The sequence below is a fragment of the Malus sylvestris genome, chromosome 6 (genome assembly GCF_916048215.2).
Source record: "Malus sylvestris chromosome 6, drMalSylv7.2, whole genome shotgun sequence".
Taxonomy (NCBI): Eukaryota; Viridiplantae; Streptophyta; class Magnoliopsida; order Rosales; family Rosaceae; genus Malus; species Malus sylvestris.
This window is the reverse complement of record NC_062265.1, coordinates 22,096,874-22,168,962: the sequence shown is the minus strand read 5'-3', so window position 1 is coordinate 22,168,962 and position 72,089 is coordinate 22,096,874. Positions and strand designations below refer to the sequence as shown.

Here is a 72,089-nt window from a genome sequence, read left to right as displayed (position 1 = left end):
GGGTGATATGCCTTATATGTACATGCTCATCTCCTATAGCACGAGGCATTTTGGGAACTCACTGACTTCGGATTTCATTGGAACTCTGAAGTTAAGCGAGTTCGGGCGAGAGCAATCCTAGGATGGGTGATCCTCTGGGAAGTTCTCGTCTGATTTCCCAGAAACAAAACTGTGAGGGCGTGGCCGGGGCCCAAAGCAGACAATATCGTGCTACGGCAGAGCCGAGACTGGGATATGACACTCATGGCCTATGGATTCTTTTTTAGCCACTGTGGAATCTAAGTAGAATCATGAGTGTACAAGGATGAAGGCTTATAGGGCATTGGATAACGCTTTTAAGATTATTAAAGGGAAACATGCATAACAATATACAAAACTGTGGGATTTTGTTGAGGAAGTAAAGGGGACTAATCATGGAAGTATTGTGAAGTTGAAGTTGGATGGGCAAAAGTTTCAGAGGATATATGTTTGCTTAAGGGCATGCAAAAAAGGCTTTAAAGCAGGATGTAGATTTTTGATAGGTTTAGATGGGTGCCACTTAAAGGTTTTACAAGGAGGGCAGTTGCTATGTGCTATTGGCATTGATCTAAATAATGAGACATGGGTTATTGCTTATGTAGTGGTGGAAATGGAAAATAAGGCAGCTTGGATTTGGTTCTTAGAACTCTTAGTTAATGATGTGGGTATTGCAAACCAAGATGGGTGGACATTTATCAGTGACAAGCAAAAGGGTCTAATTCCAGCATTTCAAAAGGTTCTCCCCAGATGCCACCATGGATTTTGTGTGAGCCATTTGTACACAAACTATAGAAATTTGTTCAAAAAGAAAGGTTTAAAGGATGCTCTATGGGCAATTACCAAAACAACTAGTAAAAAAGCTTGCAACTCAATGGAGCAAGTCCCAGTTTGAAAGCTATCCAAAGTGTGACATGTTGCTAAATAATTTTTGTGAATCATTCAATGCAATCATACTAGTGCCAAGGCAAAAGCCTATTATAACTATGCTGCAAATGATTTACACTATGTTGATGAAGATAATTCAAATGAGGAGAGGTATAATGATGAAGCAAGTAGGAGATATCTGCCCTAAGATTAAAGAAGAAGTTGGAGGCCAAACTGTTAAGTGGCAGGTGCATTACACAATGGTCATGAGGGATCAAATTTCAAGTGAATGCTGGAGGTAGGGAACAATATGTGGTGGACTTGGTTAAGAAGACATGCTCTTGTAGGAAGTATGACTTGAAGGGAATACCTTGCAACCATGCAATAACTACCATCCATTTCAAGATAGAAAAACCTGAAGATTATGTGAATGCTTACTATTCAAAGGCACGGTACTTGGAAGTTTATTCTCACTTAATAATGCCAATGAATGGTATGTCATTGTGGGAGGATACTGAAAACCCAACAATCTTTCCTCCATTATATACAAGGCAACTTGGAAAACCAAGGAATAAGAGAAACAAAGAAGCTGGTGAATTGGAGAAAGATGGTGAACAAACTCCTACCAACCCACCAAATAATCCTGAAGGTCCTCTTAAGCCACTTAAGTTAGGAAAGAAAGGGCAAGGTGCTTTGAAGTGTACTATATGCAAGCAAGAAAGACATAATTCAAAGACCCATCATTGACATCTTCCTCCAAGGGACAAACAGGTAACATTTTGTACTTTCTTTAATCCTTTAATCCTTTAATCTTTAATCATCTATTCCTTTAATCTTGTAATGATTTTATACTTTGTTCTAGGCATCCACATCAACACAAGGGAGAGCATCCCCATTAGCCGAAGCTGCACCTAGAAAGAGGACAAAGAAATCTAAGGTAAAAACCTAATCCTCTCCTTTGTAGTTTACAACATCAAGTTTAGTTTAGAACCTTGCTTTGCATCTGACCTTTTGTAATGAATATTGAAATTATGCATCACAAACAGGGGATGGTTCATCCACAAATCCTAAAGCTCATTCACCGAGAGCCACCAAGCTGAGAAAGACAAAGCAAACCAAGACCTAAAGATGCCAGAAATTGTAACAAATTACTGTTTTTTTTGCATCATGTTTTATGTGCAATAGGAATTGAAATTATGGTACATGGGTTCTGGAATTAGACATTACAAACATTGAATTTCTTTTGGTTTTTTGAACTGCTTTGTAACCCTGGAAATGCACTGTTTTGCTAGATGGATTTCAGTAAGTTTTATCGAATCAATGCACTATGCATTTTGGGATATTTAAGGATGTCTAATGCATATCTTTGTAAATGTTAGATGGATTAAGGATGTTATATGAATTACAGTTCACCTTTTGGTCTTTGCAAATGTTTTGTTTGAAGTGGACTTTGGGTTCATCTTTTGGTTATATCATGTGTTTATGTGGGATTTGTGTTCATCTCTAGCTTACATCATGTGTTGATGTGGGATTTGTGTTTATGTAGAATTTGGTTTTTTTAGGTTGTATTATCTTCCAAATTGGACCCTTTAAAAAAATGAATTTTTTAAATATTTTTTTAGCTGACGTGGAATAGTTTTGGTGGGATTGTGTTCAAAATATCAATTTTTTTTTTCAAAAATTATTTTAAAAATGACGTGGAAATTTTTTGGCTGGAAATCTACATGGCAGTACAATGTGGAAATCCATATATGGAGAGGGTAAGACCTAGCATAAGCCACGTTAACATATAACGGAGGAATTGACAGACAACGTAACAGAGGTATAACATTGCGACAAATTCGTAAGATAAGGTATGACAATGAAACTTTTTAAAGATGAGGTATGAAGTTATGGTTGATCCAATAGTTGAGGTAGTCATTTGTAATTTACCTCTATTATACCTCTGTCATACCTAAATCACCAGGCATTTTCTTTCTTATCTCTCTCAACCTAAATCACCAAGAGTGCACGGGCGCCACGCGCTTCCCTCTCACTCTCTCTTCTTGCGCAAGGGCCTGAGCCCAATGCCCAAAGCTTGGAATGCCCAACCTGCCTTAGCCTTCCTTCTCCGAGCCATCCCAGCATGTTAAGCCGACTCAACTGCGCCAACATCAGCAGCGCACCAAGCTAACCCAGCCACTACTACACCAGCAGTAGCCCACACACCCTCCCATGCCACAACAGCCCTGTGGCTGCCCTTGTCAACATCCTCGGCCCTTGCCGAGCCAAAATTCAAACTCGAAGTTCTAGAAAAAAAAAAAGATAAATTAATTTTTTCTTACCTTGGTGTGGCGTGAAGACGAAGAAGACAAACGGAAGACAATTCTTTCATGGGCAAGCAAAGCAAAGAAGAATGATAGACAAGGGGGAATAAATATCCTCTGGCTTTCTCTTTTTCTTGTAGGCATAAAAATTTCTCTCGTAATTTATTTAACTCCCTACTTAAGGAAGACTTAAATAATACTAAAAATCATTAGCCTATTGCATCACTTTTCTCATTGGGAAGAGAGGGATGTGGAAAGAGCTCGGGGTTTCTAGGTTGAGCTCAGATTTCGAAAAGAAGGAAGTCTAAAGAAAGGTGAGAAGAGTGAGTTGGGTTTTGAGGTGACTCATACCTTTGATTTCAAATAAAGGGATGCGAGAGAGAGAGGTGAGAGGAGTGAGCTAGGTTTTGTACTATATTTTCAGTTTTCCTTGGAAAAGTTCCCTTTTTTTCAGCGACTAAAGCATCGACAGACGTAGTAATGTAGGGTGTTTAGTTCCAAGTTTCTACATCAATGATTTATATAATAAATGAGTTGTTTGTAAGATGAATTAATACTTCGGTAAATTACATTTTACCCCCTCAGGTTTGGGGTCGATTGCAACTTCATACAACATCTTTAAAACATTTCAATTTCATACAATTACTTATCATTTTATTTCAATTTCATACATCCATTAGAAAATCCGTTAAGTGAAGACGTGGCAAATATGGGATCCACATTTGTGTTGACATGGCTGCCAAATTTATGCCACGTGGCAATTTTTTTTAATTTTATGCATTTAAAAATAATTAATTAAAGAAAAGTTATTTAAAAAAAAAACCCTAAAACCCATATTCCCCGAACCACCTTCTCCTTCTCTTCCACTCTCTTCACTTCCCTTCTCTCTCCCTAGAGACCCACACCCAATCGACACCTTTTCTCTCTAATCAACCCCTCATCCCCTCTTCCACCATCCCCACACCTCTTCTCTCCGATCAACCCAATCTTCCATAATCTTCGACACTAACGACCATATCGCAACAATTCAACTCTGGTGTTGTTTGAAATTGGGAATTTCTCAGATTCGTTAAAATCAAAAGCCTCTGCGGTTGAAATCTGGCATGGTTGAAAGAAAGGAACCTAAGTCGACGCGTGGGAGAGCAAAAGGATTGAAGGGCTGGGGTCCACCCTTTTTATTTTGTTATTTGTTTGAATTTTTATTTTCTTTTTAAATTGATTTTTTCTTAAATGATTTTCCATGTGGCAAAATTTTGATATCCACGTCAGCATAAAAGATGACCTCATATTTGCCATGTCATTATTTAACGGTTAACTTAACAGATTTTTTAACAGATGTATAAAATTGAAATGAAATAAATACTAAATGTATGAGGTTGAAATGTTTTAAAGATGATGTAAGAAATTGTAATTGCACCCAAACCTGAGGGGGAAAATGTAATTTAGAAGTTAAATTAGGGTTTGTGTTTCATGTTGGGGCCTATAGATTGTGGAATAAACTTTACTTTTTGACATGCTACAAAACTGGGATGGAACAATTTCTGGTTCAAGAGTTCAATTGCATAAATTTGTGAAATTTTTTCCGTAGTGTGCATGTGGTGTGCATATGATGTGCATGGCCACAACTTAATATGAAAAGCGGGAATATTCACTAGTTATAATGCACGTATGTTGGACCCCGGAATTTAGCTAGTATGACCACAACCTAGTTGGCCTCAGTGAAAAACAAAATTATGAGAAAGCTTAGAAGACGTTAAGGGTCATGTGTGTCCCTCAAATAATGACAACAAGTATCATGTTTTTCACGTGCACAGTTAAGCGGTGGTTGATATACGTAACAAAACTTTTCAAACTGCCACTCTAACCTTATATACGTAACAATTATGTTTTAATTGTATCCACTATAACAATAGATTGTCGTTAAAGTTTCTTATTAATGCGAAAAGCAGCTCGTTGCTCAATCTCCAGTTTTGTGCATATTATGTTGATATACTATACATATGATGTGCATATGGGGTGCCTGTAGTGTATATGATGTCATAGGTGATCATGTCATTTTTCTAATTTTGAAGAGAGATCTAATATATAAGCATGTCGTGTGCAAGTCACTCGAAATAAAGAATTTTTAATGGGATTTCTAGAATCTAAGGGATTTCCGGAATCTAGGCCCCCACATATTCCCCCAACGCTATTAATTGCACGATGCACGTCCACAACAAAACCAACGTCATTGCACGTATTGATACAGATAACAAATTTGGGATTTTCTTTGAACTTAGAGGGAGAAGGTGAGAAGGTGTTCATTGGTGGAGGAAAGGGAGAGAGAGAGAGAGAGATAGAGAGAACAGTAGAAAAATGCTGTCTCTAGTTTTTCATTATGGATTTTCTTCGACATCTGAAAAAAAATTTGGATTGCATATTGGTTTTGAGTCAGATGAGTTTTGAATGAGATTTCAAATTTGGGAAGAAGATGATGATTTGAGGAAGAAATCCCCAATCTGCAACTGCAAGCACAGAAATATGTTCATTTCCCAAAAAGGCCAATCGGCAAACACAAACAATCTTCAAATAAATCAAATCTTCCAACTGGGTTTTCGAATTTGGAGAAGAAGATGATGATTTGAGGAAGAAATCACCAATCTGCAATTGCAACCACAAAAATGTGTTCATTTCCCAAAAGGGCCAATCAACAAACACAAACAATCTCCAACTAAATCAAATCTTCAAACTAGATTTTCCATTATCTTTCACTAATCTATGAACATCCAATAAATATCAATTTTAGAGAGAGGGAGGGAGAGAGAGAGAAATAAAAAAATGGGAGGAAATAACCCATTTATATATGAGGCCAATTTGGTCATTTCAAGGTATAGAAAAAAATCTTATTTCTGACTGATTGTGGTTCATGGCATGTGCATATTCAAAAAATCTTATTATTGTCTTAAGATTAAGAAAATGTCCTATTTTTTAGTATTTCCCAAAAAGTTATGTTCAACAAAAAAAAAAATTGTACTAAATGGTAGACTTGTCAGTTTCTGACACGACACAGTGACACGACACGAAAATAACGGCTTTCGGGTCAACACGATAACTTATTGGGTCATTATCGGGTGACCCGTTAAGAACGGGTTCTTCATGGGTATACACGCGGGTAACCCGTTCGACCCGTTAAGAAAAAAATTATTTTGATAATTTTAAAGTTTAATTACTAAAAGATTTATTATAAAATACAATAGCCATATTAATATATACAATATATTCTATATTAAATATATAGTTTTGTATTATTATTCTATATAAGTTTAAAAAAATAAAGTTTTAGTCATTATTTATTTTTATTATGAGAGTTCCTTATTATCATTACTAGGATAAATTTTACTTAACATGTTGTTGTCCAAATTTAAAATAAACTAATATAGTATTTGTATAGGCAAGAACTAAGAAGACATACATACAAGTATGAAAAATGTGAAAGAATATATAAACACTCGTGATTCATTATTATTCCTCAACGAGTAGATAATGGTTACACTTACATTATCGTTTAGATTTTTAAAATCCTCCAAACCTTCATGAATAATGTTTTTTATTTGAGAGAAAAATTAATAAAATTAATAATAATTATTGTAGAAGTGTAAAAAATGTAAAAAAAATATACAATCACTTATAGTGACAAACTTTACAACTTTCATGAAGGGGTCAGCTTTGAAATCCAACACTATAATTCATAAACCTTAAATTTATATTTAACCGTCGATTGTCATTTATGCTTTATTCTTCTTACTGAATTTCATTTTTAAAATTTTCTTTTTTGAAAACATGATCATCTGGTGGATATAAGAAGATGAACGGTTCAGATCTTTGATATCACATTTTGATATTTACGATTAACTGAAATATGAGTCAATGTCATATAGTTTGTAGAAACTTTATAAACATCAAGCAATATTTTCACTAACCGTAAAACTCTAAATATAATATCAACGATCCAAACCGTTCATCTTCCTGCATCCTCTAATAGATCAAGTTTTCAAAAAAGAAAATCTGAAAAAAAACAAAATTTGATGAGAACAATGAAGTGTAAATGTAAACAACAGTCAACGATTAAATTTTGATCTATGATTTATATGATTATAGTGGTGAATTTCGAAGTTAAGCTCGTCATGAAAGTTGTAAAGCTTATCATTACGAGCGTTTATATATTTTTTTCTATATTTTTTTACACTTCTACATTAATTAAAAAACTATTAAAGACTTTAGGTAAGTGAAAATATACTTAAAAGAAAAATGCGTTTTTATGTTTTGGATGTGACAATATGGTATGTGCATACTTATTTAGTATTATGTTTTTCATTTGATTATTTATTTGTTTAAAATATATTTTCCTTAACGGGTAACAGGTCGGGTCATATTACCTGTTAATATTAAGGAAAACTAATGAAAAGGGCTTGAAAACTTTGAGTTTTATGATTGACTTTTTAGTGTAAAAATGTGGTTTTTCGTTAAATTGAACAGTACCGTGGGCTTTTCGTTAAAACTCCCTTAATATTATCGGGTTGATTTTGGGTCATTTTACCCGTTTATTTTAATGGGTGTTACATGACACGACCCGTTAAGATATCGGGTATGAAACAAACACGGAAAACACGGCACGAATGACAGGTCTACTAAATGGGTAAACAATAAAATAATAAAAATTATAGTGTGGATTGTAAAATTGTGAAGAAAAAATTTTTAATCTTTAAACTGTCAAAGAAGTTAACAAACTAATATCTAAGGTGGGACAAGGATCCTCTCCAGATCCTCTTTGTGGGGATCCGGGGATCAATCAATCTTATCCGTTCATAGTACATCGTGCGACTAGTTTTCGTTAGGTACTATTTATATTCAATTTTAAATTTTAAAATTTAAAATGATTTATAACCGCACGATATATAATTAACGGACACGATTGATTGATCCTCTAGATCCGCACAAAGAGGATCTGAAGAGGATCATATTCCTCTAAAGTGCGACATAAACTCTCTTGGACATCCTTTACCACGCCCCACAGCTAGAAGAGACTTTTCAATGTATTCATAGCACGAGCACATACTCATGTGTTATTATTCAAGTGAAAGAAACTTCAACAACAAAATTTTTATCCACTTGTGTTGACGTACTTCTCCTTATTTGAAACGCATTGAAAATATCTCCACAGCTAGCCCACATGATGTGAGTATGCTGCGACCCACATAATAATGGTATCAATGTTGCTGTTGCTGGTTTTGATTTCTATGGAATCTGCTCTCAATCTTACAAGGTAGATAGGTTAGCAAAATTACACAATTCCATTGCCAAAAATGGCATAATTTTCTATCCCTTTTTTTAAGAAAGAAGGATATTAATGTTATTAACATTATAAATATTCTTAATCACCAGAGTTATAATTTTTAATTTGATTCATATAACAAGTGACGACCCTCGCGGAAAGAAAAATACTCTAAGCCCCCTTCTTACTGCCAACTCCTACTTTTTGGTGGGGGTGGGTGGCAACTCCACTACTTGCCAATCCAAACTATGGTTGGGTTCGGTTCAAAACGGTTCATTTTTTTTTCCAAAACCAAAACCAAACAAAAAATTTCAATTCGGATCATTTTTTTATTTGGTTTTTTTCGATTCAGTTTTTTTTTTGTTTGGATTCAGTCCGGTTTGGTTTTTTTTCAGATTTTTTTATTTTTTTAAATTTGAAAATTGATAAACAAATAAATATAGAAATTGGTAAAGAAATGAATCTGGAAAGAAACAAATCTGCAATACCAAGAGCAACACAAGCACATAATCAATCAAAATACTATCTCAATCCACAACTCACAGCAATAATTACATTCATTCATCTGAAATTCAAATAATTAACAAACCCACAACACAAAAATCGAACAAATATGCAATATGAAGCTGCAATACAAATATGCAATTGAACAAATAATTACTGTCATGGAAATAGATGGCCGTGGAAGTTTGTTCTAGGAAAGGCAAGAAGTTGGTTCTCACAAATATGAAACTTGGAATAGAAAGGAGGATGCTCCCCCAAAGTCAAATCAGACAGTTCATCTCAAGGAAAAGATCGAGAAGCTCCAAAATAGGGCTACGGGTGGGTTGTCGAGATGGCGAGACGACGAGAGTGGACTGTCGAGATGAAGGGAGGGCTGGCTGCAAGTTATGGAGAAGAATAGAGAAATTGAAGGCATGGACATGGAGGAAGTTCGGAGGCAGAGGACCAGAGAGAGAAGAGGGGAATGAAAAATAAAAAAGGTGCGGCTGCTACTACTAGTGGCTAGGGTTTTGTTGATTTCTAATTCCACAAAAGACTATAGATTACAATCTTTATAAATAGTTTAGTCGTACAATCATAACAAAACAAAACAGGTTGCCAAGTTGGTTTTAGTGAACTTTTCAAGCTAGAGCGCATGGGTTCGAACCCTCATGCCTCCAGGATTTCAGAGAATTTTGATAATTTTGATAATTAAAATATTATAAAAATAATTAAATATATATATCGATTCAGTTTGGTCCGGTTCGGTTTCTGGACCTCAAAAACCGAAATCGAACCAACCAAATTTGGTTCGGTTCTGTTTGATAGTTTCAATTCCTTTTTTTTTTCGATCTCAGTTCGGTTTTTGGTCCTATTTTTTTTTTATTTTCGGTTTTTCAAACCCACCCCTAATCCAAACTACTCATTCCTCTTCTTCTTTGCCTTTTGTATATCCTTTTCTTTTGGCCTTTAATTTCTAGTTTCTTTGAGTTTGTACCGTAACCTTTATGAGCTTGTCTCAAATAGACTAAGCTTTTATGCCCCTTTTTTCCTCCGATATTTCTCCACGTCATCAGTCCTCCACTCGCTGACCTCTGCTACTCGGCTCATCACATGTCTCTCCTCAGCAACGTACTTTGGCCTCGGGTAGTTACTAAAGTGCTTTTAGCACTATTTGTAGGATTATGGAAGCACTTTTTGCGCGGGCAGCTCGCTCACCTCTATTTCAGTTTAGTTAGTTTGTTTGTGGGTTCTTCCTCTTAGTGGTGGTGGCGGATCGGGAATGGCGGCGCAACTGTGTGGTAGAGTCTGCAGTTTTCTAGATCTAGTGTTTATGTTGTTGTGTTTGCTCTTTTGAGCTCTTCTGTTGTATTTCTTATTTCATGTATCAAGGTAAATTACACAAAACTACCTAAACTATTGGGCCAACTACAGTTTTATACCCCATCTTTAAAAAATTTCAATGTCATACTTTATCTTACAAATTTGTTGCAATGTCATACCTTCGTCATTTTGTCTGTCAATTCTTCCATTAAATGCTGATGTAGCTTGAGGCGTGGCCCATTCCCTAGCCCAACTGGATTAAAAAATTAATTAAGTATTAAAAAAAAAAAAAAAAAATATATATATATATATATATAAAGGTAGGATCCATCCCCTACAAGCCCATCACCTTCACCCTTATTCCTAGTTCACCCTAAACATTGACCTCACTCATCTCTGGTCAACCTAACCTCTCATCCGCCACCTCTTCAACTCCCCTTCCTCCGTTCATCTCCTCCCCTTCCTTGCCAAACTATCCACAATTGTCATTTGAACATGAAAAATATAATTTTACATAAACTTCCAACTCTCTCTATATCGCCCTCCTTCTTCCCACCTCCATTACTGTTGCTAGATTACTTACAGGTTAGAGAAATGGAGGTGAGAGTTTGAACCCATCAACTCCCTCCCTCTTTTCTTTTCTCCCTCTCCAATCTCGTTGTGTTGGACCCCTCTTTCAACCTAGTTTGTGGCAAAATTACATTAGATCTCTGCCTCTCATGGGCTCGAACCCGACCTGATCCTCCTTGTCTTCCTCAGTTTTTGGCTCGAGATCCAAATGAAACCACTAGGAAATTTATGGGTCGTGAGGGGAGGTGTTGGACCATTAGCAGTGGTGGGTGGTGGAGGTGTTGGACCAGCTTGTGAGAGAATTTTTGGGGTCTTTAATTTGGGGCTTTTCCTGGTATGTCATGAGCTTTATGGGTTAGATCTTCCCGTCAAAGAATAACTCATCGGCATAGCTCATCTTCTTGTTCAAGAACAACTCAGTGATATTGAGACACGACGATTTTAAGATTCTGAGTGTACTGGGCAAGTTTGAGTGTCTTGCCTTGATCCTGACATACATCTAGAATCGACACATGACGTCACCAAATACCCGTATCTCTATCATACCCCACCTCCGGGATATGGGCAAAGCACAACTCGAGATCCAACTGCAGAATAATTTTTCGAATACTTTATGGCTACATCTAACCTCCCTGCTAAACTACCTACATACCCTAAATAGGGATCAAGCCATTCGTAGTTCGTCATTCACTACAATTCAACATATATCACAGTCTGTTCAAGCCGAAGAGCATAACATTCCTCAATCAATCATTTGGACTTGACAAGCATGAATTATTCGCTTCATGCTACATAACGAACCTATATGACAATCAAGGTTTCTATTTCATCCATCGTATAAATCATTATGTTTCAACATAAAATCGCAATTCATAGCATGTAACATTTCAAAGAACAGTCAACGAAGCACAAGGTTATTCTCTAGCCATATTGGTCAACGAGTCTAATCATAATAATAACAATCATATTCGATATCATTCCACAATCACTCCAATTAATCAATTCCATGAATCAAAGATGCACAATATTAACATCTAACTACGTTAATCAATCAAAGAAATAACATATCATTTCACGAATTTAATTAAAGAACTCTACATAAATCCCCAATTCAATTATAAGTAATAGCATGGTGAATTTCATTTATATTCACAAGGTCTACTGTGGTTACTCCCATTCACTTGAATCTAGGGTCGTACTAACCTTATGAAAATGAGCAAGAGCAAGAATTCCGGATCACTCAACGGAATCCACTCAATGGAATCCACTAAAATATGGCACCTACCAAAATGTTCCAAGTACAACCAATCCTCATCACCCCTAGTATGTGTATGGTCCCCCAACGCAGATATACCAAGCAGAACCATATACATATTCTAATAACATAGACAGTGATCACCCAAAGCAGATATACCAAGCATGATCACTCCTAGAATGCATATGGCCCCCCAACGCGGATATACCAAGCAGAACCATATGCATAGTCTAATAACATATGCAGTGATCACCCAAAGCGGATATACCAAGCATGATCACTCCTAGAATGCGTATGGTTCCCCAACGCGGATATACCAAGCAGAACCATATGCATAGTCTAATAACATAGGCAGTGATCACCCAACGCGGATATACCAAGCATGATCACCTCTAATAGTCCCCCAACGCGGACATACCAAGCAAGACTGTATCTTATAGCTCTAGGTAGTGATCACCCAACGCAGATATACCAAGCATGATCACTCCTAGAATGCGTACGGTCCCTCAACGTGAATATACCAAACAAAATCACAACATAATCTCATCGTGCAGGTAGTGATCACCCAATGCGGATACACCAAGCATGATCACCCCTGAAATACGTACCAAGCAAGACCATCCATGTACCACTACTACATGGTGTAGTAAATTCAACACACAACCTACCTATACCTCAACCCCTATGAGTTACAACGTAGTCACCTACACCGTCAACTTCTCATGGCCACCAACTAATATGTCACACAAGCACATAAGTTCTACAAAATACTTCTAAGAGGATTCTAAGATCACATACATTGTCATAACATTTATCATACTTATCATTCACATTACTAAAAAGATAATTAAACACATATATATCACAATTATTATCAGTACACAAGCCAAATCATGTTTAATAACCATAGGTCTATGGCTAAATATATAAAAATCACATTTCAATAGAAATCACATTTATAAAACCAAGTCATATTCACAAATGATATTAATATAAGAAATTAAGGTAATAACCATATCACATATATGCAAGTCACTCTCTAACCAATGTAGGCCCACTAGACTTCACTTAGTCTCCCGTAGTACTAATTTTAGTATTTAGAACATTTTGAGACATGTTGACCAAAAGTCAACTCTCGATCAACGGTAGGGTCCACAACTCTACGTAATTCAATCCAGAAGATCCACACTTTAGATTTTGGATCCGTAACTTTCTAAGGTCCTCATTATGCTCATAGAACAATTGACTAAATTCTCATCACGATCCAACGGTCGGATCTCCGCCAATTGCTAGAATTAGGTGGCGGTTAACAATTAGTTTTACAAATTTAGAAATCCAATTCAATAAGATATGTATGTCGGATTCCTGATCCGTCAGTTCCTAATATCCTCAAATATTACATTCTATAAAGCATTAAATTTTGGTGACGATTCAACGGTCGGATCGTTGATTCATATAATGACCAAGTGGCGGTCTCTATCAAAACTATAGTCATACGATGAGATTTCGTCAATCGGACATGACATATGGAATCAGGGTATCCAAATTAGTCTAGGAAGGGCATGTGGGGTTTCGGCCCATGGGGTGGCCGACTGCCCCAACTCGCCGGAAAATTCAACTATTTCCAAAAATTACCACATTTTACAAGCATGTAGATCTCAATGAGGGGAGTAATTTTCATACCAGGGCCGAAGTCCAATTCAGCAGGGAAATGCTTGAAATCAGCCTTTATCTGCCGGAACCCTAGAATTAGGTGCTCCTTGATTCATCCTCAAATCGACTCCGACGCTCCAACCAATGATTGGGCATTGTTCCTGAGCTCAAGGGAGGTATTTTGGTGGTGGGGACCGATGGTAAAGGTTGCAGAAAACGATGAATCGCAGCCGGGTGTCCTCGAAGTCGACGACTTTTGTTCTTCCAAATTCGAGCCTAAACAACTCCATTTTTTTATGAGAAATGAAGGTGGGATGATGGTGAGACGCTTCCAGGTGGTGGCTCAGCCTAATTCATCAGAATTTGGTCAGAAGAACCAACGGTTCCATTGTTTCCGACGAGGTCAGGTCGTAAAAACTAGTAAGGGATCCACGATCTCGTGCTTTTCTCCCCTCTCGCTTCCCTCCTTTCTTCTTTCTCCATTGGTCACCTTCCTTCCTCTCCCCTCTCCCAATTTGGCCCACCTCCCTCATTTCTCTCCCAAAACTATCCTCTTCTTCTTCTTGCCTTTTCCCCTGCTGCCAACGGGCGGCTTTTTTTCCTTTTTTATTTTTTTTATTTTTATCTTTTGTTTTATTTATTTATTTTTTCAAACAACTAAAATGTCTGTAATTTCTTCGTTTCAACTCCGATTCGCGAACAATTTTTTCCTACGCTTTCGTAGGATCAAACTCTATCTAATTATACTTAGCGTGACCCCGTAAAGTCCACGGATTTTGATGATTACTAACCAAAATTCAAACTTCGTAATTAGTTCAATTAAAATCTAAATTTAATATAAATTCACAAAAAATAATATAAAATCTCCTTAACATAAATACGTAGTTTGCAATAGTGAAATCCAAAAATGGGATTTCACATGGAGAATATTTTTGGTTATTGATCTGGGACTTGGCGGCGAGGAGAGTGTAAGGTAGATGAGGATAGCAATAGAGGAAGAGGGAGGAAAATGAGTGGTGGAGGAGATTTACACAATGAGATTAGCTTTTGAATTTTCAATTAAAAAGTGATTAATTTGGTAAGATTTGTGTAAAATGGTTGTCATTGTGGTATATAGGGCTTTGGATGAAGTCCAAGTAAGGGAGGAGAAGGCAAGGTTGATGTCCTCGGGTGGGCTGGGGAAGAAAGGTGAAGGTGATGGGTTTGTAGGGGGTGGGTCCCACTTTTTAAACAAAAATATTTAAATGATTTGTTTTTTAATTTTTAATTAATTTTTAATCTAGTTGGGCTAGGGAGTGGGTCTCGGCTCAAGTTATGTTAGTATTTAACAAAAGAATTAACAGACAAACTGACAGAGATATGATATTGCAACAAATTCGTAAGATAAGATATGACATCGAAATGCTTTAAAGATGAAATATGAAACTATAGTTGACCCCGTAATTGGGATAATTTTGTGCAATTTTTTTTTTATTAATTAAAGTTATTAGGTTTGACCAAAAGAACGACACGTGTTGACCTGAAGTGGTTGTAGTAATTTAAGTCACCAACAATTCGTTTAATATCCAGTGGTCTTCCAAGATTGTCTATCTACCTCCGCTACCGCAAATTAAGCAGAAGAAAATCCATCTACAAGTCAATATTGTACTATTTCAAAATAAATGGTGATTACCTGCATGCATGTAAAATGTTGGATGTGATGAGACACTTGTTTACATAAACAATGTAGACAAGTGTTTTTACAGCAGTGCTAAATATTTTATGGGCTTCATTCTATGCACGCATGCATGTTATCAAATTTTAACGTTGATTCTATTCATACATGCATGGCAAGAATGGTTAAGCAATTAAACAAACATAAAGCATCTGTAAGATGTTTGTAGTTTACGTAATTAAGCGCATCTAATTGTACACATGAACTTTGATTGCATTCGAATTCTTCCTCTCTCAATGTCGCTTGAAGATCAGGAACCTAGAACACTACGTAATCATGTATGGGATATCAAATATCTGATAATTCCCTCCAACATGTGCACAACACAGGCGACCCATATCAGACTCTGTCACAGCTACGTTCAGCATCCAACAGATACCATGAATCATGGCTAAGTGCCAAATTATCAAGGTCTGGAAAGTTCATCACAACCGTCCAACGTCACCCTCACTTGATTCCATATCCAAGTGGGTCTCAAACTTCAAGGGTCAATATATGAGTGCTGAACAAGTGTAGTTACTAGAGAGGTCCTAAGTTGGTAAGGTAAAGCCATTGAAACTTATCCTCTTCGGCCATTTGGGGGCATCGGGCTGCATGACTCATGAAACAAACGTTGATTTCGAAGTCCGCAACATATATCATACCCAAACAAATATGGCAAATCCACAGTTTAGATATTTTGAATTGAATTTCAATTTTCAATGTTTAGGCTTGTACTTACTCGCATTTCTTGACATCTTAATTATTATAGTAATTTAACAATTTAAATAATTATGACGTGTAGTTTGCACTATTAAGGTTAATTTTTTCTTTAAAAGAAATATAATTTCCAAACTCCGTTACTAATTTTACCGTTAGGTTTGTGTGTACATTCGTGCGTCGTGTCCTCAATTTTTGTGATCTGCGTCTTCGTTTGCTCTTCCTTCACCACTGCCTTGTTGGAACAAATTCAATAAAGTAAGGTGTGGACTTTACTAATTCCCCAGTTGTCTCTTAGAAAAACGAAGGAAGAGAAATAAGCATGGAGGAATAGAAAGTGAGATGGACCAGCAGAACATCACAATCCATGAATAAAACAAAACAAAAACACAACCAAGTGACCAGCTGATATATGAGAAAGGGTTACTTGATTTAATTAATTTAAAGATTCTTTCAGCCACAAAGCAAAGAGAAGAGAAGGCACACACAAACTGACAGTAAAAGTTAACTATCAGTTTCGAAATTCCTTTTTTTAATATAAAAATTAGTTGTAGTTTACATGTCATGTCTTAAATTGTAGATTATTATAAGGAAGTCTTAACAAAACATATCTGATACTGTTTACTTTTAACGTTAAATATATTTTTACTTTAAAATGTCATTTCTAATACTATTCATTTACAACACATTTTTATCCTTGTGGTTAAAACTCAAAGTTTTCAAACCATTTTTATTAGTTTTCTTTTATTATAATGTTTATGTAGCGAAAGACGAGTAAATGTGTAAAGCTTTAGAGATCCCGAATCCCTTTGCAATAACATAAAAAATTCGATCCCGTTTTGTATGATTTTTTTATATTTTTAAACGAGTTTATTTATTATACAAGGGTGCAAGAAAAGGAGTTTGGGCACATAATTTTGTGTGCAAGAATAACACTCATCACTGCTTGAGCTATAAGTCCTCACAATCAAGCTACAAGTTACATCATTTAATGATACGAGTTGCATTTAGGAGAGAGCTTTAGTTATAGCGAAGATGCAAATTCATGTTTCAAGCTAATTATGTATTGTCACGTGTTTTACCGTTTTTACATAACATGTATATATACACTGACTTATTTATAGTAGTTACATTTTAGTTGTATGAAACTTCTTCTCCACAAGTACAATCACACTTGAAATAAATACATCTCGTTATTTTTTTATCATATGAGTTAAAAATGAAATCTCTATCAAACAGCAGTGTACCGAATATGTATCATCATTTTATTTTCGTGAGACTAAAGTGAAACAAAACCAAATATTAGGGGTGGTTTGAGAGTGATGTGCTTAAAAAAAAAAGCACCCATGAAAAAAAGCAATGAGGGTTTTAGGTGTTTGGTAAACTGAAAAAAAAAAGGACTTATTTTGTAAGCTACTGTGAGAATAAGCTAAAATCAAAGGAAAAAGCTGAAGCTGCTATTTGCAGCTTTGGAAAACTGGCTTTTTTTCAAAGCACACAGAGCTACAGTGCTCCTTTAATGAAAAGACCCACTATCAAACTGCTTTTTTTTTTTCCAAAAGCACTTTTACAAAAAAGTTTACCAAACACTCTGCTGATTTATTTCATAGCCGCTTATTCTCACAGCAGCTTTTTTTCAAAGCACAGCAATACCAAACCAGCCCTTAGTCTTGTTTATCCAACCGATTTCTAACCGTAACTAGACTAAATTGTCACGAGATATTCAAATTTAAATGCATTAAAATTTTGTGAAAAACGGAATACTATAGTAACCGACCAAATAATTGGAAATGGATCATTTTCAGATCTCTTCTTCCTAATTCATTAAATCAAGAAATTTATACGGTTGAAAATTAATCCAACAGTTGAAGTTATTATAACTTTTAAAGTGGACCTTTATTTGTAATCATTAGACTAGTTTTCAACGGCACAGATTCTCTGATTTTGTGGATTAGGAGGAAGGACCATCTAATAATAAAAGGGGTGTGATATCCACAAACCCTTTTTTACTTATCACGCTCTCCTTTAATTTTCGGCCTTCGGATCGGATGAATTGAAGAAGATCAATGAACAAAAATTAACAAGGGGTGTCTGAGAAGTAAAATATGATATGTGTATAACACATCCCATAATAAAACTGTCCAAACCGAAACCCAACCCCTCCAAAACTCGACACGTAACCACAAAAACAGTGACAGCCACCACTCTTGTCTTTAAAAACTTGAAGAAAACCATCGAGAGACGTGGCTGCAAAAGCGGGAACCGAACATCTTCATCACCACTCGCTGATCTCTCTCCGCCGCCATCAACCCACCGTTTTCTTCTCTCCCGGCGATCCGCCTCTTTCGCATGGACCCTTTTCTCTCCCTTTCACATACATACAAACCCCATCACACGCGATACGAAAACAAAAAACAAAAAAACAGAGCAAGAAATAGCAGAGGTTGAGAAAATTCGTCTTTTCGGGTTTTCTTCAATTCTCTGTCCGACCCAGAAAACTACTTCCAAGGATATTTTTGGTGAAAAAGTCGAATTTTAAACTTTTGAGCGTTTTTGTGAGAAAAGTATTGAATCTTTTTCGTGGGTTTTGGTCATTTTCTTATGAGAATTTGAAAGGTGGTGTGAGTTGTAGCGGTTAATTTTAAAAAATTAATTGCAGAGAGGTTGAGTTTTTGTGGCGAATTTGGTGTTTTTAGCGACAAAACTCTGATGGTTTCGATTGTTTTACGATTTGCGTACGTTGTTTGATAGATTAGATTATCGAATTGTAAGAGAAAGAGAGAGAGAGAGAGAGAGAGAGAGAGAGAGATGGAGCAGAAAGGCATTCTGCTGTCGGCTTTGGGGGTGGGGATGGGAGTGGGAGTCGGTCTTGGGCTTGCTTCCGGCCAGACGATGAGCAAATGGACCGGAAACGACACGATGTCGAACGGCGTTACGCCAGATAGGGTGGAGCAGGAGTTGCTGCGACAGATCGTTGATGGAAGAGACAGCAAGGTCACATTCGACCAGTTCCCCTACTACCTCAGGTCACCACCTTTCCCATATTCCTCAGTTTCCAATCTTAATATAGAATTTGATATTCTTAGAATTTTTTTATTTTTGTGGTTTTCTGAAATTTTGTTCTAATCACATGACAAATTTGAAAAACACTTCCGCGCAAGCGCTTCTATTAGAAGCACATAGCAGCTCATTGTCGAAAACGCTTTTGGTGATCTTCAAACACTTTTTAGTTGTTTAAAAAGTACTTCCAAACATTCCTTGGTTTAAGTTGGTGGCTTTAGCGTTGTTTCAACATTGTTTCTGTTCATGACATGTAACATTATATGATGTATCGGACTTTATTCAGTTCACATAATTTGATCCACAAATTTGATGCCTATATCCTACTTTATGAATGAATTTACAGTGAACAGACGAGAGTTTTGATAACGAGTGCTGCTTATGTCCATCTTAAGCGAGCTGAGGTTTCGAAGTACACACGCAATCTTTCTCCTGCAAGTCGGGCTATTTTGCTCTCAGGACCTGCCGGTTTGTGATCTGCAACATACGTTATGATGTTTGTATTTACATGTTCTATCCTTGTAATCACTCTTTTTTTTTTTTCTGTCTTTTCTCCCACACTTTTTATCTTGAAGAACTTTACCAACAGCAGCTTGCCAAGGCTTTAGCCCATTACTTCCAAGCCAAGTTACTGCTCTTGGACGTAACAGATTTTTCTCTAAAGGTGAGTGTGAGAAAATTAAATTATATGTATATTGTGTGTGTGTGTATATCTATATATACATAAACAAACTTGTGTGCGCATGCGTGCGGGTTTTTTTTTCTTCCGCTAATTTTTATAATCTGTGGGATTGTACAGGTGCAGAGCAAATACGGCAATACCAACAAAGCATCTGTAAGCTTTCTTTAAACTATTTCCAGCATGTTCTCCCGTGAAGTTAATATACAATGTGTACCTTAGGTTCACTATCATGTTGTCGATAGAACATGGACTACATCCATAGCCATATGAGAACATTGATATGATACTTCAATTTTTCCAACCCTATTGAGATCTTAGTTTTAAAAGAGTTTCCTTAACATTATCATGCCTCCAAATTTCCGTGATTGATTGCATACAGTTATTCATTTACTTATAGTTTGTAATCATGTGTGGTGTAGTCCTTTAAAAGATCCACTTCAGAGGTGACACTAGAGCGGTTGTCTGGGCTGTTTGGATCATTTTCGCTCTTTCCACAAAGGGAGGAACCACCTAAAGGTATTGTGGAAAACTATCCTTATAAATAGAGTATCATATGGTTCTGCACCCTCTGGCATAGCACTTACCAGGAAATCCGCTTGCAGGTAATTTACAAAGGCAAAGCAGTGGTGTGGATCTCGGATCAAGGTATTGGGAGGGTTTGTAGAAAGTGAGATTGATTAATTGAAAGGGTTTAAAAATGGTTGTCTTTGAACTATACCTTTATCCTGCACCTGCAGTGGGCTAGAAGGTTCTTGTAAGCCTTGCACGCTTCGTAGGAATGCTTCAGCTTCAGCTAATATCAGTAACCTTGCTTCTCAGAGCACTCCTGCAATTTCAGGTTCTTTCTTATAATACAGAAGAAATAATATTGCAAGAGAGAGCTAGCCGTTCGCTCTTTACTCATATGTTTGTATGTTACTATCTATTTACAATGTCTCCTTAAAAGCCTATGACCTGATCCAGTGGTTGTGATGGAGGTTCGATGAATCTTTGAAGAACAAAAGAAAGGATTTCTGTTTGAAATATTGTTTAAGAAAATTATTAGAGATTGCAAACATCATGATCCTTTGTGTTAGCTAAAACACATGCCCTTCGATGCATTTTTCATGTTAAGAACATATTTGGTTTCAACTTTCAAGTTCTTCAATGGTATACACTTGTTAGTTTTTTTATTCGTTTGCGTTTTGTTCTTTCGGTTTTTGATGAACCCTTTCCAATTCTTAGGTGAGTTTAAGCGCACAAGCAGCTGGTCTTTTGATGAGAAGCTTCTTATACAGTCCCTGTACAGGGTAATGAGTAGTGCTTTTATGCTACATTATGGTTGGTGATATAAAAAGTTTCTAAAAACGGAATATAGATTGGTGAAACAGATTTTTATTTGCTTTCAGGTTTTGGTTTTTGTCTCGAGTACGAGTCCCATTGTGCTGTATCTTAGGGACGTTGACAAGCTCTTATCTAGATCGCAAAGGATATACAACTTGTTCCAGAAAATGTTGAAGAAATTATCTGGAGCCGTGTTGATCCTTGGTTCACGTGTTGTGGATCTCGGTAGTGACAACAGAGAGGTCGAGGAGAGGCTTACTGCTCTTTTCCCTTACAACATTGAGATCAGGCCTCCCAAAAATGAATCCCATCTTGTCAGCTGGAAGACTCAACTGGAGGAGGATATGAGAATGATTCAGGTTCAGGATAACAAAAACCACATCATGGAAGTTCTTTCGGCTAATGACCTTGATTGTGATGACCTTGGTTCGATCTGCATCGCAGACACAATCGACCTCAGTAACTATATAGAAGAGATTGTTGTATCAGCAGTTTCTCATCATTTAATGAATAACAAAGATCCTGAATACAGAAATGGGAAACTCGTCATTTCCTCCAAGAGGTATGGTTTTAATTTCTTATTTATAATGATTTTTTCACTATGTACATACCATGTGCCTCACGTTTTCTCTGTAAATCAGTTTGTCCCATGGATTAAACATATTCCAAGAGGGAAAATCCAGTGGGAAAGATACAATGAAGCTAGTAGCGAAGGCTGAAGTGCCTAAGGTTTGTTGGACGAGCGTTGTAATTGTATTATTTTATAACTCAAGGATTACAGATTGAGTACTAGATTAATCATTCTCTGGTTAATCCGTTGATCATAGGAAGGAGGAAATGAAGTGTCTGTTGGTGTAACAACAGAAACAATAACCGAAAGCACTGCTCCTGCTGCAGAGACAGCAGCTGCAGCAGCAAAACCGGATGCTGACAATTCAATTCCAGTATCAAGAGCTTCTGTAAATCACTATTCTCCTTTTAGTTTCTATTGTTTATGCACGGTCTTATGTGTCTGTCTACTCGTAGATTGTATGTTGTTTATATATTCGACATGCTTTCTGAAGTGTACTATAAGTGATTCTCTTCCCCCCTACTTTTTCATTAGTACTGATATTGAGACATCACCATATACTACTTAACAGGCAGAACTCGATAATGAATTTGAGAAACGCATAAGACCAGAGGTCATACCAGCTAACGAGATCAGTGTAACATTTGCTGATATTGGTGCCTTGGATGAGATTAAAGAATCCCTTCAGGAATTGGTAATGCTCCCACTGCGAAGACCAGACCTTTTCAACGGGGGCCTACTAAAGCCTTGTAGAGGTATACTGTTATTTGGCCCCCCCGGAAGTGGGAAGACCATGCTGGCAAAGGCCATAGCTGGAGAGGCTGGAGCAAGCTTCATTAATGTATCCATGTCTACCATTACCTCTAAATGGTTTGGTGAAGATGAGAAAAATGTCCGAGCGTTGTTCACCCTCGCAGCCAAAGTCTCTCCAACCATCATCTTTGTGGACGAGGTTGATAGCATGCTCGGGCAGCGAACAAGAGTTGGAGAGCATGAAGCTATGCGGAAAATAAAAAATGAATTCATGACTCACTGGGATGGGCTCTTGAGTAATCAAGGAGACCGAATCCTTGTTCTTGCTGCAACCAACAGACCATTTGACCTTGATGAAGCAATCATCAGGCGTTTTGAACGAAGGTACCAATGCATCTTTTATAACTTCTAATGCTGCCATATATTCTGTTTATTGTTTTATCCTTATGCACTGGGTACGACCTTATTGTTTTATCCTTATGGAGTCCAAGATAACAAACTGACACCTTTAAAGACAAATCGATATAACAAGTTTGCAGTGAATGTTAGCGGGACATAGCGGTACTATCAATGGAAGTAGTAACATGAAGATTGCTCACATGATTTTTTTCCTTATGATAATGCTGTGTTTGAAACAGAATTTTGGTGGGGCTACCGACTGTGGAGAACAGAGAGATGATTTTGAGAACCTTGTTGTCGAAAGAGAAGGTGGAAGCACGACTAGATTTCAAGGAGGTTGCAACTATGACTGAAGGATTTAGTGGAAGTGATCTTAAGGTCAGCATATTTGGTTATATATTTCTTTGTTTACAGGTTCGGTGTATACTTAGGTCTGATCGACTGCAACATCACTTTTATGCAGAACTTATGTACAACAGCTGCGTATCGACCAGTTAGGGAATTAATACAGGCGGAGAGAAAGAAGGATCTGGTAAGGAAGTTTAAATTTAAGGCATGCTGGAGTGTCTTAGATTCAATGAAAGATGATCCTAATATTTTTACCTGTGTTTTGGTTTTTAGGAGAAAAAAAAGACAGCTGCACAAGATGGTGCGGGAGAACGGAATCCAGAAGCTGCCCCAGTAACAAAAGTAGAACATAAAGAAGAAAGAGTGATCACCCTCAGGCCTCTAAACATGGAAGACTTCAAGCAGGCGAAGAACCAGGTATGTTCACCGATTGAACTGCCTTTCGAGATGTGGCTCCTTGGAATGATCCACTTTGGTTTTTGTTACATGCACTATTCACGAACTTAAACTTTTCACCAACTCTACTGCCCACATCAGGATTTTGCATTCAGTTTGTTTATTCATTTGTATATTAAAGGTCGGCTTTATTTGTGTTATTGGGAATGCAGGTTGCAGCTAGCTTTGCAGCTGAGGGAGCCATGATGAATGAATTGAAGCAGTGGAATGATCTATACGGGGAAGGGGGGTCACGAAAGAGAGAACAATTGAGTTACTTCCTCTGAGATTGGTGGTGTAAACTAGTACATTTTCCCCGGTTAGTTTTGAGTATCAATGGTCAAACCCTTCTTGTTCCTTCAGTTCTTCCTGGCACAGGTAAGCCAGTGACCAAATTTGAAGACACGAACAAACAGAATTTGACCGAAGCATTTCCCAGGAGGCTGTATTAGGATGTGGAAGAGAACAATCTTGTATTAATCTTATGATTCTCCTACGGTTTGTGAAGGACATGCGAATGCTCGGATATAAACTTCTTTTTGTCTTGCTTCTGCGTTCTGAGAATAAGGCGTGACAACAACGAATATCTGGATTGTTGTGAACTACTGTTTTCATATGTAATACTAATAGGCGGAACACCGTGAGTGTTAAGATCGGTGTATCTAACCATATACAGCTTTTTCTTCGTTTGTTTCATTTTTGCTAAATTCCTGCAGAGAAACTGTGGAGGACATTGTGATTTTACTGATTTGTTTTAGACGTACATGAGAGTTGAACATGTTCAAGTTTTTGCGGTTTAATTTTCTGTGTATTCAATTATTCTATGGTGAATTTCACTCTTTTAAGGTTTTCGTGATTGTGTGGCTTAGGCATTCCCCTCCCATTTGAGTTATTTTTCTTTGCTCTCCATGGATGAGCTAACAAACACGAGTAGTGCTATGGTGATCATATTTTTAGGTCACATGAACTAACCATACCGCGTAGCATAAAAAAATATACATGTGCGTGTGTGTGCAGGTGTAAAGCAATCGAAGAACAATGTATGAAGTGAATACTTTGGGTAGAATATCTAAACCTCTTAGCATGCCGATGTCGAACAACATTTTTCACCCACAAACGACTAAGATGTAAAATCCAATCCGAACCCAAACTTGGCACGTTAAAAAGATGCTGGACATGCGCCCTAAAAACGAAACGGTCTCAAGAAAGTGGCAAAGCCAACTTGATCTCTCATCGTTCAGTTTCTTTATAGACAGGCAAATGAATGTGTGCGCGAGAGGAGAGTAAGTACCATGAAAAAAAGGTAATTTGCATGTTGTAGCACACAATCCTGAATGTGAGGATTGTTTCGAGGGTCAGTGAAGAGAAGACGAATGAGGCTGTGGTGTCAACAAAATATAGTTGTGAGTTTAACTCGTTCACTTCAAAACAGTGTCTTCTAGGCCCAAATCAATACTCGGATCCCAAATCTATAATGTTTGGACTTGGATGTCAATTTTGCGTTTGTCTAGCGACTCTTCCATCCACTCAACCGTCGGTTCTACATTATATTCTCAATTGCATGGAGAAAGAACCTAGTTCTTTACTTTTAGGCTTATTTTTAGCTATGGTTCTTGGAACTCGATTTTGATCATACTTTAGCCCTAGTAAAAACTCAAAAATCACTGTTTTACTCTTTGAAATTCAAAATTTGCTCAACTTTGTCTTATTTGTTTCAATTCTGTTAAACATCTATTAAGTTTACTTATGTAGCATAAGTATGGTCCACTTGTCACTGATGTGGCACAAGCATAAGGTCCATCCAATTAAAATTGCCACATAAATTAAATTAAAAATAGGAAAAAAATACCCACCCCCACCAGCAACCAATAAGCCAAGGCCGAGATATTTCTCCCACCCTCTGTCGTTTGGCGTGGCCTCGATCCAACTTTTGCTCTGGTTTTCTATCTTCCTCCTACTTCTCTTTTCTATTTTTTTGGGTAGTACTATTCACATACCCACATCCTTGTTAACTTGTGTTTATTAATCTTATTCAATTCATTTGATCCAACGGCTAGAAATTGAGAACTGTGGACAAAAATCGGTATGTAGATAACACCATCCTTTGTTTTTCTCTTCTCTATATTGTTTTCTTTCTAGTTTGTCTCATTGCTTTTTATTTCATTTGATTTTGATCCCATGCTCTCTTCTTCCTACATCCCATCCTCCCATTTTATCGATCTTCTACCATTTTCCCTTATTTTCTTCTTCTTCTTCTTCTTCCTACTTTACAAAATTTTAAAAAAGTTGCAAGATATCATAGTATGAGATATAAATTTGTGGCCCATTGCCAACTATGATGAGATTATAATTTTATCTTTCACGTCTAGCATATTTGACGGCTTTTAGACGAGTAAATAGAAACAAGGTAAAGCATAACAAATTTTGAGTAACTATGAGTTAATAACATTCTTCTTGTGAATGCGGTTATGCCAACTCACAACCGAGCTCGGTCGGGCTAGTAGAATAGATATGGTTATGGTGTCAAATGTGCTGCTGACTTCTGCACCGAAGTGATTACGGCCGAGGAACATGTGTCGGCCTTGGGTTATAGAATCTGAAGACAATTGCTAGATTACTGCAAAGTTCAATAATTAGTTCGACTTTTGTTATGTCAAACAAGGGGACCCTGGGAACACCTCAATTTGGTGAAACTGATGAAATGACCTCTTGAGACGAAAGAATAGAGTATTCTTCGTCCATCGAGACTTGGATAGACAACCAATTAACTAATCGTAGTATTGTTAGTCCAAACTGAAGGTGCTCTTGAATTGCTTGGTTCTACAGCTCCTGTAGCTAGGGTTTTTGCGTAGAGCATTTTGAGTTGAAGGGGCTTCTTTTGTTGCAGAACCTTCTCCATTTATAGACTAAGCCTCTACGGTAAATAAGTATGTTGAGGCAGAGCCCTGATAGAACTGTACCTGCTTGACATCTGCTTGAATATTCCCCTTATCCATTATCGGCCAAAACTTCATCTCTAATTCCAGCTGGGGCTCTGAACTTGATCTTGTTATAAGGTTCATTCATCTTTATCCAATTACGCAGGTATTCTGATCCTTGGGATATATTTATCCAATAATTAATCTCTAGCAATTTTAGCTCGTATAGGACTCGATCGACTAATCCACACTTGGTCGATTCTATTTAGGGCTAACAGCCCGTTGGCCTTAAGGACACACTGAACCAAGAACTGTGGTCCTTAGGTCAACCCATCTTGGCCCACATTGTTAATTCAGGCACAAACAATTTTAGGAAATAAAGTGAGATTAAAGTTAAGTTTCAATGCTAAAAATAAGCTTTTATTCTAATTTTCACTTTCCTTTTTTTTTTTAGTGTGATCTATCCAACCTAGTTCATTCTTTAGTCGTGGCCGCAGGTACTTGGGTGAACTCGTTGTAAGAGGCGACGATCATCAGTATGCGTACTACTATGAGTTTATTGCAATGATTTTAAGACATTGTGATCATCTAGAATGAATAATGAACATGAGAGTTATAACAAGGATACTGAACATGTTTTATACAAGCGATATTATATTTTAGTCTAATCTAATTTGGATGCATCATGGATTCAAAGTTGAGTGCATATGATGCAATGGTGAACTGACAAATATGGCCATGCCGACATCTACAAAATTGAATTAAAATTTTAAATGAAGTAGTTTATTATTGTTTACAAACATAATCTAATGAATTATGACTAATCTCTTGTTGAAGATTGGAGTTTTGTAAAGAGATCAAGAATCTAGAGAATTTCGAGAGAGAAAGAATGTAGAGAGAGATTGTGTTTGTTGAATAATGATTCTCATTAATTGTCTGAAAGAGTACAAAGTGTATGTATACATAATACTAAATAATGCTGACTAAGCATTCTTACATAACTAACTCTAACAAACCAAAACTTAACAATTAAGCTAAGTATCTAGGTATTAATTTAACTCCGCCTGTGTAAATTTATCTTACATTGTCGGTACCAAGCCCGGATAAAGGAGGAGGGGGAGGGCGTCAGGTAGTCGACAGCCAGCACTCCTCGGTTACGTTGAATCCTTATGAAAATGAATCCAGAACGAAAGGCTCATCCTTAAGTCCTTACCTTTTTGCGTTGGTAATAGATGAGTTAACAGGACATATTCAAGATGATATTCATTGGTGTATGCTTTTCGCAGACAATATAGTGTTGATAGATGAAACTCAGAAAGGGGTAAATGCGAAGCTTAACCTTTGGAGAGAAGTGTTGGAATCTAAAGGTCTTCGCCTAAGCCGATCAAAGACAGAAATATGGAGTGCAAGTTCAGTGCAAATGGAGGCCAAAATGAGTTAGGGGTGAGGATCGGAGATCAGGAAATACCAAAGAGCGACCGTTTTCGCTACCTAGGATCTATCTTGCAAAAGAACGGAGAATTAGATGGAGATCTCAACCGTAGAATACAAGCTGGATGGATGAAGTGGAAGAGTGCATCCGGCATGTTGTGTGACCGCCGTATGCCACTGAAGCTCAAGGGAAAATTTTATAGGACGTCAATAAGGCCGGCGATGTTGTATGGCAGAGAATGTTGGGTGGTGAAGCATCAACACGTACACAAAATGGGTGTAGCGGAGATGAGGATGCTTCGTTGGATGTGTGGGCACACGAGAAATGATAAGATTAGGAATGAGGATATCCGAGGTAAAGTAGGAGTAGCCGAAATTGTAGGAAAGATGAGAGAAAATAGGTTACGGTAGTTTGGACATGTGCAAAGAAGGCCTACTGACGCTCCGGTTAGAAGATGCGACTACGGGACAGAGGTTCAAGGCCGAAGGGGTAGAGGAAGACTTAGGAAAACTTTGGAAGAGACTCTAAGAAAAGACTTAGAGTACTTGGATCTAACGGAGGACATGACACATGACCGAGCACAATGGCGTTCTAAGATTCATATAGCCGACCCCACTCAGTGACTTGGATTTTTCAAGTCTCCAACTGAGAAGTTTTCCTCACTCGGGAAATTAAGGGAATACTACCTCAACCTACATGCTCCACTCACAAAGCTTCAACATACAAGCTTCAACAAAAGAAAAATTCAAATAACTTAGTGAATAAGGCTTTGGTGTATTTAACACAATACGTTGAAATGAAGCAAAGCTTATTTATTGATATCTCCGATAAGTTACAAATATGTACATATACATGAGTCAAAATAAACAAACAAGAGGGAGCCTTCACAAAGGTTGCTTAGGAGAAGTCTCAGCAGTCGGTAGAGCCCCAGAAAGAGAAGGCACCGGAGGGGGATCATTCGGAGCCTCAGTACTGGACAGAACCCTAGAAGGAGGAGGCATCGGAGGTTGATCATTTGGAGCTTCATTACGCGGTACAGCCCCAGAAAACGAAGGCAATAAATGCCTTTGGAACAAACCCACAAACCTCTGATGATCAAGTAAAATCTGACCATCAGATTCCTTCATCTGGTCAAGCTTCATCTTCATGTTTGTAGCATAGTCATATGTGCGCCGGTGCAACTGTTTATTCTCATGCTTGAGCCATCTAATCTCTTGTTTGAGACTCATCACTTCAGCTGCCAATGATTCAACTTGGCGAGTTCGAGCAAATAGGCGTTGGGCCATATTAGACACAGAACCTGCACACTGAACACTAAGAGCCAGATAGTCCTTAACAGCCAACTCATTAGACCGTTTGGAAAGTAGTCTGTTATCTTTAACAGTGAGAAGGTTCCTGGCCACCACCGCAGCGGTCATATCATTCTTCATCACGGAATCCCCAACGGTAAAAGGACCAGTAAGGGATAAGAAGGATGGGCACCATATGTTGTCTGGATAAGGCGTGGCTACCTCTTCAACAAGGTTCAAGTCAAAATGACGGTCGGAGGGGCCAGACTTTTTCAAAGGTGTTGAAGAGAGAAGAGGTCGGACAAACCAAGATCTTAGAAATGCAAGAAGGGAGCTTCTACTGGTGGAGATTCAAGTGTGCTTTGGAACTTAATGCCAGCCTCTATAAAAATCTACACTCGACGAAGCTTCAGAAATCGAATAGGCGCCTGCTCAGAAATTGAAGAGGCGTTTGCTTTCTCAAAAGCTGGGCTGCTTAGAGACCATGAGGGCCGATCTCAGAAATTGAAGACGCGTTTGCTTTCTCAAAAGCTGGGCTGCTCAAAGACCACGAAGGCCGATCTCAGAAATCGAAGAGGCACTTGCTTTCTCAAAAGTTGGGCTGCTCAGAGACCACGAGGGCCGATCTAAAAAATCGAAGAGGCACCTGCTTTTTCAGCCTTGTCAGCACCTGTCACATGCACACTCAGCTTTACGGAAATTACGGGCATTCTGTCGAAGATTTCTGGTGAAGTAGAAAGCACTTGAATCTTACTGTTCAATCATCCACTTTCTACACGCAACATCAGCTCATGGGTACCACAGATAACTTTGCCAAAGATCTCTGACAAAGTTTAGACACGTGAAGCTTGCAGCTTCCACTACATCGCTATGACCAAGAAGGGTAAAAGAATAGCAAAGAAATAGCACTAACAAAGTTTAGACACATAAATTTTGAAGGTCTAGCTACCATATTATTACCCACAAGGGTAAAGGACTAGCACCACTGTTGGATAATTGGAAAGTCCCTGTGTGTCAACATTTGTGCTCCGTGGCAAGGTAGACTAGCAGGGTAAAGGAATAGCATTACTACTTGTTGTTAGGGAGACTCCTATATATGTCGACCTCCATCCTCAACGGACAGGCAGACTTGCAAAAATGCTCAACCCTTCCTCATATCTGAGAGGGCACTCCCAACAAAGCCTCTCGAAATATTCATCTTTCTTTCCCCCCGATAATACCTCTGCAAACAAGCTACACCAGAGCAAGAATATCTCATATCATCAGGGTTAAAAGCAAGAGTATCCCATATCATGCTTTTTCCCTATCTTTTCCTTTGGCCTTGTTCTTACCTGCAAGACAAGGAGAAAGAGAGCAATCAGTCAGCACTTGGAATCAAGCTTCTAGTCAGGAACTAACTGCCTGAAACCCCTTACCTGATTACTTACCTGGCATTACTCTCGAGTACTCATCTTCAACATCTTATGCTTCCAGAGAAGATACCACATCTGCTTGAGGAACAGATAAGGCAAGTGAGAAGGATACAAGGAAGCATGTGGAGACAAGCGTAACAAAACACGTGCCAATACATCCACTACTTTGTCAACGGCAAAAGTATCCCATATCAGCAGGGTCGAACGTACTCTAGATTTAATGGACTTGTTTTGACCCTTAAATTCTTCAGTCGGCCTTATACTCTGGAGGAAACCAGAAAACCCTCCATCCCAATTCAAGAATAAGCCTGTGGAAAGTTACTTCTTCAAAAGCAAAAGTATCTCATATCATCTCTTCTCTTTTTTATTCTCTTTATCCTTCATGCTGCCTGTAAGATAGGAAGAATGAGAACAATCAGCCGGGACCGAAATCAAACTTCTGATCTGGGACTGATTGCTTGAAGCTCTGATTGCTTACCTTGTCAGTCACCTCTTTCAGCAGATCCCCTAGCTCGGCAACTTGGGGGACTCCTACTACATGGTTTGTATCGCGCTTGACCAAGCCTGAAACTACAAGTAAGCTTCAAGTGAAATTGATACATTACCTTGTGTATCTCCACCAGTTAAAGATACCACCCCTAGATGGAGGAAGAGTACTTCCAGAGAAGATGCCACATCTACCTATGAGACAGATAAGGCAAGTGAAGACGATACCACACTTCGGTACTTAGAAGTTTCTTGATTACGAGATCATTCTCCCACAATATTTCCTAATGTCATTTGTACTAAATCATTCACTTATACTCACTAAAGGAGAGTTTGAACCTATCTACTTGTGTAACCCCTTCACATTTAATGAGAACTCCTCTACTCCGTGAACGTAGCCAATCTGGGTGAACCACGTATATCTTGTGTTTGCTTCCCTGTCTCTATCCATTTACATACTTATCCACACTAATGACCGGAGCAATCTAGCGAAGATCACAAACTTAATTTTTTCTATTGTACCAAAGTCCTCACTGATTTTGTGCATCAACAATCCTTAAGTCCTTACCTTTTTACGTTGGTAATGGATGAGTTAACAGGACATATTCAAGATGATATTCCTTGGTGTATGCTTTTCGCAAACGATATAGTGTTGATAGATGAAACTCAGGAATGGGTAAATGCGAAGCTTAACTTCTGGAGAGAAGTGTTGGAATCTAAAGGTCTTCGCCTAAACCGATCAAAGACAGAATATATGGAGTGCAAGTTCAGTGCAAATGGAGGCCAAAATGAGTTAGGGGTGAGGATTGGAAATCAGGAAATACCAAAGAGCGACCGTTTTCGCTACCTAGGATCTATCTTGCAAAAGAACGGAGAATTAGATGGAGATCTCAACCATAGAATACAAGATGGATGGATGAAGTGGAAGAGTGCATCTGGCATGTTGTGTGACCGTCGTAGGCCACTAAAGCTCAAGGAAAAATTTTATAGGACGGTAATAAGGTCGGCGATGCTGTATGGCAGAGAATGTTGGGCGGTGAAGCATCAACACGTACACAAAATGGGTGTAGCGGAGATCAGGATGCTTCGTTGAATGTGTGGGCACACGAGAAAGGATAAGATTAGGAATGAGGATATCCGAGGTAAAGTAGGAGTAGCCGAAATTGAAGGAAATATGAGAGAAAATCGGTTACGGTGGTTTGGACATGTACAAAAAAGGCCTACTGACGCTCCGGTTCGAAGATATGACTACGGGACAAAGGTTCAAGGCCGAAGGGGTAGAGGAAGACCTAGGAAAACTTTGGAAGAGACCCTAAGAAAAGACTTAGAGTACTTGGATCTAACGGAGGACATGACACAAAACCGAGCGCAATGGCGTTCTAGAATTCATATAGCCGACCCCACTTAGTGGGAAAAGGCTTTGTTGTTGTTGTTGTTGTTGTTGTATCTAGGTATTAATATGATGCATTGTGCTCATGGTTAGTAGGTGGTCCTTCAGTATCCTTAACATACCTCTCAAGCTGAAGGTAGGGGAGCAAACTGAAAGGTTGTGACTGAGAGTAACAAATCTATATGTAGGTAAAGATTTAGTGAAAATATCAGCAATCTGTAGTAAAGTAGCAACATGATGAACACTGATATGACCTTGAAGAACCTTCTCTCAGATGATAATCGATCTCGACATGTTTTGTTCGAGCATGAAAAACTAGGTTCTTAGTTAGTGCAATAACACTCTGATTATCAAAAAAAAAATCATAGGAGTTCGAAGAAGATGAAAAGAAATATCCTGCAATATTTTACACACTCAAATGATTTCTGCAGTAGTATTGGCTAAAGACATATTCTACTTCTGTAGAAGATCTTGCCATAGTGGTTTGTTTCTTAGCACTCTAAGAAATCAAATTAGGATCCAAGAATACACAATAGCCACTGGTAGATCTTCTATCTACTGGACAACATGCCCAATTAGCATTAGAGCAAGCTGTGAGAACCTGTTTTCCTCGTCTGAACCATAAGCCTGAGTCAATTATACCCTTTAGGTACCTTAAGATCCTCTTGCCAACTGTAGATGTATAGTTCTACGAGCATGCATGTGCTGGCAAAACTGATTCACAGCAAAAGCCAAATCAAGCCTTGTCCATATCAAGTATTGCAGTGCACCAATAGTTAACCTATAAGATGTAAGATCTAAAAGAATAGTGCCAGAATGATCCAATTTGTCTGAACCAACTGGAGTAGAACAATCTTTGACACTAAGCATGTCTGTTTTCTTCAACAAATCCAAGGCATATTTTGATTGATTGAGAAAGAGACCTGCAGAGGATCTGTGAACTTCAATTCCTAAGAAATAATGGATATCTCCAAAATCTTTGACAGGAAACAAAGATTGGAACTTGGAAATTATGGAATGACAAACAGTAGTAGAACTATGATGATATCATCCACATAAACTAAGATAAAAGTAATGGAAGAATCTATCTTGATGAAGAGACTTGTATCAGAGTAGGAAAAAGTAAATCCCAATGAGAGAATAACACTATAAAAGGCTTCATACCTGGCCCTAGGTGCCTGTTTTAGACCACAGAGTGATATCTTTGGTTTGCAAACATGATAGGTTTAGCTTAATCAATAAACCCAAGAAGTTGCACTATGTATACATCCTCTTTGAGATAGCCATGAAGAAAGGCATTGCTCACATCCAATCGATGAACAAACTAATTATTTGTAACTACAATAGAGAGAATAATCTGAATGGTTGTAGGTTTGACTACTGGGCTAAAGGTTTCAAAGAAATCAAGACGTTTTTGTTAATGAAATCCCTTGGCTAATAGCCGAGCTTTATACCTCTTTATATAACCATTAGCCTTGTGTTTTATTTTGAACACCTATTTACAGCCTACCAAATTATAATGAGGATTGAAAAGTGCCAGATCTCAAGTAGGTACTCATCCTTCATTGCTGCTAACCAATTTTAGTTCTTAGAAGCTTGGAGATAAGTGGTTAGTGTAAGAGGAATAACAATAAGAGAGTCAATAGTGGAGGGAAGATGATGTTTAGTTGCAGTGAACACTTTGGGTTTGTGTATTCCAGCCTTAGCCCTTGTAACCATTGGATGATTATTAACTGGAATAGAAACTGATGTAACGTCTTCGGTGGGTTGAGTAATTGGTGCCAGAAAAGGAGAACTAGCAATAGTATGAGAGACTTCATTGGGAGATGCAGTAAGTAAATTTAATGCATCGGGTAAATGTGATGCAGAAGGAAGTGGTATGGTGAATGAAATAAAATAAGTTGAATTGGTAATGGGTGGTATTGGGGAAGTGGTATGTGAAAAATTAATTTGCTTGAAAGGGAATAAGGCTTCATCAAATCCAACATGTCTTGAAATGTATAACTTGTTGGTAACTAGATTTAGACATATGTAGCTACTGTGGTTTAAGCTATATCCCAAAAATACACATAACTTTCTCTTTGTGTCTAGTTTGTTAAAACTATATGGTTGTAATCAAGGATAACAAGCACAACCAAAGGTTTTCAAAGTGTGATACTTAGGTGCAGCTTTGAACAATAACTCATAAGGACAAAGAGAAAACTGAGATAACAGCCTTTTGATGAGATACACTGAAGTTTGAAAGGCTTCTACCCAAAACTTAGAAGGCAAACCACTGTGAGATAACAGAGTCCTAACCATTTCAACCATATGTCTGTGTTTCCTTTCTACACACCCATTCTACTCAGGAGTGTGAGGGCAACTTAATTGATGTATTATACCTTGATCATTAAGGAAATTTCGTAAAATAGAACTTAGAAACTCACCCCCTAAATCAGATCTCAAGCACTAAATCTTACCATCAAACCAATTATGAACTTTGTAAACAAAATTCTTAAGAACAGAACAGACATCAGATTTTAAGTAAAAGGGATATAACCAACTATATTTGGTGAAATCATCAACTAGGAAAATATGGTACTTATATCCAGTACATGAAGAAATGGGGGAAGGACCCCATACATCATCATGAATGAGATGAAATGACATAGTGAAGGTACAAAGAAAAACAGAAACTGGAAGTCTAGAGGCCTTCCCCAATTGACAATCAGAACAAAAGGATTGTTTGTGTACTGAACCAATAACAGGTAGGTTACTTTTATTGACAGCCTTATTTAAAACTACACTAGAAGGATGTTCGTGCCTTCTGTGCCATATATGGACGTCTACTTTAGCTATCATGAGTGCATGAGGAGAAATGGCAATACCAAATACGCCATTAGATGCATTCAAATAGAAAGGATATAGACCTCCTTCACTGAGCCTTGGAAAAGTATCCTCCCAGTTGTTGGGTCAATGACAAAGAATCCAAACAGATCAAATGTCAGAGAACACCAATTATCATGAACAAATATATATACTGATAGCAAGATAGGAACTAAAAGCACATCATTTAGTTTAAACATAACTTTAGCAGTTTGAATAAATGCAGATCTAGTGTGAGAAATGTAGAGACTTATACCATTACCAACGAATAGTTGTTTAGTACTAATGTATGGAATTGATGAGTTGAGAGATGCTGGATAAGGAGTCACATGACGTGAAACACCACTATCAGTGATCCAGTAGCTTAGAAAAGATGAACCAATCATGGCAGACATGCCTACATGAGAATTGTTGTTGAATCTCTGAGATTGCTAAGACGTAAATTATGAGAGGCGACCACAAGAGAAGACAAGATAACCATGTTGATGACACCGTTGGCAAGGAATAGGGCATCCAAAGAAGAATGATGATTGACCAGCTTGATAGTTGTTAGGAGTATAACCAGAGGATGATGATTGATTCTGATTCTGAGCAGGTCCAAGAACACCACCAAAATTGTGATTTTGATTAGATCGATTGTGATTCTGAAACTTTCCTCAAAATTTCCTCGAAAAAATTGGAACCAGAAGGATTTTGATGTGTTGTATAAGCATGAAAAAGTGCTGAGGTGGAGGAGGAAGTAGATCGAGTCTTACGATTCTGGAGAGAAATTTCTTTGCTGAGGAGAAGACCGTGAAGTTCATCAACATTCACATCTTTAGAGCGCGTCTCAATTATTCATACTCATCAAGCATGCCAAAGAGAATGTAAGCAACAAGATCATTCTCAGAGATCAGCACACCAGCAGCGGCCAGTTTATCTGAGATCTCTTTGAATGAATTGAGATAGTCGGTCATTGAAGAATCACATTTCTAGATAGTATGAATCTTGGATCGAAGGCTATGGACATGAGTGTGTGAAGCACCAGTAAAATAATGCTCAAGTGATTGCCAAAGAGATCGTGAATCTTCCATCCTAATCGTCAACGGAAAAAGATCATCAAAAAGTGTAGAATTGATCTAAATTGTTAGAATCTGATCGCGTTCACACCAGATCTCATAAGTTGGGTTGAGAATTCGAGAACCAAAAGAGTCACGAACAAATTCCAGTGGACAAAGATCTTTGCCATTGAAAAGCCATAAAAGTTTGAATCGTTTCAGAACAAAAATGAACAAGCTACGCCTAGTAATGTAATTCTGACGATTGAGTTTAGTCGGAACCATTCCAACGACATTCTGAACTATAATTGATGCAATCGAAGTATTTGGAGGATAATACACTTTGCCATGAGAATTAGGGCCATAAGAGGTTGTAGGAGAAGGAGAATCAGAGGAATTCATAGTTGTTGCCATTGAAGAAGCAGACAATTTGCAGAGAAGAAAACAACTAAGATAGGTAAGACCTGTTTGAAAGGTAAGAAAGGGCAAGAAAATGCACGCAAATGGAAGCAATGGATCAAAGTCGTTAGACAACAGCGAAGGATACCATGTTGAAGATTAGAGTTCTGTAAAGAGATCAAGAATTTAGAGAGAATTTAGAGAGAGATTGTGTTTGTTGAATAATGATTCTCATTAATTGTCTGAAAGAGTACAAAATGTATGTATACATAAATACTCAATAATGCTGATTAAGCATTCTTACATAACTAACTCTAAGAAACCAAAACTTAACAATTAAACTAAGTATCTAGGTATTAATTTGATGCATTGTGCTCATGGTCAGTAGGTGGTCCTTTAGTATCCTTAACATCTCTATCCTTCTAGAGAAAAGTGAACTTGTCGATGTAATGACAAGTCAACACGGCATATAGGAAGGAGAGGTCAAAAAGGGCAGAATGGAAGAGAATGGAAATTTGTTTATAACGATATTTTACTTTAAACTAATTTAAACTGCAAAGAAGCGAAAGCATAACCTTTTGAGCAGCTTTATACAGATTCAATTCTACATAAGATGGCAATGTGTATTCTCCAGTACCAAAAAGAGAGGATTTTTATGAAGAGAGATTATATTCACACACTTCAAATTACTTTTCGCACACCCTTTTATTTAAATTTTTTTTTTTAATATTTTACACAACACTAACACTTGATAAACAAATATTAAAAAAATTATAAGGATGTGGAAGAAGTAATTTGGAGTGTGTGAATATAATCTCATTTTTATGAACAATCATCAAATCATTCCATCCAACAACAGACATTAAGCAAAAGAAGAAACTGAAACCCAAATGTACAGAATAATCATTGATTTGAAGTTTACTAGCATGATCACCAGATCACACATATTAAAATCTCCATGAAAAATAAAACCAAAAATATCATATACGTAGCGACAAGTACGTAAAACAAATTCACAAATTCATCCCCATTGTGAATCCAATGGACTCGCGAACAACACAAAAGGGAGAAGAGGATCCTAAGCAATCATGGATAAGATGTGCAAAACACCCTGGCAAAGCACAGCTACCAAAATATGTCAGCTTAATAGAATCGGCTGCACGACATCCAATCTAAAACTTCTTGTCCTTCAATTGCCCCCTAGGAATTTTACTCATAACCTTCGCGTCAAATACTGCATACTGCTTCTTGATCTCAATCAGTGCCTTCTCCGCAACTGCATCCACCTGGTCGTCGTATTTCTCGTAGAATACAGGCAGCGTGAAGAGCAAAACCACCGCTGTGAAGAAAGAATCAACACCATGGTAAGAACGTGCGCAAAAAGAAATGGCAAATTGTAGTCATAACTAATATGTACAATGTAGTTTCCTTACCTATGTACACCAAGGTCAAGAAGTTGTACCACTTGCCCAAGATAGACACAACCCACAATCCAGCAATCACCTAATCGATCATAACACCATCCACAAATACGAAAAACATGAACAATCAAATCAGCACGATGATATCTAAAACATCCCTCTCATACGAATACAGATTCCAATTCATATATGCCACAGTTATTTACAATCAACTTGCAAATTGAGCAACAATTAAATCATCATCATGAATCGCAGAGTAACATGAACACCATCAATTAGAAAAGACAGAGCTAGAGCACAATAAACATACAGAGAGGAACTGCTTCAGATCCTTGCCAGAAGCAATCTCGCGCAGGATAACAAAAGCCCGATTGATCTCCAATGTGATTACAGACGCAATCTGTAGAACCAGCTTTTCTGGAATTTGAACTTGTGGAATGTGAGGTGGAGACCTGAATGTAACAAATTGGTGGCTAAGTGAATCATTCCAAACATATAAAGTCGAGATCATCACACCCGAACACAAACAAAACAAAAAACAAAAGAATCGAAGACATGCTTACTTGTTAATGAAGGTTGAAGCGTTGGACCATAAGAACAACGAAGCAATCCCAAGAATCAACAAGTGGGAGACCAGAGTCAGCAGGTGGTATTCAAACAATTCAAAGAAAACCCATATGATCGTTAAGGCGATAAGAACACCTGCCGACGCCTTCTTGTCCCTCCACAGGAAAACATCAGCCGCTGTGACATAATCATTCAATTTTTCATCATACCATAACAAACAAAAAAACTTTCATTTCTTGCACATTTTCGATCGCGGAAATACAAAAAAACCACGTAATCAAAATGTCATCTTGCAAAATAGTTAACCCAACACAAGGTTCAGTAAAATAATTAGTTGGATTAGCAAAACTGGAAGAAGAATGTCAATCAATTTTACATCAAACCAAAAACATAAGTTGCATTTCTTGTAAATTTTCGATAAAATCCAAACCACGTAACCGAAATGCCATTATACAGAAAAGTTAACCCGACGCAAAACACGATTAGAAAGGTTCAGTAAAATAATTAGTGGGATTAGCAAAACTGGAAAAAGATTAAAAAAACGAATCAACACCATTACCAAAGTAACCCCAACTTAATTTATTCACAATAATCATAATTTAATAAAATAATCAAACAGAAAATCACTCCCGGAGCATTAACAGAAGCGAATTAAGAACATTACCAAGGAAAAGTCCAGTTTCAATTAAAAATCAAAATCTTAATTAGCAATTAATCAAATCTACAAGCTCCATTCACCAGATCTAGATGCATTAGCAGAAAGATCAGAAAGAAACGTTTCGATTCCCAAACGATACCTTTTCCGCCACCGAAGACGTGGTGCACGGGCTTCTCCCTCCCAAAGAGCCTGTTAACCTTGGACTTCAACGACGTTGAATGGCCACCGCCAATGCCCTTGTCGTGCACCGCCCCAGACGACGGCACCGCCGACGACGAATCGTGGCCGTGGATCTTGTCCGATATCCTGTCCATCAAAGACTCCGCCGCCTTCACTCCGTCCGTACGCTCCGCCATTGCAAAAATGCTGCCGTTTCACAATCCCCAAACAAAGAACCAAAAGAATACCATCCGTTTCTTTTTTAGCGTTTCTTAATTTCCTCTCACTCTCAGTCGCTCTCTTTCCCGCGTTTAAATAGGCGGGATATAAACCCCATACGCTAATTAATACGAGCCGCTAAAATTAACGGCCGTGAGATTCGACGACAATCTCCGTTGGTCCGGCCACGGGGGTTCTGCGTACGTGGCGGCAGGAGAGGCGTTGTCTCAAATCACACGTGTGACATTTTTGGACTTATGGCATGCCACCACGTATGGCGAACAATTGGCTCATCGAATTTTTTATTTTTTATTTTTTTTAAAAGAACGATATTATTATTATATTTATTTACATTAAAATGAAGGGATAGGTTTAGACTCACAATAAGTTAACAATAAGTTAACAATAATGTGATTCAAATTCATCTAAAAACGATATTATTATATTAAGATAGGAGGTGGGTTCAACCTCACAAGATGTTAGTAATAATATGGTTCAAATTCACCTTTACATAATATCAAATCTAAAACTTCTCACTCACAAATGAAGAGGAATACAACTAGACCGTAATAGTACGTGGTCCTATGCGAAAAACTTAGCTCTTAAGCAAATATTAAATTCAGTTTTTGTTTTTTTTCTTTGGTCAAATTCAGTTTTTTTTAGTTGGAAAATTTAAGCTCCATGAATTGGGTTTTGCAGTAATTAGCATAATAAACCCAACACATTCCTAGTCATATTAGTACAAAACCCCTATCATGTTTGAACCGCTGGTTTAATCTGGGGGTGTCAAAACTCGAAACTTAGTAATTGGACATGGGGTTTAAAATCGCAATGTTTTTTTTGGTGTTTGTGAATGAAAATCAGGGATGTGTGCATGAAAATTTATGTGGTGTTATTGTTGTATATGTAGGTGCCCTGAAATTGTGTTTTTGTTTCATATATGTTCAATTTAAGAAATAATGATAGTACTTGTGTTTAGTTCTAGAAAGAGTCATGTTCAGTTTAAAAAATAGTAATAATACAGTGTTCAATATAAAAATAGTATATCCGAGAACCCTCTCATTGATGCATGCGCGCATTTTATCTTTTAACTATAGCTCGGTTCTTTTCAACTTTGGTTTTTGTTCCTTATCAATTATTCTTAGTATTATGTTTTCGTTTTGTAAATTTTCTTTTCATATTGCCACTGTTTCGGTGGTCTCTTCTATGCAGGTGAACCCCTTTGTGTTCGTATGCATAATTTTAAAAAATTATTTATATTGCTCTGTGAAAATTGCATATTTTTTATTATTGCACCGTTGAATACGAGGTCAGTGCTTGGAAACAAAAATGCCAAAGCAAATTAAAGAAAAAACTTAAACAAGATTAATGATTGACAGCTCAATGGAGCATTTTAGGTACTTCATAGTAAAACCTGTGTAGGAAATGTGTTCAAATCGCCCCGAATTATGGAGGACCTGGAGTTCTCTGCAATTGTTTGGCTTAAAGAGAATTTCATGATTTTGAATATTAAAATAAAAGTTATTTTCTTGGAATGGTGATTTATGGATTTTAGTTTGGAATTAGCATTTGTTGTTTGGACACATGTACTGTTTTTGTTCTAGGTAGTGTAAAATCACTTCAAGAAGGATAAAGATGGCTACTGGAAGTGGTTCGCTGGGAACCTGGTATCAGGTGGAGCAGCTGGTGCTTCATCTCTTATTTTTGTATATTCTCAGGACTATGCAAGAACACGTTTGGCAAATGATGTCAAGGCTGCCAAGAAGGGTGGTTGAAAGGCAGTTTAATGGTTTGTTTGTGTTGGAATTATCGTGTATCGTCGGCTTTACTTTGGAATGTACGATTCTCTGAACATGTGGTTCTAACTAGTGGTTGTAGGATAGTTTCTTTGCTAGCTTCTTGTTTTCTTGTTGGGATGGAGAATTACAATTGGTGTTAGATTAGCTTCTTACCCCATTGACACAGTGCGCAGAAGGATGATGATGAACTCAGCAGAAGCAGTTAAATACAACAGCTCTTTGGATGCATTTAAGCAAATTATAAAAAAAACGAGAATGCATGTTTAAGGGTGTTGGAGCAAACATATTGCGTGCTGTTGCAGGTGCCAGTGTGCTTGTTGGCTATGACAAGCTGCAAGTCATAATTCTTGGCAGGAAATGTGGGTCTGGTGACGGTGGTTAATGATGTTATGTTGACGAAATCATTAGTTATTGTGTAAGCACCGACTCTGGTTGAAAATTTTAGATGAACGGAAGTGCTCTTTATGTTTCCAAATGTTTGTGGATCTGTTATTAGAGAGTCATAGTTACAGGGATGAAGAAATTTGAGTTTTGGGTGCTTGTTATCTGGTTGTGCTTTGAAAGGAAGAGCTTTTACGATTTTTAAATGTTCCTTTGTTGAGAGAAAAATACTCTTAGTGTAGACGGATATTGCTACAGTCACTATTTATAAAACTGAACCAAAATAAACTACAATATTTATCGAATTATAGCAAAATAACTCACACTATTTCTAGAACTATGGCAAAATAATCCACACTATTTATGAAACTAAACTAATATAACACACTATTTCTAGAAGGGTAAATCATCAAAATGGTCCCTGAGATTTGTATAACTCATCGCTTTAGTCCCTGAGATTCCAAATCGATAAAAGTGATCCCTGAGATTGTCCACCATCCATCATTTTGGTTCTTCCGTTAAAAACTCCGTTAAGTGTCCTGAAGCTCTTGGCCGGAAGTTTGGGCAATTTTTAAAGCTTCGTAACTCAATCGTTTCTTAACCAAATTTGACCCATAATATATCAAATGAAGATAGGAAAGTGTAGAATAAAATTATACCTATTTCGAAGCCCAATGGTTTCCGGAAAATAGCCTTAAAGTTGACTGGTCCGAGTGAAAACTTGAAATCTCGCTGGAAACTGGGTTTTGCAGTAATTAGCATAATAAACCCAACACATTCCTAGTCATATTAGTACAAAACCCCTATCATGTTTGAACCGCTGGTTTAATCTGGGGGTGTCAAAACTCGAAACTTAGTAATTGGACATGGGGTTTAAAATCGCAATGTTTTTTTTGGTGTTTGTGAATGAAAATCAGGGATGTGTGCATGAAAATTTATGTGGTGTTATTGTTGTATATGTAGGTGCCCTGAAATTGTGTTTTTGTTTCATATATGTTCAATTTAAGAAATAATGATAGTACTTGTGTTTAGTTCTAGAAAGAGTCATGTTCAGTTTAAAAAATAATAATAATACAGTGTTCAATATAAAAATAGTATATCCGAGAACCCTCTCATTGATGCATGCGCGCATTTTATCTTTTAACTATAGCTCAGTTCTTTTCAACTTTGGTTTTTGTTCCTTATCAATTATTCTTTGGATTATGTTTTCGTTTTGTAAATTTTCTTTTCATATTGCCACTGTTTCGGTGGTCTCTTCTATGCAGCCCTTTACAGCATGAGTATGGAGTGCTTCCGTATCACAAATTGGATTGTTCATTGCTTCCTAATCTCTGTTTTCATTTTCAATTCCATTTGAATTCACCATTTTTTTCGAATTACCATATTAGGAGTCTTTGAGGATGAAGGAATTTGGGGCTATTGGGATATAGGCATCCGCAGCATGAGCATTCGCAGCATTGGGGGTACTGCTAGGTACATGCACTTATTCATAACATTTCTTAAGAGTAAGTCCACATCAGATGCCACCTAAGGTGGTGTTTGGGTTAAAAACTGAACTTTAGGCCCAAAGTTGGAGTCGGCCCAAAAGGAGGCCTGGAGGAAGAGAAGATCAAAGCCCAGCCGAGGCTTGGGAAGGCAGGAAAAGGCCTTTTTCTGACTTGATACAATTCACAAAGGCCACTTGTCTACCTACCCAAGGATCAAGTGGTGTAGACTGATCAGACTGCACAGCCCATAAAGTACTTTATGGTGGCATTACATGTAATAAAGCTGATGAGTCATCGCCCTCAGACCGCATTCGGGCAAAGCTGTTGCTACAGGAGCCGAACCGAGTAGTCTATAAAAGGAGGAAAAGAAGACAGGAATAAGGACACTCAATCAAACAAACAAAAGCACAAACTCTGCTCAAAAAGCCAGATTTGCCTTCAAACGAAGCTGTAGTCAGCCCAAGCTTTCATCCCCCTTGGGATAATCTTTTCTCCTAAACTTTGTAATAGCTCTGCTACCTTGTTCAAACTTGTTGTAGTATCGATTCACCCTTTTGTATTCTCCTTTCCCCTCTCCACCTAAGCTTTCAGACCTTTGACAGAACCACAAAGATAGGGACCTGCAAGACGATCAGCCTTAATTGATAAGGTTTAATCTTGCCCGACCTGCTTTGTTCTGTCTTTGTCTTTTCTTTCTTTAAAGTCTAGCGATATGTTGTATGTTTTTAGTTATATGCAAGTTGTTCCTAGCAAAATCACGATGACAAAGCTTTCTCAACACTTGGATCTGATTTAAATATATCTTCAATGCTTAAATTAGATCCAAGTCCTAAGCCCGCAGGCATGTAAATCTGATTAGTTTAAAAGTCCTTGGCCTCAAGGCATAAAAAAGAACTTTATGTGGACTTAACCCATCTACGACAATCCTTGATAAACGAGAAGTCCGAAGTTACTTGGGGTGCAAGTAATCGACCTACCTTCTAGTTTTCATGAACAGTTCTACAGGATAGAGCCAGAATTGACCATCAATGATCTAGTGGAGGTAAAACAATACGATCATGAATCCACGGAAGACTTCATGATGAGGTTCAGGAGGACCAAAATGAGATGCCAATTCCCCGTCAACCAAGCACAGCTCATATCTATTGCTCAAAGGGCTTTAAAATTACCTTTGAGAAAAAGGTTCTATGATGCACAGTTCAGTGAGCTGCAAGAACTCGTGATTGCTGCCACGAAGTACGAGAGGTTGTTGCAAGAGGAACAGCAAGTGAAGCACACTTCCAAAGTCCCTCATTTCTACAAAAACAAGGCTACTATTCACCATGTGGAGGTAGGAGAAACCAGGCCCGAACACGAGGATGGTCGTGAGGAAGAAAATATAGAATTATGTGCTGCTGAGATGACTACACCCTTTAAACCATTGACGATCAAAGGATTAGTCCAACCTGTCAAGGATCAGAAGATCGTGATGAATGATGGTGGTTTCGTCCCCATGAAGCCCCCAAAGTATCAGAGCTATTCGTTTGATTTAACCAAGGCACCAGAGATCTATGAAGAGTTGGTGCGGGCGAGAGTAATTTTGCCCGACAGTGCCAAAAAGATGCCCAAGCCCGAGGAACTCAGGGGGAAAAAGTATTGCAAGTTGCATTATACCTTCAACCATTCTATAGTTAATTGTGTCCAGTTTAGAGATTGGGTACAAGACCTTATAGTGAAGGGTAAGCTGCTACTTGATTCACCCCAGGCCAGTATGATGGTGGATACTAACCCTTTCCCGGAGGCTCCTATCAGTATGATCAACCTCATTTTTAAGGAGCCAGGGTCATCAGCTGAGTAAGAGTGCCATGAGGGGACCAGAGGACCAGGGACAGATTCTAAGGTTGTCAACCATAAAGGTGGAGAAGAAAAGCAAGTAGACAAGGGGGCAAAGAATTGCCCAAGGCCAGTTCGAACAAAGCAAAGCAGGAAGCAAATTACATATCCATTCCAATATAAAAAGGGAGTTACAAATCATTCTATTCTAAAAACTTTACATCTTTACAAAGAGTGATTATTCTAGAATGATATGTTCGCATGATGGTAAAAATTTTATTAGGTTCGGCTAAGACAGTATGATTGTTTACAAGTTCGGACTTGGCTTGTTCTAATTCCGAAGATGCCTTTTCTACCCCTTCGATTTGATGTTCAAGTTTGTCTAGAAGAAGTGCTTGTTCTGCCTTAAGGACAATCAGTTGCTCTTCCAGTTTCTGGATTTCAGAAGAAACCACTTTAACTCTTTCTTTAGTCTGCATACTTGCTTCCATCAGTCGGTTAACTTGGGTAGAAGAGTTTGATTCTTTTTCCATAAAGCATTTTGCCCGGTTAGCCTGTCTATCCGCTCTCTGGTATTGTTCCCTCAGAGCCCTCAGGTTCTCGAAGAAAGAAAGAAAGGAATCGTGCTGAGGCTTGGACAAACGACCGGTTTTGAAAAATTCAGTTATGACCTTCTCAAGATCACAAAGAGCCTTGAGACTAAATGACGCGGTGAATTCCTTCTTTGCCCATTCCTGAAAGATTTGCTCTTGCTCCGAAGACATGAAGGTTGCTGAAGGCTGCGTTGAAGATTTCAACCGCGTCTCAAGTCGCCCGAGTGCTTCAAAGAGTTTGGGCAGCTTGGCAGGATCAGAGGATGGGAAAGGAGGAGGGTCCGGCGTGATAGTTCTCTCCGATGAGACAATGCCTATTGAGGGGGTAATCTCTGCCTGTTTAGTCTGCTCAACTCCAGAGGGGGAAGTACCAATACCTCCAGAAGATGAATGAGGGTGGGGGCGCTTTGATTTACGAGCTAATGGAGGAGGGGAAGTTTCTTTTGAAGCTTGCTACAAAAACCAAAAGACTCGGTCAAGATAATCTGAATACAGGTTGAAGCAAATGAGGTTCTGGAGAAAAGAAGTTTACCTGACTCAGCCCCGGAGTTTCACCAGAGAATGAACTAACCCTTGGTTGAGGAGAAGGTTCTTCACCACCGGCAGGAGGGGAATGAGCTGCGCCTGAACCTGTACCTGCATCCTGGATATATCCAAAGAAATAAGTAATTATCAGCAAAAGGGTCACCAGAGGAAGAAGCAAGAAGAAAACATTCCAGTACCTGAGCCTGATCTGGAGGAGGAGAAGAAGGTTCATCAACTATCGGGCGAGCAAACGCCTGCGAAATCGCTACATCTGCAGCTACAGGGATCTCAGGAACTATGGGCTCTTTATCCGAGACCACTAGTGAGGGAGGTGGCTCATATACTGAAGATGGCTGCAGGAAACACAAAAAAGAGATAATTGGGTAGCAATGCGCAAAATTTTAAAGGAGGAAATAATAATTTACCAAGGGATCATCCTCATCCACAAAGTGCAATATAACTCCTGTGGACGGATCGAATTGAGAGGAAGGGGTCGCATCCAGAGCAGTGGAAGAAGTCATAGATCTCAGAGGGGGTCCATGACTAGGCAAAGAGGCAGATGCACCAGCCTAGGAAAACAAATAGAAAAAAGGAAAAGGGCTTAGCTATTAAATCCATACAATTGGAGGCTTAGAGGTAGGGAAAGTACCTCAGCAGGATTGGTCTCAGAGGGGGAAAGATTCTTCTGTCGGGCAGGTCGTGGAGAAGCCTCGGGCGAAGAGAGCATTTCATTTCTCACAGCCTGATCAGAGTAATCAAATTCAGGGTTGTATGAAAGTAAGAAAGTATACAGTAATATCAGTCATACCTCGAGTTCTCGAAGGGTGGTGTCTCGCAATTCTTCGGCCTTTTTAAGCATAGCAGCCCGCAATGGTTCCTTCTTGGAAGCAAGGATTGGCCTTTTAGATGTTTGAGGTCCTGTTGATCGATGAAAGGGACAATTAGATAAAGGAGGAAGACAGCAGTTCAATATAGAAAAAGAGAAACTCACTCGAAGATTGTTGTTTCTTTCTGCCTGCCTCAGGAACTGGAGCAGAGGTGACTCCTGATTTAGAAGGAATAGTAATCTTTGCCCGCTTACTCTTTCGAGTAGGTGATAGGAGCATATTTATGCGCCATAGTTAGCTAGTTCTTATGCATTTTAGTTATGTTTTCTTAGTTTAAAGTAGTCTTTTAAGTTAGTTTCATGTGTTCTCAGGTTTTAAGAGCATATTACATAAAATGATGCAATTTGGAGCATTTGAGAGCAAAATTGAGCTGGAATGGAGTGTATGCTTATGGAGCACAAGGAATGGACGAGTTTGAAGGTCAAAGGAGCTTAAGAAATGAAGAAATGAAAGTGAAGAACAAAGAAGTCGGAATTGGCATCCAAAGTTTCTAAAGTTGGAAGTTTCTATTCTTAGAGGTTTCCATTTTCGAGAGTTTCTATTCTTGGTTTTAGGCTTTCTAGAAGCCCTATCTACAAACCCTAACCCTAGCCCACTAATCAGCCGCACCTAGCCTTCTAGAACACCTATTTCCTTGCCTTGCAAGGCATTCTAGAAGGCCCATCTCTAACCCTAGCCGCACCTAAACCCTAGCCCATTGTCTAACCTGATTTCTTTAGGGTTTGTGGTGCCTATATATATGTGTTTTAAGCCTAAATTCGTCACCACCCCTTCACACCACCCTCTCCATATTCAGAAATTCGTCCAAAACCCTATTTCCCACCTTGCCGCAGCCTTCCATCCCCAAACTCCCAACTTTCTGCCCAAATTCAACCTTGCCGCACCATCCTCTTCCCCAAACCATTCCTACATCCTTCCATAACCATTCATCCACCTTGTGCAGCCACTAAAGGAGGAGAAAGAAGGAGTGCCGTGCAGTCCAAAGGAAGGAGAAGCCTTGCACATGCAATCTGCCATTAGTGGAGTGTTTGGAGTTCTTTCTTTCTTTGTTTCTGTTTTCATGTTTAATTTAAATTGTTGTTCAATTCTGTTAGACATGTGGAACTAATTTCTTTTTAGTTAGAGGTGAATTTGAAGCCATGGACATATGTTTTATATGATTTGATTTCTTCCAATTATGATTTCAGAAATTGTGAATGTGATTTACTTATCTATTTGATTGATAACTTGTTTATGTATGTGGGTTGAGGGTCGACACTTAATTTGCATGCTTAAACTTGATGCTAGGGTATAAGGGAATTTCACCTAATCGTTATTAACTTATATTCATAAGTAGTGAAAGTCGCTAGTCACGATTGTGTTAAGTAAATCCTAGGCAAGAGTAACATGCGTATCCCATAGTTATGAATGCCTCGTCAATGCTTATGATGTCCATTGAACTTAATGATCTTTGATATGTGTCTCTATCATGCGTATTCCATAGTTAGGGTCCTTGATAAGAATAATTTGGTTGTAATGCGTATTCCATTCAATTCAATGAATCTAGGGAAATCTGAGAATTAATTGGTGCAATCTAGTTAATTTGGGGCATTGTCATTCATGGTTTGTTGAAAGAGTAATTGGAGATCGAATTGTATACATATGTTCATGTGTGGATAAGGAACCCTCTAACTAGCTTCTCACCATTCTATTTAATCACAATCTGTTTTGCTTTACATTTGTTTTTAAAGTTTGAGTTTTAAAGTTTTAATTTCGTCAAAATCATTCCCCCATCTATTTTAAAGTGTTAGATTAGTTAGAAATCCATTTAGTTGTGTTTCTAAGTGTTTTGAGTCAAGTCATAGTCCAACTTCGTCCAAAGTAGTGTAGGTGCTCAAAACTGCCCAGAAAGTGGTTTTTAGGCAGTTTTGAGCCTTCTAGTTGCTGTTTTGAGTTTTTAGTTTGTTTAGGTGTTTTAAACCCTAGTTTTGCATTAATTGAGTCTAGTTTAGTGTTCTACATTATATTTTTATGTTCTTGAGTCAGTTTTACATTGATTAGCATCCCTAGTTAATCCCCGGTTAGAACGATCCCTATTTGCTCATATACTACAATTGTCATCCATAGGGTTTAATTTGTGTGTCAAGTTAATTTTCACATCAGTAGGAATTGGTCTTGTGGTTGTCGTAGGAGGTGCTGGACCAGGGTCGGAATCTTTGGCCATGACCATTTTCTTTCGCTTAAGGGCTTTAGTGATTGCCGTGGGTGTTCCTTCAGCCCCTGAATCCCCAATGGATTCTGAGATATCCGTCCCTTCCCCGGCTTCTCGTCTTTCAGCCTCTGCGGCAGCACCATGAAGAATTACAACATCAGCAGAGTCATCTTCGGATTCATTGACTTCCAATTCAACATCCACTGGAGTTGCAGAAATCAGCAAAAGTAAGAATAGAAGGACTTCAGAAGGGAAGCCAAAGCAGGTTGAAAGAGAAGTACCTATCAGAAGTGACTGGTTTTTTTCTTGAATCATATCCTTCCAATTTGCAAGTTCGCCCGAGCCAGGATATGATTTAAGAGAAAGCTGGCTGAAGATGCGATCGTGATTCATCTTCAAATCTCCTCCATACTTTTTAGTCCATTTCTCCTCCCACCAAGAGGAGAACAGTGAGGTACATTCAAAATTAAGAACAACGGAATGTCGGGCTGCTTGACTCATTACATCCAGGCTGCGTCGGGCGGCTCGGAATGTCACTTCAGTTGGGGTTTGTAGCCGGAATGAGGTGCCACAATGGACAGAGTCGAAGAATGGGACAGGTATAGCTTGCCTAAATCCTAACTGCCGACTGCAGAAGTTAGGATGGTACACCTCCAAGCCTCGATCATATCTATTGCCCCGAACCCCCCAGGCCAAGTCTCTTGGTTGAATACAACTGATAAATTTTTCTCTACAAAAGGAGGTAGCATCCTCACCAGGGGCATCTTGGAAGGCTTGGTCAGAGAACCAATGGTATCTCCTTAAAACTGACGAACCCCATTCCAAGTCTGATCGAGTTCTGCAAACTCTGAAAAAGTAAAAGCAGGCAAAGGTGGAATGGTCTGTAGGAGGAGCTTCTGCTAGAATTCGGGCAGGAGCCATACCCTCTGGGAACTCTAGATTGGCAGCCCGAAATTCTGGAAAATACCATTGTAGCCAGATTTGTATCATCCAGATTGGTCCATTCAAGTTGGTCTCGAACGGCTCGCCCCGAGTCATTTCAAAAAGAAGGTGATAAAGGTGGGAGAGAAGAAATGGACCTGTGGCTACATCATCAAAATTATGAAGAACCTCCACCAAGGGGATCCATTCTACCCTCACTCCCTTGGATTTGTTGGGGAAGACATGCTTATTGAGCCAGTAAAGGAGAAAGTACATATGCTCTTGATTTTTGTCAGCCCGAGGGGAGCCTACTCCAAAATTCTCCTTCACAAAAGGGATGAATCCCTTAAAGGAGGTCCCATAGCTCTTGAAAGTAACGGAGTTATAGCTCAGAGGAAGGAAGGTTGTGGAAGAACTCGAGCTCCCGGTGGTAGAAGACGGGACCCAATCTTGAGAAACATCTACTATCCTGCCCGACGGCCTCAACCCGAAGACCTGGGCCATATCAAGAATGGTGGGAGACATGGGGCCCATACGAAAATCGAAGGTATTCGTGCCCGTATTCCAAAAGAGGAGAGCAGAAGCAAGCAATTCGGGCTTAGGGACAATGGAAGTCTTCGAAAGCTTGAGCAGTTCATAAATACCGTTATTCATCCATTTCTGCTTGAAGAAAGGCTCTAATTCGTCAACCCATTGGGCCCAGGTGGGATCATTCATCAAGGGAAATCCTCGACGATATGATGACCATTTCGAGGAGGAAATGCCCGACCCAGCCAGATAGGGATTTGGGGAAAACCAGTTTCCCCTGGGCATGTTGTCTTCCACTACTGAGGGGACCCGGGAAATCCAGGCGGGACCCAATGATTGTACCCCATGCGTCTCAAAGAAAAGCTCAGAATGCAAACCTGCCCGCGGGCGATGCAGCCCGTTGAGTAGACGGCGTAGGGTGGCGATTCCGTCGCCAGACTCATAAGATGGTGGGGTTTGGCTGGATCCTGAAGCCATTTGATGAAAATAGAGAAAGAAAAGAAAGAAAGAGGATAAAGATGCAACCTTGTCGGGCAACAGAGAAAGATAGTGGGGAAGTAGGAAAGTTTTTTTCCGCAGAAGGATTCCTTTCGCAGAAGTTCGATCGCAAGGTATTCATGGGTTTAATAGGGAATCTCTTTCAATTAATATTGGCGCCTGGAATTCCAGGTTTAATATCAATTGAAGGGGGCACTGTTTGGGTTAAAAACTGAACTTTAGGCCCAAAGTTGGAGTCGGCCCAAAGGAGGCCTGGAGGAAGAGAAGATCAAAGCCCAGCCGAGGCTTGGGAAGGCAGGTAAGGGCCTTTTTCTGACTTGATACAATTCACAAAGGCCACTTGCCTACCTACCCAAGGATCAAGTGGTGTAGACTGATCAGACTGCACAGCCCATAAAGTACTTTATGGTGGCATTACATGTAATAAAGCTGATGAGTCATCGCCCTCAGACCGCATTCGGGCAAAGCTGTTGCTACAGGAGCCGAACCGAGTAGTCTATAAAAGGAGGAAAAGAAGACAGGAATAAGGACACTCAATCAAACAAACAAAAGCACAAACTCTGCTCAAAAAGCCAGATTTGCCTTCAAACGAAGCTGTAGTCAGCCCAAGCTTTCATCCCCCTCGGGATAATCTTTTCTCCTAAACTTTGTAATAGCTCTGCTACCTTGTTCAAACTTGTTGTAGTATCGATTCACCCTTTTGTATTCTCCTTTCCCCTCTCCACCTAAGCTTTCAGACCTTTGACAGAACCACAAAGATAGGGACCTGCAAGACGATCAGCCTTAATTGATAAGGTTTAATCTTGCCCGACCTGCTTTGTTCTGTCTTTGTCTTTTCTTTCTTTAAAGTCTAGCGATATGTTGTATGTTTTTAGTTATATGCAAGTTGTTCCTAGCAAAATCACGATGACAAAGCTTTCTCAACACTTGGATCTGATTTAAATATATCTTCAATGCTTAAATTAGATCCAAGTCCTAAGCCCGCAGGCATGTAAATCTGATTAGTTTAAAAGTCCTTGGCCTCAAGGCATAAAAAAGAACTTTATGTGGACTTAACCCATCCACGACAATCCTTGATAAACGAGAAGTCCGAAGTTACTTGGGGCGCAAGTAATCGACCTACCTTCTAGTTTTCTTTCTATTATATCATGATTATCATAGAACGCTTAAGCATGGGATGGACTCTAATGGAAAGCCTCAAGGCCTACACCTAAGGCCCCACAAAGGCATCCATTTGGATTCATCCTATTCAGCGATCGGAGGAGTTTAAGCATAAGAATGAACTCTGATGGGAAGCCTCAAGGCCTACACCTAAGGCCCCACAAAGGCACCCATTTGGGTTCGTTCTATTCCTTGGATTCGGGTAATCAGAAATATAATAGTTAGAAGACTCCGACAATCACAAGAATACATATGATGCGTTCGAGTACTGGTTTAGTTATGTATGGGAAGCCTCAAGGCCTACATTTAAGGCCCCACAAAGGCACCTGTTATAACTAAACACGGTTTCTTGGATACATATATATATATATATATATATATACAATGAAAGAACGACAACCATTTTACATCTGCCATGCTAAAGATGGCAGTGGCACGCGTGAGCACCTAAATGTTAACCTTGATTGTGAGCCTCAAGGCCTATACCTAAGGCCCCACAAAGGCACCTCTCAAAGTTAACTATGTCCTTCTCTTTCAGCCTTGCCCGAAGAGCCTTGCCCGACGAGACTTGCTCGACAACGCCCAGAAACGAAGCAGAAGTCCGACAGCAGCCCTCAACCGGCGCCAACCTCCAGGGGAGCTGTGTGCTCGTCGGCCAGGAAACATCCCCAGCGGAAATTCCTGCCACGAACAGGTGGTATAGAAATGTGGTATAAAAATATGGTATGAATAACATTACTCCATTTCTTAACAAATTTCTCCAATTTGTATTACAGTTTCCCTTAATTCCTTCATACATTTTATAGTTCTAATCAATCTTTTTTGACCTTTAACATTCCCCTATTCAACTGTTAATAAGTAAGTTCCACGTCTGCAAACCAAAACGAACACATTTTTGACTTGTTATCTATATAGTTTGAAATTTCTCCAGCAATCTGGCATGATCTATCAAATATATTAGTTATTAGATATGTATATATGCAGGTGAACCCCTTTGTGTTCGTATGCATAATTTTAAAAAATTATTTATATTGCTCTGTGAAAATTGCATATTTTTTATTATTGCACCGTTGAATACGAGGTCAGTGCTTGGAAACAAAAATGCCAAAGCAAATTAAAGAAAAAACTTAAACAAGATTAATGATTGACTGCTCAATGGAGCATTTTAGGTACTTCATAGTAAAACCTGTGTAGGAAATGTGGACAAATCGCCCCGAATTATGGAGGACCTGGAGTTCTCTGCAATTATTTGGCTTTAAGAGAATTTCATGATTTTGAATATTAAAATAAAAGTTATTTTCTTGGAATGGTGATTTATGGTTTTTAGTTTGGAATTAGCATTTGTTGTTTGGACACATGTACTGTTTTTGTTCTAGGTAGTGTAAAATCACTTCAAGAAGGATAAAGAAGGCTACTGGAAGTGGTTCGCTGGGAACCTGGTATCAGGTGGAGCAGCTGGTGCTTCATCTCTTATTTTTGTATATTCTCAGGACTATGCAAGAACACGTTTGGCAAATGATGTCAAGGCTGCCAAGAAGGGTGGTTGAAAGGCAGTTTAATGGTTTGTTTGTGTTGGAATTATCGTGTATCGTCGGCTTTACTTTGGAATGTACGATTCTCTGAACATGTGGTTCTAACTAGTGGTTGTAGGATAGTTTCTTTGCTAGCTTCTTGTTTTCTTGTTGGGATGGAGAATTACAATTGGTGTTAGATTAGCTTCTTACCCCATTGACACAGTGCGCAGAAGGATGATGATGAACTCAGCAGAAGCAGTTAAATACAACAGCTCTTTGGATGCCTTTAAGCAAATTATAAAAAAAACGAGAATGCATGTTTAAGGGTGTTGGAGCAAACATATTGCGTGCTGTTGCAGGTGCTAGTGTGCTTGTTGGCTATGACAAGCTGCAAGTCATACTTCTTGGCAGGAAATGTGGGTCTGGTGACGGTGGTTAATGATGTTATGTTGACGAAATCATTAGTTATTGTGTAAGCACCGACTCTGGTTGAAAATTTTAGATGAACGGAAGTGCTCTTTATGTTTCCAAATGTTTGTGGATCTGTTATTAGAGTCATAGTTACAGGGATGAAGAAATTTGAGTTTTGGCTGCTTGTTATCTGGTTGTGCTTTGAAAGGAAGAGCTTTTACGATTTTTAAATGTTCCTTTGTTGAGAGAAAAATACTCCTAGTGTAGACGGATATTGCTACAGTCACTATTTATAAAACTGAACCAAAATAAACTACAATATTTATCGAATTATAGCAAAATAACTCACACTATTTCTAGAACTATGGCAAAATAATCCACACTATTTATGAAACTAAACTAATATAACACACTATTTCTAGAAGGGTAAATCATCAAAATGGTCCATGAGATTTGTATAACTCATCGCTTTAGTCCCTGAGATTCCAAATCGATAAAAGTGATCCCTGAGATTGTCCACCATCCATCATTTTGGTTCTTCCGTTAAAAACTCCGTTAAGTGTCCTGAAGCTCTTGGCCGGAAGTTTGGGCAATTTTTAAAGTTTCGTAACTCAATCGTTTCTTAACCAAATTTGACCCATAATATATCAAATGAAGATAGGAAAGTGTAGAATAAAATTATACCTATTTCGAAGCCCAATGGTTTCCGGAAAATAGCCTTAAAGTTGACTGGTCCAAGTGAAAACTTGAAATCTCGCTGGAAACTGGGTTAACTTTAAATGCTCATAACTTCTTCAATACTCAACGAAATCAAGTGATTCAAAAACAAAAATCATACTTCTCGATGAGATAAAGAGAATGGTACCTTTTTGACGGCTAACTCGCCGTGGCTGTCTAGGTCTCAAGTTAGCTACTTTCGAGCCTTTTTTCCGGCCAAACCACAACGATTTAGCCGTTGAAAAATGTACCATTCTCTTTGTCTCATCGAGAAGTATGATTTTCATTTTTTGAATCAGTTGATTTCGTTGAGTATTGAAGAAGTTATGAACGTTTAAAGTTTACCCAGTTTTCGGCGAGTTTTTAAGTTTTCACTCGGACCAGTCAACTTTGGGGCTATTTTTCGACCATCTTTGGCAACCATTGGGCTTTGAAATAGGTATAATATTATTCTACACTTTCCTATCTTCATTTTGATATATTATGGGTCGAATTTGGTTAAAAAACGATTGAGTTTCGATGCTTTGAAAATTGCCTAAACTTTCGGCCAAGAGCTCCAGGACACTTAACGGAGTTTTTAACAGAAGCACCAAAATGATGGATGGTGGACAATCTCAAGGACCACTTTTATCGATTTGGAATCTCAGGGACCAAAGTGATGAGTTATGCAAATCTCAAGGACCATTTTGGCGATTTACCCTTTCTGGAACTATAGCAAAATAACCCACACTATTTATAAAACTGAACCGAAATAACCCACACAATTTCTGGAACTATAAATAACCTAAAATTTCCTAATTGTAGGTTTTTCTATGTTTTTCAAATTGAACCAAAATAGTATTTCTGGAAAGAAACAAAATAAGTACTATATATGAAATTATAGCAAAATAATCAACACTATTTTCGAAACTAAACAAAAGTAACCTACATTATTTTCAGTACAACAAAATTAACCACATTATTTTGAAAAAATGAATCAAAATAACTTACACTATTTCTAGAACTACAACAAAATAACTAACACTATTTTTGAAACTTTGCAACTCACATTATTTATGAAACTTTGCAAAATTACACATTGTTCATAAAAACTAAACTAAAACAGTTTATGGAAGGGAACAAAATAAACACTATTTCTAGAATTACAGCAAAATAACCCACATTATTTCTAAAACTAAACAAAAATAACCCACTATTTTATGAACTATTTCTGAAACTACAACAAAATAACTCACACTATTTCTGAAACTATACCAAAATAACTCACTATTTTTTGAACTATTTCTAGAACTACAACAAAATAACTCATACTATTTCTAAAACTGAACCAAAATAACCCACTATTTTTTAAATTACAACAAAATTACACACTATTTCCGAAAAGCTGAACCAAAATAATTCACAGTATTTATGGAAGAGAACAAAATAAGTACTATTTATGGAATTATAGCAAAATAACTCACACTATGTCACATCCCCGCCCAGGCCCCTACCACATCTTGGGCTCGACTTCGGCGTAGTACGATATTGTCCACTTTGGGCCCTGACCATACCCTCATGGTTTTGTTTCTGGGAACTCACACGAGAACTTCCTAGTGGGTCACCCATCATGGGATTGCTCTTGCCCGAACTTGCTTAACTTCGGAGTTCCGATGGAACCAGAAGCCAGTGAGCTCCCAAAAAGCCTCGTGCTAGGTAGAGATGGGAATATACATATAAGGCTTACATGATCTACTCCCTTGAGCGATGTGGGATGTTACAATCCATCCCCCTTAGGAGCCCGACGTCCTCGTTGACACACTTTCGGCCAGGGATTGGCCCGCACGGCAGAAATAACGCTGTGTTTCAAACCACTACGTATACCCACAAAGGTAACCACAGGTAACCTCGCCTGATGAAAAGTGACTATCTTCTCATAACAATCTAGCTTAGCACGATTGTAGTGTAACCAATGCCAAGAATAACATCAAAATCCACTATATCGGAACCCGAAGCCAATGAGCTCCCAAAAGGCCTCGTGCTAGGTAAAGATGAGAATATACATATAAGGCTTATAGGATCCACTCCCCTGAACGGTGTGGGATGTTACACACTATTTCTGAAACATATTTAAAACAACTCACACTATTTCTACAACCACAACAAAGAGAGCACATTAAGTTTCAAAGTGAAGTTTATCATTGATTTTGTACTTATATTTGTGTGAATTATCCTAATTTAAAAGTGAATTATCTCATAGATTATGTAAGTTTTTTTTATAATTTTTTTTTGTTGTATTTTATATAGAGAGGGTTTCAGAGTGAATTACAAAAAGAACATCCTAAAACAAATATGTTGCTTGTGTAAGTCAATTTCAAATTCTCGAATTCTTAGATTGATAAATTCTGTTGATGCATAATAGATACTCTTATCGCTAGTTTATCACCTGACAAATTTTAAATGATGACCATGATTTGTTGGAGGAGTAACTAGGGTTGTAAATAGATAGGACAAAATCATTTCCTATTTTGTTCGTTATTGTAAATAGAGTTGTAAGTAGATTTTGACATATGTGTAAATAGTATTGTATTCGTATATATTTTTAAAATCCACAGCATAGCGCGTATACCCCTTGCTAGTTAATAATTTAATTGGAGTTAGAGAGATTTTGAATACTTCAAATTTTTAGACCACAAAAGAGTGAAAAAAATAATTATAAATTGCTAGGTCGAACGCTTTACATTTCATTATTTCCTTTCAAACCACATCTTTCTGGCTCTTAGTTATGAAAGGCAAAGATGAAAAGTTGTACATAAACATAGTAGGATAGTATTATACTGCATACATGCATAATATGCTATTCATATCATGTTTTTGTATCATATTTTCATACCATCTTAGGTGGTATTTAATGTGAACAACCACATCATTTGAATTAATCATATTTTTAAATTTAGTTCATTATTTAATAAACTAATAATTAAGAAAAACTAGTTAATTAAATAGTGATTGTGGTATACGAGGAGTTTTTCTCTTTCCTTTCTTTGGGTTTTGCAAATTTTTCAAAGGATGTGGTTGTCCACATCAAATACCACCTAAAATGGTATAAAATATAATATAAAAATATAGTATGAATAGTATTAAATACCAACTTCGAAAATGTCGGCGCACACACAAATCCACAAAACAACAAAAATAAAATAATAAAAATAGGGGTGTGCTATCCACACATCATTTTTTACTTCTCACACATTCTTTGTTAATTTCTATCTGTTGATCTTTTTCATTTCATCTGATCTGACGGTCGAAAATTAAAAGGTTGTGTGAGAAAAAAAAAAGATGTGTGAATATCACACCTCTAAAAGTAAAGTAAGTACCTGACAGCAATGTTCTAAAAAACGCCCTAGGCGGTGCCTAGGCGCTGGGCAGGTACCATCCGAGGCGTTTTCTTGCAAATCAGCTTGAAAAATCGGCCAAGCTCTAGGCGGTGCCTAGGCTGTGCTAGGCGGCTGGGCGGTTAGGCGGAGTTGGGCGGTTTTTTTTTTTTTTTTTTTTCCTAACTTCTAATTCAGAATTTCATATTTTATTCTATCCCATGCCCTGCAAGTACCCTAATTTCAGAAACAAGGACTTCGCCGTTCATCCACTTCGTCTCTTCTTCTTCATCTGCACAGATTGCACTGACTGCACTCACCTGACCTGCGCCGCGCGACTTCGAGAGGTTTTCCGGGTCATCGACTCATCGTCATCGATCGTCTCTCCCAGTCCCAGTTTCCACAGTCTCCACTCCAATCCAGACTCTTCATTCTCTCGACATGCACTTGCATTGCATCTCGATTCTCCAATCTCCATAGCTTGACTGTGACCTACAAGCCTGCAACTTCAAGGAGCTCGTCGATTATGAAGAAGAGGAGAAGCCCCCTAACTCTGCAGTTTGCACTCTGCAGCTAAAGTCAACAGCGAAGGCTGTGAAGCCCCCAAAAAGTGAGTTTTTGTTCTACAGATTTGTAAATGTTCAATGTTGAATTTGTTAAGGTATTGGAAAAATTACAGAGTTTTGGATTTGAAACCAATTGGATTAAGGGGAATCTGACAATTTGTTATTTGTCTACTGATAATTTTGATAGTATTTTCGTGCTGGTTAGTATGTATGATGAACTAGACCATATTGGTTGTTTGCTAGATCCAGATGCACATCTTAGCCTAATTGTCTATCGATTATATATAGATGCATATATCATATTCATATGACAGCGAGGACCCAAACTGCATATAAACAAGAACATCGTCTATCACAATTTCCTGGCATTAGCCGAACTTTGATTATTTAGCAATAAGTGGCACCTAAAACTGCAAGATCATGAATGCTACTTAATGTGTTTGGTATCTGTAAAAGAAAATGAGAAGTTGGTCATTTTATTTTATTTTGAAAAGAAATCTTGTTTTGGATATAAAGATTGGAGTTTCACTTTTCTTAGTTCATGTACTTGTGAGCTTGTCTTTTCACATCTGGATGCACATAAAAATTTCAATTAATTAGATTTATTCTGCAGGAGCAATTACCTAATGATCTGGAGCGAGTCAATAATCTATTTCAAAAAGCACTGGAAAGTGGAATGAATATAGTATACAGGTATAATTGCTAGCTGCCAATTTCAATTCTTGGTTCTCTCTTCCCAAATTAAGAGCCAGACATCCTTTTTACTTATAATTTTCTTAGGACAAAGCAATAAACTTCCTTCTTTTGTTTACAGCGCAGATCAATCAGTTGAGAAGAAATTTGTTTATCAATTTTGTCCAGGAAATACATTGCCATTGTTTTGGTTAACCAGTATAAATTGAGGTTTAAATTTCTCGCTTACCCTTCTTTCTTTCTTCCTTCTTGATTGAGAAATGTCCTTTACTGCTTGCATTAATATATGACATACATGATCAATTGTAATAGTAAATATTAGGCTAATGGTAAATATTTCTGTCAAAAATGTCACAGTAGGTCTTGGCTGGACGATGTTTTTGTCTCAGACATTTGTGGAAGCAACTCTGGGATTCCATATAACTTGTTTAATTTAAGTCCCACTCTTTGTATTTTGAAAGTTAGCAGATTTAAGTCCCACTTGTTTAATTTATGCTATCAAAGTGTGTTTGTGCTTTTTTTTTTTTTGGCCATAGATTTTGCCTTTTGACAAGCTGACCAAAATAGAAAAACAAAACAATCTGAGTTGGCTTATAAGTTAAAATACTGTAATAGTTTTTTGTGGGAGATTAAGACCTAAAAGTTTGTAATGTTTATTTTATATGAATTTTAGGATTGTTTCTTCTTTTTTGTGATGACTGGTACTTCATCTTCTGGAGCATCTACTGCAATGTCGTCCTCCTCTCAATCTAAAAATGTGTTGAAGCGTAGCTCGGAAGATGTGGGATAGGAATATGGGATCTTGGCAAATCCTACAAACTCAGATAAGGTGAAATGTAAGTTGTGTAACAAAATTATTAGAGGTGGAGTACATAGATTAAAACAACATGTAGCCAACATAAGAGGAAATGTAGCGGCATGCACAAAGTCTTCGGATGAAGATAAAGCCAAATGTCGAGCCGCATTAGAAGAAGCAAAAAATAAGATGAAACAAAGGGATAAACACATTATGGAAGTAAGGGAAGGGGTGCAACTTCAACAAATTCAAGAAAGATAAGAAGACATTGAAGTGATTGGGTCAAGGAAAAGGCCTCGCACTCTTGGACCTATGGATAGGTTTGCATCCTCCATCAATCCCGATTCTTCAAATGAGGGAAGTAAGAAGACTCGGCAACAAAACATCCATGATGCAATTTGGAAGGAAAGAGCACATCAAGTGGATCAATATGTGGCTCGATGGGTGTATGAAGCTGGTATTCCTTTCCATGCTATTGATAATGATAGCTTTAAGCGTGTGATGGAAGCGGTTGGTCAATTTGGCCCGGGTTACTTACCTCCAAGCCAATACGAATTAAGGGAGCCATTATTGAAAGAAGAGGTAGAAAGAGTAAAAAAGTCACTCAAGAAACATGAACAAGAGTGGGCTTTGAATGGTTGCTCAATTATAACCGATGCTTGGAGTGACCGAAAAAGAAGAAGCATAATGAATTTATGTGTCAATTGCAAGGAAGGCACCATATTTCTTTCTTCTAAGGAATGCTCTAGTGAAGCACACACTGGGGAATATATTTTTGAATATGTTGACAAGTGTGTTGAAGAAATTGGGCCTCAAAATGTGATTCAAGTGGTAACCGATAATGCTTCTAACAATATGGCGGCGGCAAACATGATGAAGAAAAAGAGGCCGAATATGTTTTGGACATCATATGCCACTCATACTTTGAATCTCATGCTTCAAGGGATTGGTAATCTCCCTAGGTTCAAAGGAGTTATTGACAAGGCAAAGGCTTTCACTATCTTCATTTATGCACATCATAAAACTTTGGCATTAATGAGGAAGTATACCAAGAAAAGAGACATAATAAGGCATGGAGTCACTAGATTTGCAACTTCTTTCCTCACATTGCAAAGCTTGATGGATAAGAAAAAAGACTTGAAGGTTATGGTTGCTAGTGATGAATGAGAACAATGCAAACATGTCAAGACTACAAAGGGGAAAACGGCATATGCTACAATAGTGCATACACATTTTTGGAGTGGGGTCTCACTTTTCTTGAAAGTGTTTGAACCTTTATTCAAGCTACTTCGAATTGTGGATGGGGATAAGAAGCCATCAATGGGGTTTTTGTATGGAGAGCTACAAAAAGCAAAGATGGAGATTAAAGAGACATTCAAGAACAATGAGGCCAACTATCAACCAATTCTTCAAATTATTGATGAAAAAGCTCGTGAGCAGCTTGATAGTCCATTGCATTTGGCGGGCTACCTCTTGAACCCTTATTATTTCTTCAAGAATCAAAGCATACAACATGATCCAATTGTCATAGAGGGGATTTTTACTTGTGTTGAGAAGTTCTTCCCCGATAACTATGAGCTTCAAAACCAAGTGGTAAATGTTGAGATGCACAAGTATAGAGTAAAAGAAGGTGGATTTGGAAGACATTTGGCCGAACTTGGATGCGTTGAGAATGATGAAAACTATAATCCGGGTATGAATATTATTCACATATGCTTATATTTTATTTATTAAATTTGAGTTTACTACTTATTTTTCATTACTAATTGTGTGTTTTTTTTTCATTAGCTGCATGGTGGTATAATTATGGAAATGATGTGCCTAATTTGCAAAGGATGGCTATAAAGATACTCTCATTGACTACAAGTTCATCCGGTTGTGAAAGAAATTGGAGTTCTTTTGAAGGTATACATACAAAGAAAAGGAATAGACTAGATACAACAAGGTTAAATAATTTAGTCTATGTCCAATTTAATGCAAGGATTATGAACAAGAAGAAAAGAGAAAAGGAGAAGAAAGTGGACATACTACTTGCAAGTGAAGCTAGTATGGCTTAAGGATGGATTGTGGAGGGTGGTGATGAAGAACTTGAGTTTGGCTCGGGAATTGGAGAGACATCGGAGGTAGGTAGTTCCTTAGAGCCTAGGGGGAGTTCTAAAAATGTTGAAGTAAGAGAACTTCATGAAGAAGATTTTATATCGGATGAGGACACGGAAGAAGAAGAAGGAGATGATGAAGAAATTGAGTTCGAGTCCGACACGGAGAGGGTCTTGGAGGGATATGGTGAAGAAGAGTTTGATGCCTAGTAACTTTCGTAGCTCGATTTTCTTTTCTATTAGTGTCTGAATGTATAGCATTCGAACATTTGACTCATTGTTGTTAATTTTATCCTATGAAAACTTGTTCTGAAGTATACCATATTATTATGATTTGCAGATGTGAACTTGTTTTTTAGAACTGCTTTGTTCCAGAAGAAAATGTTCTCGGGCAGGAAGGAAAAGGTGTAGTGATTTTTTTATTTTAACTTTGTTATTGGAAGGAAAAAGATCATTTGGATTGGTTGCATGTTAAAATTCGCAGCAAGAATTGATATGTTAGTTATAACCTGATTGCTCATCTGTCATATGGCTTCTGAGCTGCTGTTTAGTATTAGGGTGATCAAAATTTACCATTAGCGAAGACTTTCACCATGGGACTTATTCCTGTATTGCTGGAACTGCTCAACTAGACTTGTTCTGGTAATATATGATGCCAACAGTTTTGTTGCGCCACTGGCCTCCCAAATTATCACCTAAAGAAAATAGATGACTTTTTGAATTACTTCATTTGTTGAAAGAAATATTTGTTTTGTACATTTTCTACCTGTTTTGTAAGAGTCACTATGCACTTATTCACAGGATATACAAAAAATTTACCTAAATCCACCTAGGCTGCCTGGGCGCTAGGCGTTAGCCCGCCGCCCAACTAGTGTCTAGCGTTTTTTAGAACCTTGCGTGACAGTGGTGGGTGCGGAAAACGAGGCAATACCAAAGCCCCATACGTGACAAAAAATGCAAAGACAGTAAACGGGCTTCTTTAGGTTCTGTCAGGGGTACGTTTGAAAAACATATTTACTGTTTGTTGAGCTTTTTCTTCAATTCGTAAGTTTTTATGATTGTGGAGTCTGATATATGAATAGTTTTATGTCATTATAATTAAATTTTAAATCATTTTCATTAAATAATAGTTTATTGTGATTTTTTATTAAATTAAAATTTGTTCAAATCCTTTTCATTAACGCTCATAATTTAATAAAATATCCCTAGTGAGGGGACGTGTTGGTAATTCCACTTGGAACCATGGTTGATATAATATTAGATGGACGAATCTGAATATTCTATTTTTTGTGCCGATGGATCTGAGCCGTCCATGTCAGCCGAGCATCACACGTGGATGTCAGATGTGTGCATGAAATCTCATTCAGGTTATTGGTTTTTTTTTTTGGGAAATTGCGATTATGAATGAAAATATATTTTAATAAAGAGATTCAAATTTAGTGGTATTCATTTTCATTTGCAAGTGAGAATTTTTTTATACTCAAATTTCGCTTATAACGAGTTTGATACTAAATTATTAAGATAAACTTTTGTGATTTGTGTAGCTTAGCGTGAGTCCTTCATTCTTTTATATTTAATGTAAATACATCCTTTTATATTTAGTGTAAATATATCGTTGCATTCTACAAAAAATAATAACAAGAATGTTCTCTTGTCGTGCAATTTTGTTTCATAATTTCAGCCGTTTATGTTTTTTTTTTTACCTATTTTAATATCTGTGACGAATCAACAAATTTAATTTTTTTTAGAGTAATTGTATCACACTACCTCTGCTTTGCTTTAATCAAAAGGCATGAATAAAGAGGACAAGAACATATAAACTACAGGAAGCATTTGAGGGAAGGAATCTCATTTTTTTTATTCTATGAAAATGAGAATTAGTTGTAAGGCCCATATCATATTGAACTTTAACTATTTAAACTGTTTATTTTTTTAAGTTGTATTTCATAGATCATCCTCTTAAAATATTAACCAAATCGAAAATATTTAAGGCATTTAATTGAGTTCAAAGAAATTGACAAAATAGATAAGCAAATGGTTTCGGACTGAATTGAATTTTTGTAAGGATGATCTATTAATCGAGACTTACAAAATAAATAGTTCAGATCATTGAAATTTGATGCGAAGTAAGACCCATAACTAATCCCCTTTTTTTTCTTTCAAAAAATAGGAATCCACTCCCTTATAAGATAAAGAGAAATAAAGAACTAAGAAACCATATAAGATAAAGAAGGCAACTTCAAAGAAACCATGACATTTACATGGAGTACTTGGAATTTGGGCTAGGGTTTTTGGGCCTTAAGATCCATGATGATGGTGTTATCCCATCTTCGAACCAGTTGAGACGGTTTGGTGGGGGCCGCTTTCTTAGCCCCATCTAAGTTAGTCGTGTCACTACTCTGGGGACCTCTTAAGATCTGTGTACCCAAACACCTGCCCTGGCAATCAATCAAAATCACAAGTTGTGGAAAGTGGGAAAAGCTTCTTCACCACCATTTACCTTTAAATTTTTTATTAAAAAAAATTAATGAAAAAGATTTGAAAATTTTAAGTTTTAATAAAAAAAGATAAAAATATGTTATAAGTGAATAGTACTATGAGTGATTTTTTAGAGTAAAAATGTCATCTTCGTTAAAAGTGAATAGTATCGGAAGTGTTTCGTTAAAACTTTATTTTTATTATTGATTGTAGGTCATATATATATATATATATATATATATATATATATATATAAGGAACAATTATTAGCATTTCAAAAATTTTATTTGGCACTCCTCACAAGTGTATTTTTCTTTCTAAATATAAAATGTTTGGAGTGCCAAATAAGATTTTTAGAATACTAATAACAATCTCCTATATATATACATACAAGTATATTGGTGGGTTCGCGGGACAGGAGCAGTAGTTCAACGCTTAAGTTACACGCGAGAGTGTTAATAGCAAACTATTGTAAGTGAGCCCTCTTCTTAAAAAATTTAATTTAAATTGTGTGAAATATTGGTCTACATTCTTATATTAAACTAATAAGAACAGATACTACGTTTGATCTTAACCAAAATGCCGAAAAATGTAAATATCACAACTACGAAGTGTTCTGATCTTTCTCTGACAAACTGACTCTAACCTCATGTGTGTTCAATCATCTCAAATGACAAAAAGTTTTTAGAAAAGAGAGAAAAGAGAGCAAAAATTGTTGAGACGAAACAATAAAATTTTCGCAGACAGGATTAAAGACGCTTACACAAGTCTTCTGTTGTCATTTTTGTTTTTACTCCGTGAGTGAATTCACTATTCAACTGCACATCTGTTAATGTTGAATTTATTTTTTAAAGAAAACTAATGAAAATAGTTTAAAAATTTTAAATTTTAATTAAAGTGATAAAAATGTATTGTAAGTGAATAGTATCAGAGTGACTTTTAAGAATAAAAACAATACAGGTAGTGTTTTCGTTAAAACTTCTTATTTTTTTATTTTCATGCTTGAGTTGTGGATAGATGGATTTGGACTGTCTTTTGGCTTTATCTTACGATATGTAAATAAACACCATGCATGCATCTTCATCTTCTTGGACTCAAGTCTTTTAACGAGTCGAGAATCTGTATTGTATGTATTGTATATACGTAGTTCAACACAGAGTTTACCTTTCCATTTGAGATCGAGACAATCATATTTAATCGATGGCTCCCTAACATACATCAATTTATATGCATGAGTACAAAATCACCCATAAAGTAGTACATTAACCGTAATACAATAATCCACATATCGTAGCTTAAATCACAAATCAAGTCATCGTTTCAGAAAGATAAAAAAGGAAAAGGGCAAGGGGAGAGAGAGACAAGGAAAACAATGGTGGGGGGCAGTCTTTATCTTCAAACAAAGCGGCTCAAAAAATGCCAAAGTTGGGATTACAATCGATGATTTTCTTATTGCGGCCACACTTTATGTGGGGATTGTGTCGAACACTCAAAACCTAGTGTCGCTTGCTATAAACAGGACAGTATCTATCTGAATCAATGACCCTTTTTAGCATCCACATCAAATGAGATCATGTAATCATTTAAACAGTACTGTTTTGCAACGAATTCTACAAAATAATTTAACTAAATCCTTAGTTTTTCGGTTTTATACAATTGTATTCAAATAAATAGACGTATTTTTAATGATCATTGCTTAAGTGTGGGTGTAGCTGTCTCGTATAATCCTGCAAGATATGTACATCATTGTTGTCGGGGGTCATCGTGCAATACACCAAAGATTCGAGAGAAATGCTAAAATGATTTTTTTAAAGTGGGAATTTATATGGAGTATGTTACCTTACAGTTTAATATTAATGTCCGTACCAATATTATAAATATTGTATTAAAAACATAAAATAATAAGAAATTTATAAATAATCTCACTTTTATCTGAGCCTCTTTAACTTTTCTCATGATTCATATCGTCTACTTTGTAATAAATCATACAAAATATTAGCTAGTGGCTAATCATTTTTCCTATGATTATGATCAAACAAAAATTAAACGATATTTGACTTCGACTGTTTCTTTACCCTACTAATTGAAGACATGAAAAGTAAATGGTTGAGATTATTGACTTCAGTTAGTATTTGTGCCGATTCACTTATCGTTTGGCATTGCTTTTTTGCGAATTTGCCTCGACCTTTATCTTTTGTTATTGCTTTCGAATTCGGATCCTCGCCGAATCCTCTTTGTGAGGATTTCGGGGATCCGTAAATCATATTTGTTCATCATATATCGTGTGATTAGAAATCATTTTAAATATTTTTATTTAAAATTAAATACAAATAATACTTGACAAAAACTAACCGCACGATGTGCAATAAACGGACACAATGTATGAATTCCCATGATCCTCACCAACAGGATCTGAAGAGGATCTTGTTGGATTGCTTTAAAGTCCCCTTCCTCTCATGTGACAAATGGCAAAAGAAAAATACGAAATATACATGAATAATATTTGGCTACTCAAATTATGAGTAGGAATTCCTACTTAAAATTTCTCGTTGCTGACTCATAGAACTTTGTGTTTATGATCAAAACCGTTCATATTATAAATCACACTTTAAAAAGATCACCTCTGTAAAAAATCAATTAAAATTAAGATCGTTTAGTCATCGAATAGTATAAAAATAAATGAACGGAATTAGTAAAAGCATTACAAGCCATCTATACATTTACTACAATAGATTAACTAAACAACCTTAGTTTTAATTCATTTTTTGCAGAGGTGATCTTTCCAGTGTGATTTATAATATGAACAATTTTGATCATGAGCAAAAAGCCCTAAAAGAGTTTTGAGTAAGAATTCCTACTCATCTTTGAGTAACAAATGTTTTGTAGCAACAAGCCTACAAGTACGTATAAATGTCATCTTTTAGAAAATATTTCTCCCCAATATTTTAATACCAAAGAGAATTGTGAATGTGCCTTGTAGATACATATAATGGGACCTGGATCCTCTTCGAGGCAAACCTTTGGGATCCTGCTGAGCGACAAATGCGGGCCGTTGGATTTTGATCCAACGGCTACACATAAGGGGTCTCTTTTAAAGTTATAATAATTGTAGTCATTGGATTGAAATCCAACGGCCCATATTTGTCGCTCAGCAGGATCCCGAGGGTTTGCCTCGGAGAGGATCCAGTTCCGATATAATGAAGCCCAAATTTATTTTGTTGTTCAACAATGTTATGACAACTAAAATTGAACCAAATAACACAAAAAGAGAGATAAAGGTGTTCAATTACATATGTCTAAAAACAAATTAAACTGCAAGAATTGTGTCTAAACTTTTTGTACTTTCAGTGAGAAGAAAAAAGGATGGTGGAAAGAATAATATTCTTAAAGGTCTATTTGGTATTCAACTTGAATACAACTTTTCAAACTCAAAAATACTTTTTGAGTTTTGGGCCTTTAATTCTTGTTTGGTTGCACTATTTTTAAAAACTGAACTGAAGACTACTTAAAAATATAGATCATTTGTTAAAACACAAAAAATTATTATGGCTTATTGTATCTGACTGGGAGAGAGAGAAGGCCCAACAGAGAGAGAGAGAGAGAGAGAGAGAGTAGAGAGATGTGTTTGTAGGGTTGTGTAGAGGATATGTTATTCCCCCTACGCAGTGCCTTTATTTATAGTAATAAAGGAGGCAAGAATCATTATTCTCCAAGGAATACAAGTCCTAATAGGGAAGAATAACTAGTATCAAATCTAATTTAGGATTTACACAATCACACTTAAATAAAAAGTTTCTAACACTTCTCCTTCAGTGTGTAAATACTTAAGTAGATTCGGCATCATGTAGAGTTGAGAAAGTCAACTCGTCGGCACTGATTCTGGGAACATGCTAGTCTCAAAGTAAAGTAGGAACTTGCATATAGAACTAAGTCACACAAAAAACCCTAAGGTTATGGTAAAACCCGAGTAGGGACAAAATCCTTAGTCTAAGGAAAAATGCGTGAGTAATGCAAAATCAAATAAAATATCTACGAGATGGGATATGATTAACCTAAGGTGGGTGCCTCGTCAAAACCTCTTTAGGTAGCAAAAACTCAGATTGGGAAAAAATGCTCCTAATCGTAGAGAAAAATAGTACATTAAGATTAAGCAAGTATACTTTAGGATACTCCCCCTGAGTTTGACATAATTCCAAAAAGAACTAACAATGTTATAACTCAGAAAGTTTACGCATACCTATTCCTTGAACAAGTTTCTGAAATGTCGCATTCGGTAGTGATTTGGTGAAGAGGTTAACCAGATTGTCTTGCGAATGGATTTGTGTGACTTCAATCTTCTGATGCTTTTGCTATTGATGTGAGAAAAGAATATCAATGCAATCTGCTTGATGTTATCTCCATTAATGTAACCCTTGTTGAGATGTTTGATGCATGTTGCGTTACTTCATAGATCGTCATTGGGATGTCAACGATGGAGTAAAGATCGTAAAAGCTTCGAATATGGCCCACAACTGCTTTCGGCCAGAAGCATTCCTAAGTTGCTTCATGTAAGGCAAAAATTTCAGCATGGTTAGACGAAGTGGCAACTAAGGTTTGCTTAGTTGCCCTCCAAGAGATTGCGGTGCCTCAAATGGTAAAGCCATAACCCGTTTGAGAGCACGCCTTGTATGGATTAGAAAAGTATCCTACGTTGACATAACCAACAAGGTGGGAATCGACTCAAGATAAGGGAGTGCGACATTACTCAGGGATCCGTAAGGATAAAATAAGCCCAGATACGTAGTACCTTTAAGGTAATGGAGGATGTCTTTAACACCAATCCAGTGTTTGCATGTCGGTGTATTATTGTATCTTGCCAAAAGATTAACAGCGAAAGAGATGTCGGTCTAGTGCATTGAGCTAAGTACAATAAAGCCCCTATCGTACTTAGATAAGGAACTTCAGGTTCCAAAATCTCTTCATCATCCTCATTCGGAAGGATCTCGTTTTGTATGTAGCAATCAAATGACCATATGAGTACTTGAAGGCTTCGCTTTATCCTCATTAAAGCAATGTAACAAATTCTGGGTATAGTTAGGTTGATGTACTAAGATTCCATCTGAACGGTGCTCTATTTCGAGACCGAGATAATATCGAGTCTTTCCTAGACAGTATCGAGTCTTTCCTAGATCTTTCATCTCAAATTCTGACTTCAAGTGCGTGGCAGTCCTTTCGAGCTTTTTAGGAGTTCCGATGAGTTCATGTCATCGACATAAACTATAAGAATCGCAAAACCGGAATGTGGCTTCTTAATGAACACGCACGGGCATAGTTCGTTGTTCATATATCCCTAACTAGTCAAATACTCACTCAGACGGTTATACCATGTTCTTCTAGATTGCTTCGAACCGTAAAGTAAACGCCTCAGTTAAATTGAGAGCGTGTTCCGGGGTTGGAAATATTTGATCCAATCAATGTAAGTCCATCGGAAACTTTCATATAAATTTTTGTATCAAGATCCCCATAGATATGTAGTTACTACATCCATCAGTTGTATACTCAATTTCTTTTTTGGAAATTACGAAACTGATAAGGTAGCAAAAAGTAATCACATCCATAACGGATGAATAAGTTTTGTTATAGTCAATCTCGGGACGCTGTGAGAAGCCTTACGTAACAAGAGGAGCTTTGTAATGCATAATTTCGTTCTTCTCATTACGCTTTTGAATGAGAACCGACTTGTGGCCAACGAGCTTCACATGTGGAGAAGTAGGAGCTACAGGTCCAAACACCTTACGTTTTGCAAGCAAATCGAGTTCGACTTGGATTGCTTGTTTTCAGTTTGACCAATCAGTTATACGTTGACATTCATCAACGGAACCAAGTTTAATGTCAACGCTCAACATGATCTCAGTAGCTACTGCATATGCTAATGCATCGTCATGATCATTTCATTTCTACACCAAACATCATCTAAGCTAGCATAATGAATAGGCAACAATCAGATTCATGGTAGGCTTGGATAAAATGAATAGTCAAATTCATGGTAGGCTTGGATAGAATGAATAGGCAACAATCGGATTCATAGTATGCTTAGCAGGTACTTGTGCCATGAATTTCCTCTTCCCGGGGGTGTGAATCCTTTGAACCATGTCTGCCATGCTTTTGTATAAGGGTAGAGGATTGGCTAGCTGCTAATGTATGTGGATTGGTCAAAATGGCGTCCTAAGCCTCCAGGAGAGAAGTCCTCGTACATTCGATACATCTATCTTTGCAGGCACATTCGCAGTTGGAATATGTGGGAATGCTCTCGCCCGAACTCGCTTAACTTTGGAGTTCCAATAGAACCCGAAGCCAGTGAGTCCCCAAAAGGCCTCATGCTATATAGAGGTGGGCATGCACATATAAAGCATATCACCCCCTTTTCGTTGGTCAATGTGGGATGTTACAATCCACCCCCTTTAGGGGCTCCACGTCCTCATCGGCACACTTGCACCATACGACATAGTGGCTCTAATACCATTCTGTCACATCCTAGACCGGCTCCGCCATAGCACGATATTGTCTACTTTGGGCCCCACTCATACCCTCGCAGTTTTGTTTCTGGGAACTCACACGAGAACTTCCCAGTGGGTCACCCATCTTGGGAATGCTCTTGCCCGAACTCGCATAACTTTGGAGTTT

At 37.7% G+C, this 72,089-nt stretch overlaps 3 protein-coding genes, 1 non-coding gene and 3 pseudogenes across 4 annotated transcripts; 4 read left to right on the top strand and 3 right to left on the bottom strand.

Moving 5' to 3' along the window:
- Window positions 1-18,419: 18,419 nt before the first annotated feature.
- LOC126625954 (uncharacterized) lies at window positions 18,420-24,618 on the top strand. Its single transcript, XM_050295080.1, has 16 exons — window positions 18,420-19,222; window positions 19,603-19,724; window positions 19,832-19,920; window positions 20,056-20,091; window positions 20,358-20,454; window positions 20,541-20,583; window positions 20,676-20,776; window positions 21,163-21,227; window positions 21,327-21,823; window positions 21,903-21,990; window positions 22,089-22,220; window positions 22,404-22,969; window positions 23,224-23,362; window positions 23,448-23,516; window positions 23,606-23,749; window positions 23,941-24,618. Exons 1-16 carry the CDS (start codon window positions 19,005-19,007, stop codon window positions 24,052-24,054), a joined length of 2,520 nt encoding a protein of 839 aa, XP_050151037.1. The 5' UTR covers window positions 18,420-19,004; the 3' UTR covers window positions 24,055-24,618.
- Window positions 24,619-37,875: 13,257 nt separating this feature from the next.
- Window positions 37,876-40,110, bottom strand: LOC126625955 (reticulon-like protein B2). Its single transcript, XM_050295081.1, has 5 exons — window positions 39,781-40,110; window positions 38,980-39,160; window positions 38,727-38,868; window positions 38,429-38,498; window positions 37,876-38,334 (listed from the first exon to the last, which is right to left on the bottom strand). The coding sequence occupies exons 1-5, from the start codon at window positions 39,995-39,997 to the stop codon at window positions 38,168-38,170; spliced, it is 777 nt and encodes a 258-aa protein (XP_050151038.1). The 5' UTR covers window positions 39,998-40,110; the 3' UTR covers window positions 37,876-38,167.
- A 1,525-nt stretch (window positions 40,111-41,635) lies between these two features.
- On the top strand, window positions 41,636-42,200 carry LOC126625533 (ADP,ATP carrier protein 3, mitochondrial-like; annotated as a pseudogene).
- A 4,205-nt stretch (window positions 42,201-46,405) lies between these two features.
- On the bottom strand, window positions 46,406-47,137 carry LOC126625956 (uncharacterized; annotated as a pseudogene).
- Window positions 47,138-54,190: 7,053 nt separating this feature from the next.
- On the top strand, window positions 54,191-54,755 carry LOC126625532 (ADP,ATP carrier protein 3, mitochondrial-like; annotated as a pseudogene).
- Window positions 54,756-61,164: 6,409 nt separating this feature from the next.
- LOC126625531 (uncharacterized) lies at window positions 61,165-62,019 on the top strand. The gene has a single exon (XM_050294599.1). It carries the CDS (start codon window positions 61,165-61,167, stop codon window positions 62,017-62,019), a length of 855 nt encoding a protein of 284 aa, XP_050150556.1.
- A 3,807-nt stretch (window positions 62,020-65,826) lies between these two features.
- On the bottom strand, window positions 65,827-66,021 carry LOC126627543 (U2 spliceosomal RNA). The gene has a single exon (XR_007625039.1). It is a non-coding gene; the product is annotated as a U2 spliceosomal RNA (small nuclear RNA).
- Between the last annotated feature and the right edge of the window lie 6,068 nt (window positions 66,022-72,089).

Excerpts from the sequence above, each read along its gene's own strand:
- LOC126625955 (XM_050295081.1), bottom strand. The coding sequence starts at position 39,997 with ATGGCGGAGCGTACGGACGGAGTGAAGGCGGCGGAGTCTTTGATGGAC. Across the intron at positions 38,869-38,979 it reads GCTTCAACCTTCATTAACAA|GTCTCCACCTCACATTCCAC; the intron begins GTAAGCATGTCT and ends TGTTACATTCAG. Across the intron at positions 38,335-38,428 it reads CTTGACCTTGGTGTACATAG|CGGTGGTTTTGCTCTTCACG; the intron begins GTAAGGAAACTA and ends CTTTCTTCACAG.
- LOC126625954 (XM_050295080.1), top strand. The coding sequence starts at position 19,005 with ATGGAGCAGAAAGGCATTCTGCTGTCGGCTTTGGGGGTGGGGATGGGA. Across the intron at positions 20,777-21,162 it reads GAGCACTCCTGCAATTTCAG|GTGAGTTTAAGCGCACAAGC; the intron begins GTTCTTTCTTAT and ends TCCAATTCTTAG. Across the intron at positions 21,824-21,902 it reads CTCGTCATTTCCTCCAAGAG|TTTGTCCCATGGATTAAACA; the intron begins GTATGGTTTTAA and ends TCTGTAAATCAG.
- LOC126625531 (XM_050294599.1), top strand. The coding sequence starts at position 61,165 with ATGGATAGGTTTGCATCCTCCATCAATCCCGATTCTTCAAATGAGGGA.